The sequence below is a fragment of the Humulus lupulus genome, chromosome 8 (genome assembly GCF_963169125.1).
Source record: "Humulus lupulus chromosome 8, drHumLupu1.1, whole genome shotgun sequence".
Lineage (NCBI taxonomy): Eukaryota > Viridiplantae > Streptophyta > Magnoliopsida > Rosales > Cannabaceae > Humulus > Humulus lupulus.
This window is the reverse complement of record NC_084800.1, coordinates 9732088-9803600: the sequence shown is the minus strand read 5'-3', so window position 1 is coordinate 9803600 and position 71513 is coordinate 9732088. Positions and strand designations below refer to the sequence as shown.

At 37.4% G+C, this 71513-nt stretch overlaps 5 protein-coding genes, 1 non-coding gene and 1 pseudogene across 13 annotated transcripts; 5 read left to right on the top strand and 2 right to left on the bottom strand.

Annotated features, from left to right (window-relative positions):
• Positions 1-31946: 31946 nt before the first annotated feature.
• On the top strand, positions 31947-34985 carry LOC133794992 (U-box domain-containing protein 51-like). Its single transcript, XM_062232445.1, has 8 exons — positions 31947-32121; positions 32356-32444; positions 32522-32643; positions 32797-32943; positions 33177-33438; positions 33591-33692; positions 33778-34188; positions 34281-34985. The coding sequence occupies exons 1-8, from the start codon at positions 31947-31949 to the stop codon at positions 34983-34985; spliced, it is 2013 nt and encodes a 670-aa protein (XP_062088429.1).
• A 147-nt stretch (positions 34986-35132) lies between these two features.
• LOC133794504 (tRNA N(3)-methylcytidine methyltransferase trm141-like) lies at positions 35133-38552 on the bottom strand. Its single transcript, XM_062231752.1, has 9 exons — positions 38219-38552; positions 38044-38133; positions 37822-37926; positions 37388-37495; positions 37216-37287; positions 37072-37122; positions 36485-36547; positions 36264-36388; positions 35133-35900 (listed from the first exon to the last, which is right to left on the bottom strand). Exons 1-9 carry the CDS (start codon positions 38432-38434, stop codon positions 35867-35869), a joined length of 864 nt encoding a protein of 287 aa, XP_062087736.1. The 5' UTR covers positions 38435-38552; the 3' UTR covers positions 35133-35866.
• Positions 38553-39969: 1417 nt separating this feature from the next.
• Positions 39970-40983, top strand: LOC133794503 (mitochondrial import inner membrane translocase subunit TIM23-2-like). Its single transcript, XM_062231751.1, has one exon. The coding sequence runs from the start codon at positions 40156-40158 to the stop codon at positions 40717-40719; it is 564 nt and encodes a 187-aa protein (XP_062087735.1). The 5' UTR covers positions 39970-40155; the 3' UTR covers positions 40720-40983.
• Positions 40984-43470: 2487 nt separating this feature from the next.
• On the bottom strand, positions 43471-49084 carry LOC133794502 (dihydrolipoyllysine-residue acetyltransferase component 2 of pyruvate dehydrogenase complex, mitochondrial). 8 transcript variants are annotated; one of them, XM_062231746.1, is made up of 19 exons: positions 48826-49084; positions 48134-48230; positions 47799-47875; positions 47523-47620; positions 47409-47449; positions 47044-47099; positions 46884-46958; positions 46686-46778; positions 46228-46470; positions 46051-46123; positions 45768-45859; positions 45364-45449; positions 45196-45271; positions 44682-44749; positions 44536-44602; positions 44352-44447; positions 44151-44253; positions 43964-44059; positions 43471-43872 (listed from the first exon to the last, which is right to left on the bottom strand). In XM_062231746.1, exons 1-19 carry the CDS (start codon positions 48856-48858, stop codon positions 43802-43804), a joined length of 1641 nt encoding a protein of 546 aa, XP_062087730.1. In that variant the 5' UTR covers positions 48859-49084; the 3' UTR covers positions 43471-43801. The 8 variants fall into 8 exon arrangements, with proteins under 8 accessions (XP_062087730.1, XP_062087733.1, XP_062087727.1 ...); XM_062231749.1 differs by having other exon boundaries at positions 47523-47623; positions 48146-48230; XM_062231743.1 differs by having other exon boundaries at positions 47523-47623; positions 48826-49083.
• A 14982-nt stretch (positions 49085-64066) lies between these two features.
• LOC133794501 (eukaryotic initiation factor 4A-11-like) lies at positions 64067-67902 on the top strand (annotated as a pseudogene).
• LOC133799171 (small nucleolar RNA snoR98) lies at positions 65230-65324 on the top strand. The gene has a single exon (XR_009876367.1). It is a non-coding gene; the product is annotated as a small nucleolar RNA snoR98 (small nucleolar RNA).
• A 2064-nt stretch (positions 67903-69966) lies between the features above and the next one.
• On the top strand, positions 69967-70731 carry LOC133794500 (uncharacterized). The gene has a single exon (XM_062231742.1). The coding sequence runs from the start codon at positions 70100-70102 to the stop codon at positions 70478-70480; it is 381 nt and encodes a 126-aa protein (XP_062087726.1). The 5' UTR covers positions 69967-70099; the 3' UTR covers positions 70481-70731.
• The last annotated feature ends 782 nt before the right edge of the window (positions 70732-71513 follow it).

The following is a 71513-nucleotide window of genomic DNA, read 5'->3' as shown; positions in this document are numbered from 1 at the left end:
AAGAAGCAAGGCTTCTACAAGAACAAGGTGAAAGTGCTCACATGGCCACCCAAGGAAAGAAACGCAAATCATCCAAGAAGGACAATGAGAAAAATAAATTGTCTCCCCAAGGCAAGATAAAGAAGGATTACGTCAACTGTGTTTTCTGCAAAAAGAAGGGACATGCGAAGAATGAATGCACCAAGTGTTGGTATTAAATGATCAAATCAAAGGTATGGAGTGGAATATATGGACCCATAACATAAATATTAATACCAGTCAAGATCATATACATACATAAATATTAAATCACATACAAACAGATCATGGATTGCCTCTTGAAGCCTGTCAAGTGTCATTGAGTCTTTTTGTATAAATCAACGATCTTCCTATCCAGTGTTCTGAGATCTCACACCCCGATCTTCCAGACCAGTCCTCAAACACACAAAGACGTGTGTGGGCACGTAGGATTCAAAATGTTGATTTATGTGACTCCCTAGATGTACTCAACAGATGAGATCTAGATAATTTTGACAGAGAGAATGTATAGAATAGTTTTCAGGTTTAGAGAAAACTATCGCTTTTTAGAGAGAGAGTCTGATTATCCATCCTTATTCTGAATATCACGTATATAAGATTTATAAAGATCTTTAATCTAATTAAATAATATTTATTTAATTAAAATATAATTCAAATTAAAACTGATTAGATATTTTATTAATTTAATTATCTATCTTAATCATATTTAAAAAAATAATTAAATAACTGATTAAACAAATTTATTTGAAATTTAAAATTCAAATCACAGGGATAAAATCCCTGATGCTAAGTGCCACACACTGTACTATACAGTGTGTGTCACCCAATCCTATTAGGGTTGCCTTAATTGTCTCATTTGTTTATTTAATCAACTTTTTAAGACAAAATATTTATTCCAACATAAATATCATTTAATTCATAATTAACTTTATCTTAAAATATCAGTTTTAAAATAAATAAATAAATATCATATTATAAATAAGATATTTATTATTTTCTCTCTTTATATTAATCCAAACAAAATTAAGATTAATTTTAACCTATAATTTTCAAAATAAAAACTATATAGTTAAATAATTAATTAATTCATAATTAATCAATTACCCATAATTATTGCCTTGCTCTGGAAAATTAATTCCTTTGCAATTTAGTTATTTCTTATAACAAAAATTTCTTTTGACATCCTTACCATTGATAGTGTAAGACAGAGGTGATCTGGAGACCATGGACCTATAATACGAAGCTCCAATAAACCAAATTATTAATTAAATTATTTAATCTAATAATCGTATTTATTAATTCCATGAATACTCCATTATAAATATGGAATTGCACTCTAAGTATTTATAGAATTATATTTACATAGTTTTCTCTAGTAGTCCATTGATATAATCAATATATGTAGTCCTGTCATCCATTTATTGGTTTGTTAATTAGAGCTGGTCAAATTTACCGTTTTACCCTTCTAATAACCTCTTGATCCTTAAGTACCATTAATTCACTAGCGAATAATTAATCTATAATCTAATTATAGATTTGAGCTCAATAACTATTCAGTTCCAGAATCAACCCTTAAGGGAACCAATATTCGATCCGTTAGGAAAGCATGAATTCTAATATTGTAATTCATGTTCTCAGCCATCCATGATATTGAATCTCCAAAACAAAAGTCACTAGCCTCATTATTCTAAGAGAACTTAACGAGTGAACCAAAAGATCCAATAAACATAAATAGGAGTTCATGAATACTTAGGATTTAGACAGATCTACAAATAATAATCTATTATGACAAGAATTAAACGTCAAACGACAAGTTTATAAAGATAATTAATTCTCATCGGTCTTGTCATATACAATCTCTATTATATACAACACATTTACTAAGATGTCTATCCATATCAGTAATATGAATTTAGATTACTTTCATCTCGTATGCTTAGCAAACTGTACTAGTAACCATTCATTAAAGATTCATTACTATAATATGTTACTGACTTTTTTATTCATGATATATGATCTTAATTCTCTCGTACTAATACAAGATCATATTCTCATGAATGAATAGATAATTTTCTTGATATTATTATATAATTAATTCAAACAATAATTATAACATTCAAATATAATAAAATTGTACTTTTATTTAAAACCAATAAAATGTCTTTACATGCTTTTAGGGCATTAATCCTAACACCAAGTTCAAGAAATGTATGGATGACAAAGGTATACCAATTGTTGACGTCGTTTTTCGTCAACAGTGAAAGGAGAGCACGTAAACAATAACAGATAGTGGCCAATTAAAATATCACAATACAAACACACGATTTTTACGTGGTTCAGCAGTTAAATCTGCCTAGTCCACGAGTCTCTGTTATTAAACTCAAGATTATCTCTGAAAATTCTTAAGCATGAATTATTCAGAGTTTTCTCTCAAGGTTCAGCATTTCGGTCCATTACAATGGCGCATGACCTCTCTATTTATAGAGAATGCTGCGGAATACTATCCCACATATTTTGGGTAGTTACTCTTTTTGTGTAAATAAAATAAATGGCTTTAAATTCCTATAATCAAATATAAAAGGAAACGTCCCCTGAAGACCAGGGGACGTATAACTGACCAAATAATATCCCACGATTCTAGGGGATTTACAGTAATAAATGAGGATTACATCTCGTATGGACAACACTTATAGATAGTCAAGGTTTTTATCATATATCTCCAAGGCTTTAGCTTCCCAGGTTTCTCGTCAGCTTTCGAGTTAGAGACATCTCCCGAGGTCACATGGCTTTTGAGATCGTCTATGCGTCGAGCTCGGGACCCCTGATCCGAGGTCATCCCTAAGGATGGATGCGTCTCCGGAGCTACCTTTCGAGATCATGAACACTTCGAGGTCACCATATTCGAGGTCGTCTATGTCTTGCAGGCTCGATATTTTGTAGAGTCCAAGAACTTTACTTAGCTAAGATAGATAATAGTACGATAGTATTTATAGCATTATCTTTGTAACTCTGGATTTTTGGTTCAGACCGGGAATTATTTGGACACTCATATTAGTACTTATAGATTTTCTAAGTTTAATCTATAGTTTAAGAATATTAAGTATAACCTAAGGTTTGATTAAAGTGACTGATATTAAGGATTATATTTATAATATTACAAGGTTTAGACATCAACCAATAGGATTTTAAACACATGTTATGAATGGTGATTAAGGATTAAGTATTTTTGGGGATTAAATTTAATAAGGAGTAAAGTTTGAATGTTATAGGGTCAGTCAGGAGCTTTGAATACGTTGAGGGCTTAGTCAAGGCTGTTTACTCCATTCAAACTTAGCAAAAAATGTGTAATTTCATGTTTAAATATTCAGCGAGTGCCGATATATCGCAGCTATAGGGGGCGATATGTCGCAGCACGTAGATACGGAAAACACGAAACGATGCACGGTCGCCTCGGGCATACTGGCCCAGGCGATATATTGCCTACAGGGGGCGATATATCGCCTCCTTCAGCACATGTTCAATTATTTTTGAATTCTTTTCCTTTCAGCCATTCAAACTTCTTCAATAGTCCAGCATCTTTTGAACGAGTCTTCAGCCTCTGCTGAACGATGATTCAAATGATTTTCACTTAAAAAGCCATTATTTTTATTCAAGTAAAATCAAGATACTTTCATTCCAAAACTCTATAAATAGGACCTAGTACCCAGCCATTTCTTCACCTTTTACTCTAAGTTCAGAAGCTGCTAGTGCTAAGTAAGTGTGAGAGTGTAAACACCTGGTTTGGGGAAAAATCATAAGCTTAAACATCATAAGCTTATCAAACACTTTGGGAAGTGAGTTCTATAGTATTTCGGTGGAGGTTAGATTGATCTTGCAAATCATTGAGGTAACCAAAACTTTAGTTCCTTTCTGTATTATGTTTCCTTTCTCTTAGTCTTCTACTCAATTTCCTAACCTCATTCTTATTTTGGTTAGGGAATCCAAGTTCTTAAGCACTTAAGTTGTGGTAAGCATATTTTCTTTTAATGGTTTAGTCTTCCTATTCTCTTTCATTTCATCTCCTTTCTTTAGACTCACTCTTGTTCATTATGGTTTTAGGAGTGTTCCAAAAAGTCCCAACTCAGTCCATTATATCCCGGTAACTTTGGTAAGGAAAATAGGTTAGAATCCAAGTGTTATGTGTATGTTATCTATATGTTTTATGTTATTAATGTGTTATGATATGTATATGTGTATGTTTGTAGGCTTGGGCATATGACCCATATGACTAACAAGACCCCAAATGGGTTATGGGCATATGACCTACTTAGCTAGTAGGACCCCACTAATCCCATGGGCATATGCTTGTTTAGTCTATGGGATCCCAAGTAATAATGGCCATTATAATAAGTGTATGTTATATGTATTATGTTAAGTCTTTATGTTTTCTTATGAAATTATGTATATGATTAAGTGTTAGATTTTTCCTTGCTGGGCATTAGGCTCATTCCTTTCTGTTTATGTGCAGGAAAATAAGCTTAGAGGCGGTAAGATTCGTGATGCTTGGAGGATGTGTATCGATGGTGAATGGATTCAAGGAGTCGAGAGTTCGATCTTTCGAGGATGTAGTCTTGTTTTACCTTTTTATGGTTTTGCATGTATTTTTCCGCACTTTCTATGTAACTCCTTTTCACTTTAAGCTATGTTTTGTTTTAAAGACAATGGGTACCCATATCCTAACTTAAATTTATGTAAGTTTTAACATTGGTTTTTTTTTAAGTTTCCAATAAAGATATGGTATTTTCGCAAATGTATGTTTTAGTAAGAATTTTTATGTATAGATTCGTTAATGGTCCAAATAGTCTAGAGTAGGGGGTCGTTACATATTTAGTCCTGGAGCATACTCTAAACCTTACGAGTCCAATTGTTTGTGAATCCAACTTTCGAGGTCACACTTAACATGGCTCAAAAACTGGGTACAACATCTTGCCCCCTCAAAAGTATTTGTTCGAATCCTAAGAGAATGAAACTTTTGAACTACTTTCCTCGGGAACCATAACGTCATACGCTTTTTGAAAATGGACACGCGTCAGCCAGGTATTGCTCATTTTTGGTACTTGAGTACCTTGGAAACATGCCCACGATCATCCGTCTGCCACCTTTTCGGCGCCATCTTGTCATTGATCCCCATCCGTTGGATCTAGCAAGGATTTCATTCAATGCCCCGGATTAATCCCCCTTTTTTCATCTATATATACGAGACCCCGCTCTTCATCTTCTTTTTTATCTTCGTTCACCAGAAGCAAGAAAAGAAGAAAAAACGAAACCAGAGACCTTCCTATAAAGTTTCTATCCTGTGCATGTTTTCTCAGCCAAAGAAACAAAGAAACCCTGGTTTGTTTGAGTCCGTGAGTTCTTATTTGCAACCTCTCCTTCGATCGACAATCTCTCTGCAATCGCCATTATTGTGTAAGTATGCAATCTTTGTTTTTCTTTTTGTCAGTTTTTGTTCATGCTATTCTTGCTGTGTCTGTGTATGTACTAGTTTACATTCTTAGCATAATACGATAGGAGATTTCTATCCGATAGACTCTTGTGCTTTTTTTTTAGACTCCCAACATAGAATTTACATCACTGGTTCATATCCAGTTTTGATGTTTGAACAAGATTCCTGTTTTCTGGGATTAAAATTTTAAGAGACGTTTCTTGTACACCAAGATTTCGGGTAAAAAACATTGGCCTTGACAAATGCATGAAACCCAAGGCTGCCTTTCCTGGTTAACCGCCACTCTTTTTTCCCTTGATTTTCGGGATTTTCAAAAAATTATCCACTCTCCTTCCTTTCTCGTGGAACGCACGTCCTGACTCTTTAATAAGGGCCTTAATATATAGCTTGTTTTGTTCCTAAACCCCGAGCTCGTAACTTCGAGCTCGCAACTCTTGCATGCATGGCCCTCACCATTTTTTCTTTCTCGCTAGATGTCACAGAATCTGGAAAGACGGTGGGGGTCGTTGCTGGCAATCCCTTACGAGCCAAAAACCCCGAGCCCAGAATCGCTGTTCGCCCGGAATCAACGTCGGATAAGGGAATACGAGCTTGCGCGCGAGCAGGAGGAAATTCGAGCTCATTACCGCCGCCAGATAGACGAGGTCATAGAGGGGAAGAGGAGAGTTCTTCGGGAGGCCCTCTATCCGTAATCCAATTCAGGACCTAGGCCGATTCCCCTCGACCCTGCACTAAAGGTCACTGTTGCATACCATCCAGGAGAGCTCCGATTTTCACTAATGGGGGAACCTTCTTCCTCGCAGCCGAGGAGAGAAATGTTTGAGGCCGAGCACTATTGGAGCTCGGTTACCACAACTAGTCAGATAACTGAAATCCTGGCTTTCCACGGCCTCAGCCTGTCAGGCTCCTTGAAGTGTCGAGCTCCGGCCGACCATGAACGAAGTTGTTTCGCCCCTGGGGGCCATGATGCCAGGTTGAAGTACGCGGTGTGGAACCAGGAACACATGAGGGCGGGAGCACTGTTGCCCTTGAAGTCTTTTTTCAAGGACTTCATGAATTTCGTTGGGTTGGCCCCGTTCCAACTCAACACTAATTCTTACAGGGTGATGTCTGCCCTGAGGTCTTTATACCACGAGATGGGGTGGAAAGGACCTTCGCCTCAAGAGATTTTGTATCTCTTTTGTCTGAAAAGTAACCCCTCCCGAGCTCAGGGATGGGATGGCTTTTATTATCTCTCGAGCTATCCCAAGGAGAAGAAGGTCTTTGAAGATCTTCCCAATCATCCGCCTGATTTCAAAAGGGCCTTCTTCTGGACAGACGGTCTGTCCCCGTCTCGACACTACTCGTTCAGGCGGATTCGTAAGTATTCTAGTTATCTTTATTTCTGTGCTCGAGATTTTAGCTCTTAGATCCGTACTTAGTAGAAATATGTCTTGTCTTTCAGCCAATTTTCAGCGTCCCACTCCTGACGAGACAATGAAGGAGCATAGAGAGACCCTGCTCCAACTCCCCCATGCAGGAGGTCTCTATTATACCTTTTACACGAGGATAGACTCCGAAAGTGCGGACTTTTGGGGGAGGGCCAGTCCACCTCTGACTGATCCAATAAAAAATATGAACTTTGGGAGCAGGTGCCTCTGCCCACAGGCGTCCTCCCTCCGAGGAGAGAGGCAAGGCCCCTACTTCCAGTCCGTAGGAGGAGTCCGCCGTCGAGGAACGAGGCCAATGACGAAGCCTTGAGCCCAGATTCGGATGAAGGTAAAACCCTCCATACCTCGAGAATGTGGTCCCCCACTTTACTAAAGCATAAGCCCAATAGTTTAGTCTCATGCCCATAGGATAGATACCACTTCTACATATGGAGTTGGGTAGACGACTGTGTTCATAGGTTTGATAGTGGGCTCGGGAAGTACGACACCATGTATACTACGGACGAGTTGTGGAACGGGATAGCTGTTCAGTACGGGACCAACGATTATAGGGACCTTTCGAGGTTATCACCCACCTATAGGGAAGGTCCTCCCCCTGCTTCTTCTGAAGATGGGGGAATTTCATGGTCCCCGAGCTCTAGTTCGGGGAAGAGTTCCAGTTAGGTCTTTTCTTTACCTGGTTTTTTTTTCTCTTTCCAAACTTATTATCATTGTCTAACTTAGATTGGAACTGTGCAGGTGCCATGGATCCCGATCTCGACGCTGTAGTTTTTAGCGATGGGGGGACCGGAGCTCAGAAGAGCAAACGTCCGAGAATACCGCGGAGGTCCGACCGACCATCCAAGATCCCCAGACGCCATGAGATGACCCCAACGACCCAGACTACTACGAGCATAACCGCGGAACCGACTGTCCAGGTTGATGCGTCTGGCTCGACCGCGCCCCTCTCGCTTCCTCCGACCGATACTCAAATAACAGTCGGTCGGCCGCCAAAGAAACCTTCTGTCTCCAAGGTCCAGCTGCCGACGGCCCGACCTCATATTGAGGAGTTCGTGCTTGATGGCACTGCTGGGACCCAAGGGGCTATGCTCAACTCGGATGTCCTCTCTCGAGTGGGTCAGAGCTTTTCAGGCTTCGGCGCCGACCATTGGGACCTCGTGCACAAGGCCTCGGACTGCAATACTCTTTATGATAAGAGTATCGAACTTAATGCCGCGGTAACCTTCGAAACTCTCCTTTAAGTGTTTGTACCTCAGCTCGCAATCTAATTCGTTCTTTGTATTTCAGGCCCTTGTCGTCTCAGCACAACTTAACTATAAGCTGACCAACGAGGTGCACATGAGCATGTCTCTGGCCCAAAAGTCGAAGGATCTCGAGCTTAAAATGGCTGACGAACTCAAGGACTCAAAGTCTGAACTTGAAAAAATGAAGACCCGTCTCGAGGAGCTGGAGAAGACGAATGCCAAGCTTGACCAGGCGAAGACTCGTCTTGAGAAGGCCAATGCCAAGCTCGAAGAGGAGAAATCTGCCACCTTCGACATCATGGAGAGCGAGAAGGCCCGCCTCCTAGACGAGTATAAGGAGCAGAAGGAGAAAGCGGTCGACCAAGCCATGTACAAACTTTGGGCTGATAATGCTGACCTCGATACCAGCTTCCTGGGCCCTCTCGAGGCCAAATATGTTGAGCGGTGGAATGCCCGTCTTGAGGCAAGTGAAGCTGCTCGAGAGGCTGCTCAGAAGGATAGTCATGCTATTCGTTCTGGGGGGTCCGGTGCTGATGCTGAGAAGGCCAAGGAGACTCCTCTTCCTTAAATCTGATCTCGGGGAAATCATTTATTGGGGCTGCGTCCCCTTATTTTTGTAACTATTTTAATTTATGCCCATGGGGCTGATACAATTTCTTTAAATATTACTTATATATGCTTTACATTTCTTGGCTCGAAATATTTTGCACATTTTTTATGGATGAATCATTTATGTTTATTTATTCATACAAACATATTGTGGATTTAGGTTCGAAGCTCAATGCATTCATGCACAGTTTGTTCAAATTATCTGCTTCCGACCTCGTTATTTTTCAAAGTCGGATATTACTTTAACCATGAACCCAAAAGTACTTATATGGTATGTAATGTGAATGATTTGGTTATATCTTTTTTGCTTAGTCACTTTTCCTCATCCTCAGTCTTTGATCCAAGGTTAAGAGTTCGAAACTATTTTTCTTTAAGACATTCCAGCCTCGTTCTCGATTTATCTCGAAGTAGGTTTAGGTTCTTACTTATCATCGATTCGTTTTTTGGGTGGTTTGTTCCAAACCTGTTAAGTTTGCACATCTGGTTAACTCCAAACGTTTTCGGTTTTTGATAAATCGGTTATGTCCGAACTATCTAAGCTCGCGTATCTGATTATATCCAAATACTTTATTTTTTGATAATTCGGTTATGTCCGAACTATCTAAGTTCGCGCATCTGGTTATATCCAAATACTTTATTTTTGATAATTCGGTTATGTCCGAACTATCTAAGCTCGCGCATCTGGTTATATCCAAATACTTTATTTTTGATAATTCGGTTATGTCCGAACTATCTGAGCTCGCGCATCTGGTCATATCCAAATGCTTCATATATTTTTTATTTTTTTAAGCCATGGTATATATACCAATGATGCCCCCTTAATATCCTATGAGTGTGACCATAGGTTATTAAATTAAGAGAGATTGCAAAAATAAAAAAGAGATAATATACTGAATGAAATAAATCTTTATTTGATGGTAATCAAAAGACAAACAAACTAATACAAATAGAAACTCATGGTTATAGGCAACACTTTTCCTACACTACTGATAGTAAGGTCTAAGGTGTTCGCCATTCCATGTTCGTGGTACTAGGCTCCCGTCCAATCTCGCAAGTTTGTACACACCAGAACGGATGATTGACTCTATCTGGTACGGTCCTTCCCAGTTCGGCCCGAGCACTCCAGCTGCTGGATCTCGAGTTGCCAAGAATACGCATCTCAACACCAGGTCTCCCATTCCGAACTTTCGATCTCGAACCCTCTTGTTGAAATATCTGGTAGTTCGTTGCTGGTAGGCAGCATTTCTCAGCTGAGCCTCTTCTCTTTTTTCTTCAATCAAGTCTAGGGTTTCTTCGAGCTGAGCGTGGTTTGAACTTTGATCGTAAATCTGAGTTCGGATCGTTGGGATTTCTACCTCAATAGGCAACATTTCCTCGCAGCCGTATGCTAGAGAGAACGGGGTATGTCCTGTTGAGGTTCGAGCTGTGGTCCTATATCCCCAAAGGACTTGGGGCAATTCTTCGGGCCACCGTCCCTTTGTTTCCTCCAACTTTTTCTTTAAAGAACTTTTGAGAGTTTTGTTCACAGCTTCGACCTGGCCATTCGCTTGAGGGTGAGACACTGATGAAAAACTCTTTATTATACCGTTCTTTTCACAAAAGTTGGTGAACAAGTCGCAATCGAACTGGGTTTCGTTGTCAGATATGATCTTCCTTGGCACTCCGTATCGGCACACGATACTCTTTACAACGAAATCGAGGATCTTCTTTGAGGTTATAGTTGCCAATGGTTCAGCCTCCATCCATTTTGTGAAGTAATCCACGGCGACTACAGCATATTTCACTCCGCCTTTGCCAGTTGGGAGAGAGCCTATGAGGTCGATGCCCCATACCGCGAAAGGCCATGGGGATGTCAACATGGTCAGCTCGGATGGTGGGGCTCGGGGTATCGTGGCGAATCTCTGGCATTTTTCGCATTTCTTCACATACTTGAAAGAATCCGTTTTAATGGTTGGCCAGAAATATCCTTGGCGTATGATCTTCTTGGACAGGTTATGCCCCCCGGTATGATCTCCGCAGAAGCCTTCATGAATTTCTTCAATGATTTTCTTAGCTTCGGGAGGTGTTACACATCTAAGTAACGGCATGGAATACCCCCTTCGGTATAGCCTTCCATCCAAAATTGTGTAACGGGGAAGTTGATACATCAACTTTCGAGCCTGATTCTGATCTTTTGGAAGAGTTCCATTTTCGAGATAATCAACTATCGGGGTCATCCAGGTCGGCTCTGTTTCAATCATACACACATCTTCCTCTTCTGGCTCGTTAATGCTAGGTGCTGATAAGTGTTCTATGGGTACAACATTCAGCTCTTCATTTTCGGCGGATGTGGCGAGTCGAGCTAAGGCATCTGCATTTGAGTTCCGTTCTCGGGGAACCTGTTCGATTGCATAAAACTCGAAATACTCCAATGAGGATTTTGCCTTCTCCAGATAAGCTGCCATTCTAGTGCCACGAGCCTGGTATTCTCCTAGAACTTGATTAACCACAAGCTGGGAGTCACTGTAGCAATGTATAGCTTTAGCTTTGAGCTCCTTAGCTATACGAAGTCCCGCGAGTAAAGCCTCGTATTCGGCCTCGTTATTCGATGCTTTAAAGCCAAATCTTAGGGCAGAATGAAATTTGCTTCCTGCGGGGGTAACCAAAATGACCCCTGCCCCTGCTCCATTTTCATCTGACGAACCGTCGACGTAAAGTTTCCACAGCTCGTGGGCCGTGGTTTAGCTTCATGTTATACTTCCTGAGCACGCCGAAGCACTCTTCGAGGTCATCAACATGGTTCTTGTTGAGTTGAGACTTTACAAGCATGTCATCAACATAAACCTCCATGTTGTTACCTATTTGTTCTGAAAACATCATGTTTACGAGTCGCTGGTATGTGGCTCCAGCATTCTTGAGCCCGAATGGCATGACATTATAGAAATATAGCCCTTTATCCGTGATGAAGCTCGTATGTTCTTGGTCGGGGGCATGCATGAGAATCTGGTTATATCCAGAATAGGCATCCATGAACGACATCAGGCCGTTCCCCGCCGTGGCATCCACGAGCTGGTCAATCCTTGGTAACGGAAAATAGTCTTTTGGGCAAGCTTTGTTGAGATCTAAGTAGTCAATATAGGTTCTCCACGTCCCATTGGGTTTTGGGACCAACACCGGATTGGCTACCCAGTCAGGGTAAAAGGCATCCCTAATGAATCGGTTCGCCTTCAACCTGTCAACCTCCTCCTATAGCACCTTCTTTCTGTCTTCGTCCAGCTGTCTTCGCTTTTGTTGCTTTGGGGGAAAGCTTTTGTCTATGTTTAGAGTGTGGCTTGCTACATTCGGGCTTATCCCTACCATGTCTAAGTGTGACCACGCGAAGACATCCTGGTTTTTCTTCAAAAAACAAATTAATTGCTATTTTGCCTCGTCTTGGAGGTGTTTTTCGACCTTCACCTTCTTCGAGGGATCAGTTTCCTCGAGCTGAATTTCTTCGAGCTCCTCTAAAGGTTCGAGATCAACTTTCTCCTCAATCCTCGGATCAATCTCCTCGTCAATTTCTAAAACGGTTCCGTCTTTGTTTTGTATGATAACGAGTGCTTGAGCGTTCGTTTGTTTCTTTCCCCTCAAGGAGATGCTATAGCATTCTCTCCCTGCCAATTGGTCTCCTTTTAATGTCCCGACTCCGCTAGGGGTCGGGAACTTAAGGGCCAGATGCCTTACTGATGAAATTGCCCCCAGCCTGACCAGGGTGGGTCTCCCAAGCAGCACATTGTAGGCAGATGGTAAGTCTACTACCACGAACTCCATTATCTTGGTCACCGAGACTGGATAGTCTCCCAAGGTCATGGGGAGCTCAATGGATCCCATACAGGCAGTTCCTTCTCCTGAAAAGCCGTACAAAGTATTTGCACATGCTTTCAGGTCGCGAAGGGAGAGTCCCATCTTCTCGAGGGTTGCTTTATAAAGGATGTTGACTGAGCTCCCATTACCTATGAGAACTCGGTGGACCCTTTTATTGGCCAACTGAAGAGTAATGACCAGTGGATCATGATGAGGGAACTGAACATGGGAGGCGTCTTCCTCGGTGAAGGTTATTGGTTGTGTTTCAATCCTCTGGCTTTTTGGTGCCCTAGGTTCGGGTTCATAAGGAGACCCGTCCCCTGTCTTCAACTCGTTAACATACCTCTTTTGGGCATTCCTGCCCCCTCCTGCTAGGTGAGGCCCTCCCGAGATGGTTATTACATCCTCTCCATCAATCGGCGGGGGCCTATCCTCTTCCCGAGCTCGGGAGTTATTGTTTTGTGTCGTCGGGGGCACGACTACTCTCTGGCTCGCGGCCGTCTGACCAATACTCTGGTTTTTGACATATTGCCGGAAGTAACCTCTCGAGATCAACCCTTCGATCTCGTCCTTCAATTATCGACATTCATCTGTTGTATGCCCGGTGTCTCTGTGGAACCGGCAATATTTACTGGAGTCCCTCTTGGATTTTTGATTCCTCATCGGGTCCGGGCGCCTAAAGGGGACCTGGTTTTCATTAGCCAGGTATATGTTCTCCCGAGACTCATTGAGCTCGGTGTATACCCTATACACGGAGAGATACCTCTCCCCTTTCTTTTTCTTTCCCCCCTCAGCTTCGGGGTTACTTCCTTCGTTCTTTTTTCTCTTGGAGGGGTTCTCCGTGGCAGGCTTTGGAGCGTCGACCTGGTTTTCTTTTTTGAGCGTCGACCTCGCTTCCTCTACATTGACAAACCTCTGCCCTCGTCTGTTAAACTCGGTTATTGACCTTACCGGTTTCCCTTGCATGTCGTCCCAAAGGGCACTTCCCGGTAATACACCAGCTCAGATAGCCATTAGGTGCCCACTGTCATCTACGTCCCGAGCTCGGGCGACTTCCAGATTGAATCTTGTTAGGTAACTTTTTAGTGTTTCGCCCGACTGTTGTCGGACGTTAGTTAAGGTGGATGCTTCTGGTCTGACCCCCATCATTGCTCTGAACTGCTTCTTAAAGTCTTTAGACAACTGCTCCCAAGAAGTTATTGAGTATCTCTTATATTTTTCGAACCAACTTTTGGCAGGTCCTGCCAATGATGTTGGAAACAACATGCACCTGAGCTCGTAACCCACATTACTGGCTCTCATGATAGTGTTGAACGTGCTTAGGTGACTACACGGGTCGGTCTTTCCTTCAAATGTTGGGACGTGAGGGATTCGAAACCCTTGAGGAAATTGAGTGTTGGAAATATGGGGAGCAAACGGCTCGAGCTCCTCGTCAGAGTCCTCATATCGACCATTTCCTCGTTCATTCTTTAAATGCCTAAAGGCTCTTTCGAGCTGATCGATTCTTTCTTGGACTGGGTAAGTAGGAGGTACTGTCTGGAATTGGCTGTCATCGATCACAATCCCAGGCTCGTGTCTCCGCGAGGGATCTCTACGCCTATTCAAGCGATCCCTTAGGTCCGGATTTGTTTGATCTCCATTACCCCGACTCTGGTTCAGATGATTTCGCAGGTCGGGACGATTCTTGCGGCTTCCGGTATTCTTACGACCTCGGTCATGCTTACTGACTGACCTGGTATCTCCGGAATCTTCACTGGAAAAACTCATTTCTTGGTTATTTCGTGATGGATTCTTCCCATGTCGCCTCGTCTCCGCAGTGCGAGACCGAGACGTCTGACTTTTCTAAGACGGGGTGCCTCTCCGCTCCTGGAAAGTCTCCCTGTTTCCTTGTCTTTCCCCCACACGCCCTTCATTCTGATCTCGAACGGGTTGAGCGTTCCTGCGGGGGGGCGAAGGATATCTTATGGGTGACGGAGGAAACCGTATAGGCGATGGTGGTTGCCACCCTTGTCGCGGCCTAGAGGGTCCGGAATTCGCCCGAGATGGTTCGGTCGCATTTGGTGCGCTCCCAGGTACCTGAGTCCGAGCCTCTGCAGGGGTTCGGTTATTCTCAGTTCCTGCAGGCATTTCCACAAGCGGGTTAGCCGGGGCCCGAGCCCGAGTACTCCTCTGGGGCCTAGGTGGAGCGGATGGCTCTGCTGGTGCCGAAGGTTGAGTCGGCCTCCTCGTGGCAGCATCTTTTCGTGGACGCCCACGGGGTCTCCGGGGAGGAACATGCACGTCCCTTGGAGGAGGGACTTGCTTTTCGTGCGAAGGCGGGGGCTGAGCCACCTGCGCCTCTGTGGCTATCCTTGTCAACTCCTCATTTCGTTTGTTGGCCTCTGCCAATAGCTGTTTCAACTGCCGGTTTTCAAGTTCCACAATAGGAACGTACCGCTCAGGATTGTAGTACATATCCTCATCTCTTGGTGGAGGAGGTGGTCCCCGGGAATCAGAAGACCCACTTCTCTCTTCAACATCCGAATTCTCCATTGGCTGTTTTCCAGGACGTCTTGGGTAATTTTCTTCAGGTGTGTTATGATTGTTTGTGGCCATGATGTTCTCAGGGATGAATGCTTAAGGCTCTCAATGAAAGCACCAAACTGTTGACGCCGTTTTTCGTCAACAGTGAAAGGAGAGCACGTAAACAATAACAGATAATGGCCAATTAAAATATCACAATACAAACACACGATTTTTACGTGGTTCAGCAGTTAAATCTGCCTAGTCCACGAGTCTTTGTTATTAAACTCAAGATTATCTCTGAAAATTCTTAAGCATGAATTCTTCAGAGTTTTCTCTCAAGGTTCAGCATTTCGGTCCATTACTGTAACGCCCTGGTTACCCCAGAACAGTTACGGTGAACGGTGAACCGGAAATTTGACTCGCTACCCGAGTCCTTTGGTTAAAAACGTGATCTAAGTGTTGTTATCAGGTTAAGGTGAAAACCAGTAAAAAGGAAAGGGTACATTTTGTTAAGTAAATAAACTGCTCATGAGCCTTTTAAAATGTTTACAAGATGTCCATAATACAAAAGAGTCGCTACAGTTTCAAATTTACAATCCCCGCCGGCCTAAGCGGCAAAAATAGGGTAAACCCCTAATCCCTCTGAGAACTCCTTGACCGTGGCGGTCAAGCAGCCCTGTATGTACATCACATCGCCCAAGCTCTCCACTCAGGGTTGGTTAAGCTTTTCCTTCCTTTTACCCGCACCACATAGCACCCATGAGCCAAGGCCCAGCAAGAAAACACAATAAAAGATGATATAATATCAACAACGATCATAATAACCATTCAGGATTATCAGTCCAACAAATAGGTGACAATAGCCAAAAGTCACAATAATGAGCATCGCTCCCTCTAGCCATGTGACGATAGGGTCACCAGGGCTTAACTGATAAGTGATTCTTTCATAAGTTTGTTCAGGGCAGGTGCATGGTGATTGGTCACCAACATAACCTTCATCACGACTCTAGAGTCGAAACTATGGACAACGTCCCCTAGCCATGTGACAAACGATCACCGGGGTCATATACCTTGGCTATAGTCATCTGGTCGCAGACCAGGCAAGCGCTTATAAGTTCTTCGACCCTAGGGTCGGTCTAGCATTAATGCCATAGAGCCATTCAATGCGTGATTCTCGACTTTAGAGTCGGTCCCTGACTAGTCAGTGTCTTAAACAGGTAATCAACGTACATCAGCATTTAATATGCAATCCACGTCCACATATATCAACCAACATGCCTCAATATCAAACCATGCATGTCATATACTTATGCAGGGTGCAACTGTAATCATACACTGTTTTCTTACCCCTGGTTCGAGTGAGAATTATTATATGAACGACCCCTGAGAACGATCAACCTCTAAATTCCTTGACGGTCACCTGGTCATAACCAAATTATAGAATTTATCAATAAAAAATGATAACTAAGGGTTCCCAAACCAAATCCCAGCCCCCGAGACATCAAATACTACCCAATCGGGTACTAGGTCCAACCCCGAGGCCTATGGTTTGAATCCCCAAGCTAAAAACCACATTTTGGAAAAATTATCCTTAAGGGTCGCGGCCCTCCTCTGCTGCGCCGCGGCGCGCCCTCAAACAGAGAGGGCTCCCTGCCTGCCAAACGCCAAGGGCCGCGGCGCACCCCTGCTGCGCCGCAGTGCCCAGCCCAGACCAGCTAGAACGCCCATGCACGAACCAGATTTTCCCCTGTGCGATTCCCTCTCAAACCAGTCCTTCAAACCTTCATAAAACCTCTTCCTAACCCACAATTAAACCCCCAAACAACACCCTTAGCTCACTCACATCAAACCCCAATCAAACTAACAATAAAACCCCCTTCGATTCACACTTCCCACATCAAAACTCTAAGGCTGAAACTAACAATCAAAACAGAGCATGTATAAAAACCAGTGGTTAAAGCTCACCTTGGAACCGGTTTTGGACCTCCCTCACAAGCTAAATCAAGTCTCCAATCCAGCCCTTAAGTTTTCCCTAGCTTGAATCTCCACCAAGAATTCAAAACCCTCAAAGGAGAAGTGAAGAAGATGATGTACGGGGATGGAGGAAGCAAACCCCTGTTTTTGTTCTGTTTATTCTACCACCTTCTACAGTAATAAAAGTCTCATATATCCACCCCTAAAATGACCAAATTTCCCTTGTGTCATCTAAAGCCTTCCAAGCTACTCTAGGGGTAAAGTTGGTACTTTTAGCTTAACCCGTTAATCATAATTAACGCTTCCCAATTCCTGCTAATCTCAATATCCTTAAACACCAATAATTCATATCCCGTTACCCTAAAATTCCCGGTAACGCCATAACCATAAATATCACCCCGAGACTCTCCCCGAACCCCGAGCTCAAATCTGTTATGACCAAACCGATAAATCATGTTTAAAGATTGTCTCATGTCAAAATACTCGAACCAATCCACATTATAATGTGGTCTCACAATATATCATTAACACGCAAATAAATATTCAATTATACCCTCAACGGCCAAATTACCACAACACCCCTGTAAACGAATGTGGACTCACATGCATGCATTTAACATCATATCATAATATAATTCTCACAAACATGCATAAACACATTTAATGGCATAATTAAACAATTATGGCCCTCCCGGCCTACTAATCCAGCCATTAACCATAATAGGGAATCCGGGGCATTACAATTACAATGGCGCATGACCTCTCTATTTATAGAGAAGGCTGCGGAATACTATCCCACATATTTTGGGTAGTTACTCTTTTTGTGTAAATAAAATAAATGGCTTTAAATGCCTATAATCAAATATAAAAGGAAACGTCCCCTGAAGACCAGGGGACGTATAACTGACCAAATAATATCCCACGATTCTAGGGGATTTACAGTAACAAATGAGGATTACATCTCGTATGGACAACACTTATAGATATTCAAGGTTTTTATCATATATCTCCAAGGCTTTAGCTTCCCAGGTTTCTCGTCAGCTTTCGAGCTAGAGACATCTTCCGAGGTCATATGGCTTTCGAGATCGTCTGTGCGTCGAGCTCGGGACCCCTGATCCGAGGTCAACCCTGAGGATGGATGCGTCTCCGGAGCTACCTTTCGAGATCATGAACACTTCGAGGTCACCATATTCGAGGTCGTCTATGTCTTGCAGGCTCGACATTTAGTCCTGGAGCATACTCTAAACCTTACGAGTCCAATTGTTTGTGAATCTAACTTTCAAGGCCACACTTAACATGGCTCGAAAACTGGGTACAACACCGATTTCCTTAGTGTGTTATGAATTTAATATGGCTAATGTTAATATTAACATATGGTGGATTGATTCTGAATCAATAATTCACATTTCAAATTCCTTGTAGGATTTACAAAACCTAAGGAAGCCAGTGGGAAGTGAGCAAAGCATCTTATTCGGAAACAAGATAGGCTCACATGTGGAGGCTATTGGAACATGCCATTTAGTTTTATGTAGCGATTTTATTTTAAAATTAGAAAATACCTTTTATGTACCAAGTTTCTCTAGAAACTTGATTTCCGTTTCAAGACTTGTACCTTTTGGATTTTCCTTTACATTTTCAGACAAATCTTTTAATTTATATAATAAATCTGAATGTGTTGGGAATGGTATTTTGTCTGATGGTCTTTACTGTCTTAATTTACAAAACAATACCGCTTATAATATTGTGCTTGTTCACGCTGGCAATAAAATATGTGTTACGAATGAGAATTCATCTACATTATGGCACCAGAGATTGGGACATATCTCCATTGAAAGAATTAAAAGATTAGTGAAAGATGGGGTACTCAATACTTTAGATTTTACTGATTTTGATACTTGTGTGGATTGCATTAAGGGAAAGCATACCTCAAAGTCTAAGAAAAATCGTGTCCATAAGAGTTCCGAACTATTAGAAATCATACATACTGATATATGTAGTTCAGATATGGACTCATATGGTTAGAAATACTTCATCTCTTTCATAGATGATTACTCACGCTACATGTATATCTACTTACTTCATAACAAAAGCAAAGCGTTAGGTGTCTTTAAGATATTTAAAGCTGAAGTAGAGAAACAATGCAACACGCAAATTAAGATAGTGAGATCAGATAGAGGTGAAGAATATATGGTAGATACACTAAAGATGGACAAGCACCTGGCCCTTTTGCAAAGTTTCTTCAATAAAATGAGATTGTTGCCCAATATACCATGCCCGGTACACCCAGTCAAAATGGTGTTGCAGAAAGGAGAAACCGAACATTGATGGACATGGTGCGGAGTATGCTTAGCAGCAACCCTAAACTTCCTAAATCCTTGTGGATTGAAGCTCTAAAGATATCCATGTACATATTAAATCGAGTTCCAAACAAGGTAGTCTCAAAAACTCCTTTTGAATTATGGAAAGGTTGGATACCGAGTTTGCAACATGTACGCATTTGGGGATGCCCATTTGAAGTTAGGGTATACAATCCACAAGAAAATAAACTAGACCAAAGGACCATAAGTGGATACTTTATTGGATACGCTGAATGGTCTAAAGGATATAAGTTTTATTGTCTATCTCATAGCACTAGGATTGTGGAATCAAGGAATGCAAAATTTCTTGAAAATGCCTTGATTAGTGGGAGTGATCAATCAAAGGACTTATGTTATGAGAAAGATCCTTCAGAACCATCCACCTCGAGAGCAATATTGATTGTGGTTCATAACACCCCTGAAGTTCAAATGAATGTTGAACCACCACAACCAATTGCTGAATATCCATAAGTCAATGATGAAGTTCAAATGGATCAAGTTGTTCAAGAGTTTCCTATAATTGTTGAACAACAAGCTGAACCACCTGCTCCCCAAAAGCCTGTTGGTGTAGCCTTAAGAAGATCCACTAGGATAACAAAATCGGCGATACCTAGTGACTACGTTGTGTATTTGCAAGAATTTGACTATAATATTGGAGCCAAAAATGATCCAAAAACGTTTTCACAAGCTATAAATAGCAAAGAATCAAAGATGTGGTACAATGCCATGAATGAAGAAATGAATTCTATGAAGAGCAATGGAGTCTGGGATCTTGTTGAGTTTCATAATGGAGCGAGGGCCATTGGGTGTAAATGGTTCTTCAAAACAAAGAAAGACTCATTAGGCATTGAGAGACACAAAGAAAGACTCATTGCTAAGGGATTCACTCAAAAAGAAGGATTTGACTACACAAAGACCTTTTCTCCGATATCAAAGAAAGATTCCCTCAGAGTTATCTTGGCATTAGTTGCTCATTTCGATTTAGAGCTGCAACTAAGGCTGGAAATTCGTGTAAACGTGTCAGATTCGTGTCGACACGATTATGACACGACGCGATTAAGGTAAACACGAACACGGCACGATTATTAAACGTGTCAAAAATACGGACACAAACACGACACGATTATTAAACGGGTCAACACAACACGAACACGACACGACACGATAACACGATTATGACATGATTAATCAGAACTATATGAAAAAAATCATGAAACCTATGAAAATTATTTGTGTTATCGTGTGTGACACGATTATGACATGACACGATTATTAAATGAGCCAACACGATTATGACATGACACGATTAAGGTAAACACGAACACGATACGATTATTAAATGTGTCACCCAAAATTATTTATTTTTGTGTCGTGTCATCATGTCGTGACCCAAATTGCCACCCCTAGCTGTAGCAGATGGAGGTGAAAATTGCTTTCCTGAATGGTGACCTAGAGGAGGAGGTATACATGAAACAACCATAAGGATTCTCGTCTAGTGGTGGTGAACATTTGATGTGCAAGCTTAAGAAGTCAATTTCTGGTTCAAAATAAGCGTCCCGCCAATGGTATTTAAAATTCCATGATGTCATCTCTTCCTTTGGGTTTGAAGAGAATGTCATGGATCAATGTATATACCAGAAGGTCAGTGGGAGTAAGATTTGTTTTCTTGTTTTATATGTGGACGATATTCTTCTTGCAATCAATTATAAGGGCATGCTACATGAGGTGAAGTAATTTATCTCAAAGAACTTTGAGATGAAGGATATGGGTGATGCGTCTTATGTCATTGGCATTAAGATCCATCGAGATAGATTCAAATGTATCTTACGTCTATCTTAAGAAGCCTACATTAACAAGGTTTTAGAAAGATTTCAGATGAAAGATTGTTCACCAAATGTTGCTCCTATTGTTAAGGGTGATAAATTAAATTTGAGCTAGTGTCCAAATAATGATTTTGAAAAGGAAGAAATGAAGAGCATCCCATATGCTTCTGTTGTTGGAAGCTTAATGTATGCTCAGGTGTGCACAAGACCTGACATTGCCTTTTCTGTCAGAATGTTAGGAAGATTTCAGAGTAATCTGGGGTTAAACCACTGGAAAGTTGCAAAGGAAATTATGAGGTGCCTTCAGGGTACTAAGGATTACAAACTCATGTTTAGACGAACCGAAAACCTGGAAGTAGTTGGCTACTCAGATTCAAACTTTGCTAGTTGTATTGATTCATGTAATTCAACCTCTGGTTACGTGTTTATGTTTGCCGGTGGAGCTATACCATGGAGGAGTAACAAACAGACCTTGACTGCTACTTCTACTATGGAAGCCGAGTTCGTTTCATGTTTTGAGGGTATGGCTAAAGAGTTTCATTTCAGGCCTTAGAGTTGTAGATTCCATATCTAGGCCATTGAGAATGTTCTGTGACAATTCAGTTGTTGTATTCATGGCTAGTCGAAGCACGCACGTCGACATAAACTACTTAGCCGTGACAGAACGTGTTAAAGAAAATAAAGTGGTCATTCAACACATTAGCACTGAATTGATGATTGATGATCCTATGACGAAAGACTTGCCACCTCATAAATTCAAGGATCATGTAGTGAACATGGGACTTGGTTCCCTTATGTAAATTTATTTTACAAACTGAAGTTATTATCAAAGAAACTCTTATTTTAATGTTTTCTCATATTTATGCGCATCTTAATTTTATTTGAGAAAATTTTATCTTAATAGGACCTGAATCAACATAGGGATTATTCGTTTAAGTACATAGCCACATAAAGTGCACTGTTATGTAATAAATATATTGTAATACATGGAAGATAATACTCGTCTTAAAAAGAGGACATATCGCAATGATTCATGTGTTTATTATCTAACAGGGATAATTATCGGGCTTAAGTAATACATTAATTTAAATATTGACCAAGTGGGAGAATGTTAGAATATTTATTTATATGGTATATAAAATCAATTTGTTACAACTAATTGATTTAATATATCAAAGTCAATATTTTATTTATTGAAAAATATTCTAATTAATGGTCAACATTATTTGTTACCCGATTTTGTATTTCCCAACTGATTGAGAGAATATCTAATATGTGGGAGAGACTCTGATGGAATGTCTCACTCTATAAATATAGAGTACCGGTCCCCAAGCTCACTGCTCATTTTTCTATCTTTTAGTAACTCAATCTAAAAGAGTTAGTGAAAGCTTAGAAGCCCGTGTACTCGTTCTAATTTATCTTCTTTTTATTTTGTAGATCTAAAGCTAGATCGAAATTATCAATAACAATGGATTGAGGTATATAATATTCGATCCTATTAATTTTATGTAACAATCTGTTTATTCTGCATTAGGATTATTATGCATTTAGATTAATTTTTAATCTAACATTTGAAAAATGTGAGGATAACGAATTGAACCCCCCATCTCATCTTTAACAATTAATGGACTCACCACCAATCCAAATATAGTAGCTGAATCTAACAATTTAACCATTTTTTTGGATTATGTAGGGTTTGTCTCTGAATATGATATCTTAGATTAGAAAAAAAAAAATGTCTTTATTTTTAATTTGAATATTAGTGACAAAAATACTGTATTTATATGTTTTTTAAACGATAAAATACATTATATCAAATGATGTGTGGGAAAGATATGATAAATATATAACAAAAATCTCTGTATGTAGGCTTATATCTTTAATCATTAAGTGTGTCCGTAATTGTTGATAAACTTCTCTCTTCAATAATAATAATGAGTAGATAGAAATTTTTGGTATCACACTTAAAATAAGAAAAAAGACTACTTAGAAATTTCCTTTGTCTACTTTTGCATTATTTGTCTACTTTGTCTTTTAGAAATTTCCTTGCAATTGGTTTATCGTTTTTTAAATAGGGCATGTGTAATGGTAAAATTATATAATCACTCCATTATCACAATCAATAATAATAATTGTGTTTAAATGTTAACATGAACTACTTAGTCTTGTCTATTGACATGGTTATCTCTTTGTAAGTCAGTTGACCAGAAAGTTTGTATGAAGTCTATGCTAGTATTTCTCTGAAGAAAGAATGTTGGATAACAATAGGTCTATGCAGGAGTTGGAAGTGAGGTACTCCATGATCAATCTGGAAGAGGAGAATGAGGGTGGGATATCTTATGATTCTGTTGAAAACAATGATTCACGGGTGGATACAAGGTGGTGCCTTGTTGGCCGTTTTTTGACAGAGCGACTTATTGATTTTCAACCAATGCAACATATGATGGCTGCGCTGTGGCGACCTGGGAGGGGTATGTATGTCAAGGAGCTGGAAAACAACCTCTATCTTTTCCAATTCTATCATGAAGTTGATATAAAAAGGGTCATCGAAGGGAGTCCTTGGACGTTTGATAGGATGCAATTGATTTTCGAATGCTTGAAGGAGGGAGACAATCCGAGGCAAATCATCTTGAACAAGCTTGATATCTGGGTCCAGATACATGATCTGCAACCGGGCTTTATGTCGGAAAGAGTTGTTAAGGATGTGGGGAATAGTGTGGGTACGTTTGTAGAATCTGACCCGAATAATTTTACAGGGGTCTGGCGGGACTATCTTAGAGTGAGAGTTAAGCTTAATATTGATATCCCAATCAAAAGGAGAATGAAGATTCGGAAAAGTGGCAGTGACTGGTTTTGGGTGTCTTTCAAGTATGAATATATACCCACGTTTTGCTTTATTTGTGGGATCATTGGTCACTTCGAAAGGTTCTGCGATAAGTTGTTCGATACTCCATTAGAGAAGATTGCGAAGCCATACGGAGCCTGGATGCGTGCAGCTTCTCGGCGACAGAACAAATTGATTGGCTCTAAATGGTTGCAGTCGGGCTCGTCTTCCCAGGCGCCGTTCATGGATAGCAGTCATTCCGACATTGGAAACAGAGGGACTCATCTACATATGGAAGGTGGGGTTATGAGGGGGGATTTGACCAGGCGAGATTCTCGGGGAAAAGGAGTGATGGACGGGAGCGGCAATAGTGGGATTGCTGGTGGTCAGAATCCATTTATGGAGGAAGAAAATCAGGGATTGGAGAGGGAAGATGGAACCCGTATGACTCAGGTTCCAGATGTGGTAGATATCCCCAATATTAAATTAACTATCAATGACCCTAAAAGACGCCGTACGGCTGAGGAAGATGTTATTGGGCCAAATGAGGATATGGAGGTGGTTTCGGGCCCTGGGATTTCAAATATGGGTCAAGGGTCAAATGGGCTTTCAAAAAATGGGCAGCTGGCGGGTCCTGGTCTTGGGGCTCACCTATCACAATGAGTGTCTTCAGCTGGAATTGCCGTGGGCTTGGGAACCCACGGGCTTTACAATTCCTTAAGGATATAGTATATCAAAAGAAGCCCAAGTATGTATTTTTATGTGAAACGTTAAGTAGAGGAGACCGAATAAACAGAGTGAAAACTTAGCTGGGTTTTGACGGTAGTTTCTCTGTGGATGCCGAAGGAAGAAGTGGGGGTATAGCTTTGCTGTGGAAGTGTAAAGAGGATGTAGAATTGTTAAGCTTCTCTATGAATCATATAGACGTTATGGTGAAGGAGGAAGGTGCTCGAGATTGGCGACTTACAGGGTTTTATGGAGAACCTAATAGAGCCTTAAGAAGAAGAACCTGGAGCCTAATTCGAAGGCTTCATGAACAGTCAGAGTTGCCGTGGTGCTTGATTGGAGACTTTAACAATGTAATCAGTCATGAAGACAAAAAAGGTGGTGCTCCTTATCCCAATTGGCTGGTGGAAGGTTTTCAACAGGTTCTCAATGAGTGTGGCTTAATAGATTTGGACTTAAATGGTTATCAATTCACATGGGAGATGGGTTTTGGGACTAATAGATGGGTTGAGGTCCGTATGGACAGAGCTATTTCTTCTCATAGTTAGTTAAACATGTTCCCAATGGCTAAGCTCTTCAATCTTGAATTGTCTACCTCTGATCATTCCCCTCTATTGTTGGATCCAATTTTCACTCAATCTAGCCCTCAAGTGAAAAAGTTTAGATTTGAAAATGCTTGGTTGAGAGAGCCGGCTTGTCAGCAAATTGTTAGTGATATTTGGGATAGCTGTACGGATAGAGATATTCTTGGTAAGCTGGCTTACTGTGGTCAGGTGTTGGGAAGTTGGGGAAAAGAAGTTACTGGTAATTTCAACCATAGAATTAATCTTTGCAAGAAGAAGCTCAGTCGGCTAAAAGGTAGGAGAGATGTTGGGGCAGTGCAAAGATATAAGGAGGAACAACAAAACTTATATGAGGTTCTTACTCAAAAAGAGATATTCTGGAGGCAAAGATCAAAGCAACTTTGGTTAAAAGAAGGTGATCAAAATACTAAGTTTTTCCATGCTTCAGTGAGCGCAAGAAGAAGGCAGAATCACATCTCTAGATTGAGGAATGACTCTGGTGAGTGGGTAGAGTGGAGCTCGGGCTTAGCTGATACTATTAGCAGTTATTTCACTGGTCTGTTCACTGCCAATCACACGGACTGGAGTCCTATTACTAGTTGTATTCAGCCTAGCATCACTGATCAACAAAATATGGAGCTCCTGAAACCAGTGGAAGAAGAAGAAGTGAAAGTTGCTCTGTTTCAGATGCACCCCGATAAGTCTCCTGGGCCAGATGGAATGACCCCAGCATTTTACCAGAAATTTTGGAGAATTGTGGGTTGCGACGTGGTGAGTTTTGTCAGGAATTTTTTTAATATGGTGTCTCTTCCTGAAGGTATCAATGATACAAATGTCGTTCTTATCCCGAAAAAGAAGAATCCTGAACAATTGGGTGATCTGAGACCGATATCTCTGTGCAATGTCTTGTATAAAGTGGCTTATAAGGTTCTTGCTAATCGCTTGAAACAAGTTCTGGATCAGATTATATCTGACTCATAGAGTGCTTTTATCCCTGGCCGTCTAATAACAGACAATATCATGGTCTCGTTTGAAGTTCTGCACTATCTTAAGAGGAAGCGAAGTGGCAATGATGGGTTTATGGCTCTGAAACTTGATATGAGTAAGGCATATGACCGTGTTGAGTGGCCTTATTTGAAAGTTATTCTCTCACAGATGGGCTTCTCTGAGAAATGGATTAATCTTATTGACTGTTGCTTATCAACTGTTCGTTATAGGGTGGTTTGTGGGAATAGAGAAGTGGGGCCTATTTATCCAGGCAGAGGAATCCGTCAGGGAGACCCTATATCCCCTTATCTATTTCTTATTTGTGCTGAGGGCCTTTCAGCATTGATCAAGCAGTTTGAGGCTAAAGGTTGGTTACATGGGTGTAAGGTGGCGAGAGGAGTTCCTTTGGTTTCCCATATGTTCTTTGCAGATGACAGCTACTTGTATTGTAAGGCTAGTGAACGTGAGGCCGGGAATGTCTTGAATCTTCTGGGGATTTTTGAGAGGGCATCAGGGCAGCAGGTTAATCTCGCTAAATCTTCAGTATTCTTCAGTTCTAATACTAGTTTTGATGTGCGCCAACAAGTTTGTTTATGATGGGGATTCAAGAGGCCGATGCTTACAGTAAGTATTTGGGATTGCCTAATACCATGGGTCGTAATAAATCTGCCCTCTTGGGCTTTCTTAAGGAGAGAATCAGGAGTAGAATTCAGAGTTGGGATGGGAAGCTTTTATCTAGGGCAGGTAAGGAGGTTTTGTTGAAGACTGTTGTTCAAGCTCTTCCAAATTACGCTATGAATGTTTTTCTTCTCCCTTTAGAGGTGTGTAAGGATGTGGAGAGAATGATGAGTAAATTTTGGTGGGGCTCATCTTCTTCATCGCGGAGAGGTATTAGCTGGATGAGTTGGAACAGGATGTGCTATCATAAGCATTGTGGGGGGATGGGTTTTCGAAGCCTGAGGGACTTTAATCTCGCCCTTTTAGGGAAACAAGGGTGGCGACTGTTAGTGAGAGAAAATTCACTTGTTGGCAAGGTGTTCAAGGCTCGTTACTATCCTAGAGGGTCCTTCCTTAGTGCTTCGTTGGGGTCTAATCCGAGTTTCATCTGGCAGAGTATTTTAGAGTCTCAGAGCTTAGTGGCTAAGGCTGCTCGTTGGAGTATAGGAAGCGGTAAACGTATTTCAATTCTGCATGATCCTTGGCTGCCAAACGAGAGTAATCCATGTGTCATTTCTGACCACCCAGGCTTAATTGATAAAAACGTTTGCAATCTGTTCAGAATTGATAGGAAAGAATGGGATTTGGAGGTCCTCTCTGACTTGGTTGTGAGGAGAGATATTGATCTCATTTTAAGCATTCCTTTGAGTGATGATTTTGACGGGGATGCCTGGCAATGGTCAAAGGAAACATCAGGAAACTATTCTGTTCGCTCTGCTTATAAGTTGAGTCAAGAGATAAATGGTAGATGGGCAGCTTCTGACAGTTCTGGCTTTTGGAGGAAATTATGGAATTTGAAGATCCCACCAAAGGCAAAAAATATTCTGTGGTGTGCGACAGTTGGGTGTCTTCCTACTAGTTTGCAATTGCGTTCTCGTCATGTGGATGTGCCACTTCTTTGTTCTGTCTGTAACGCTAGGACGGAATCTATTCTTCATGCTTTGGTGACTTGTAATTTTGCTCATGACTGTTGGGCTAGAGCTAAGGTTGGGGTCCTAGCAGGCCCTTTCTCTGAATTTGGTGATTGGTTGGAATAGGTGTTCTCTAAAGGCAATTCTGAGATCGCTGCAGAAGCAGGAGTTTTCTGCTGGGAGATTTGGAAGGCTAGGAACAATCTAGTTTGGAACCAGAAGAGATCTTCAGTTGAAGAAGTAGTGCTTTCAGCTTCTATATTACTTGATCAATGGTTAGCTGCTCAATCTAATTATTTGGCCCCATCCTTTGCACACTGGCGACAAGGTGATGGTATTGAGCAATGGACTTTACCCCGTTTTGAGATGATCAAGGTGAATGTTGATGCAGCTATTTTTGCTCCTGACGGAAAATTTGGCGTTGGTTGTGTGGCAAGGGATTCTGCGGGGCATCTTATTGAAGCTTTCTCGTCCTTGAAGGTTGGGAGAGTCAAGCCTTTAGAAGCCGAGGCTTTGGGTCTGAAAGAAGCTCTTAGTTGGATTAAGAGACAGTCTTGGCGGTCGTGGTGGTGGAGACAGATTGCTTGAATGTAGTCCAAGCTATTCGTAGTTCAGTAAAAATGGTTTCAGCTTTTGGGTTAATAATTAATGATTGTAAAAACTTGCTTAATGATCTTTGTGATGTTGATCTATTTTTTGTAAAATGGTCTGCCAACAAGGTTGCTCATTATCTTGCTCGAGCGTCTTGTTCTCAAGCTGACTGTATTTTTAGAGGGAGTGATGTTCCTTCTAGTTTGTTGTCCCTCTTGTTGGAGGACTCGTTAAGTTAATAAAGCTTTCCTTTATTTTAAAAAAAAATAATAATAATAATTCTTTTATGTATGAAAATTAAACAAAAATATATAAAATTATATTAATAAAATCTCAAGTTTCAAATTAATAAATTCAAGTTCTATTTTGCAATTTCTTTGTTCAAGTCTAATTTGATTGGTAATTGGTGAAGTTTTGTCAAAGTAATAATCAATGAAGCTCGAGTTTTGGTAGTGTGACGTTTGTCAAGGCCAGAGCCAAAATCAACGAACACAATGACGTGACCAAATATTATAAGAATAGATTTAACTTCACTATGATACAAATTTCTTATTTTAGAACTTAATAAATTTCAATAATATATAGGTCAATACTCGAAAATACAAATCCACCCATGATTTTAGTACGTTTGTCCAAACCTCTAAACAAAACCATGTTGAACAACACAATATATATATATATATATATATATTGGGAACGAATACAACGCATTCTATTTTTTTTATACCGGTGTATTCTGTTTCTATTTCGATACCTTGATAGATATAATCTAAATTTTTTTATATGACGGTGTACATTGTAGGTATTTAGAATATCTTGCAAATTTTTAAAAAATTCTGAATAGTTAACGAAGCCGAAAACAGAGTTCAAACTGTCAAATTTTACACGCGTACACAAAAAAACAGGCATGCGTGTAACAAACAGTTTAGACCCTGTTTCGGTACCATAATTTATTCAGAATTTCTTGAAAATTTGTAAGATGTTTTAGATAGCTATAATGTACACAATCATATAAAAAGATTTAGAATTATAACTATTTAGGTGCCGAAATAGAAAAAGGATATACCGGTATTGCAAAAAAAAGGAGATGCGTTATAGTCACTCCCTATATATATATATTTATCGCATTATCCTTGATACAACAAAATATAATTTCAAATTATAAATTGTACCATATTAAAAAATATAAGCGCAACAATTATAGATAAAATAAATTTATGAGAGTATTAACGACAAGAACATACTTTAAGTCTTTAACTAGCTAGGTTACATATTGAAATTTTATAGTTTAAAAATATACAAGTACCACTTTCACTTAAATAAAATAAAATCAAAATATAATATAAACTTAATAAGTAAATATGATTAAAAAAAGCCCTAACTAGAGCTTGAGAGAAGGGGAGAACCAAGATCATGTGTACAAATATTAGATTAGGGAATTGGTAGAGAATAAAGTCATATAATTAAATAGAGTAGCAAAATGTCTCTTTTATGAAAGGATTTAGAAAAGAGTGGCCTCATATAATAAGATTAAGCAATAATTGTTTTCAATAAATTATAACGAAATAGCACGCAGGCATGCATCTATATGCATATTATATATTAATTATAAAAAATCATACATCAAAATTAAAGAGGTTAGATAAATAAATTAATCAACATAAATAATATAGAAATATGATTTGTTTTAAGGTTAAAATAAAACTTATCATATACATATATTATAAGTGAAAAATATATACCAAGCATAAAATTAATACATGCTAAAAATGCAGAAAAAGAAAACATAAATAAAATATTCATGGTGAACTAGGTGCATACCTCTGTGCAGTGACGGAGCTAAAAATTATTTTCAGAGAGGGCTTGATAATTATTATTTTATTTTTAAAAATTAATTGGTGTGTAATGGTTATTTTACGTTTTTAAAAAAATAATATATAAATATTTTAATTATCAAACAAATGTAAGTGTTAGCTCAATTGTTGAGTGAGCCTTATATTTCCTCATGTGACATGGATTCGAACCCCTAAGATATTTTTCCCTCTTAATCAATATAATTTTAACAAAATAGAAGGATGCACGGTTCGAACTTAGGAACTGGTGAAAGAAGAAACTTACCATTTCACCAAGTAAAATTAATGTTACAATGAACTAAAAAATTTATTTATTAAACTTCAGTGTAGGCTAGAGCCTACACAAATCACCATGTGGCTCTGTCCCTGCCTCTATGGAAAATCGTATGTATCAATAATAAAAAATTGATATTATAAATATGCAAATAAAATAATATAGAAACTTATATTAAACTAGGTATTATACAAGTGAAAAAAAATGTTGAAATTAATTGAGCATCAAACAATAATCAAGAATTGATCAAACATATTCATGTTCAATATTGCACAATAAAATCATCTAATTTAAGGCATCAAACATAATAAGAAAAAGAAGTTTTACATACTTTTGTGATCAAGTCTATGAACCATCATTCTCCATGATTATGCTCATCACATTTCACCCATCTACTCATCAAAGATCAAAGGCGTGCTTGGGGTGTAGATGAACACTACTCTCTTTCTCTCCTTTTCCTCTAAACACCCATTGTCCACACTCACATAATAAAGGTGTAACCCCTTTTATAAAACATAATTGGCTTATTGGGCCTAGATTGTCCTGGCCCAATGGGCTGGCCTAAAGACATTGAGAGTGTGTCCATGGGACCCGAGCGTGTTAGTATATTATGTCCATCCCATTATGGCCCGATGATAATAGCATGCAATACCGATTATATAGTTATCCTTTCAAGCTAATCACGACACTGCGTGAGCAACGTATAATTATCTCAGTCCATGTAAAATATTCTAACAAAAAATGCATATACCTTTCAACATAAATTATACATCATAATTTAATAAAGAAAAGTAAATCATTTTACAATAACCTACCAAAAACATGGCCAATTAATTTGTATTATTTTATTTATCATTTTTTTTACTTTGTTTATGGTGCTGGAGATGAACTGTATATGATCAATGATCGATGTCCATTTTCTAAATATACTCAATTACAACTTATTCCAATGAGAGAAGAAAGTGAGGAGGTTTTGGATTTGTTATATATACAAATCATATATAGGCGCTTCTTCATTTTTTTTCCATGTCGTTTTGTTACCTAGCTATCTAGTATCTACCATTAATTAATAATTACTACCAAAATTAGAAAAACAGTTTCAAACCACAGAGATTAAGTTGTGAATGAATGCATTAACATACTTAATATTATTTATACTATTCTGCCAGCAATTAAATAAGAACTCTAGTCGGGACCACCACCAATATCGGCGGTGGGTGGCCGTCGTCGTCGATGGCCCTTTCAAGAACATCATCGAAGTTGGGGCACTTGAGCGTCGTTATCGCCATAAATAGGGACAAGCAGATTAGCCAATCTCTGGTCAAATGGGCAGTGGATCATCTTTTGCATGGCCACAAGAAATCTCATTGCTTTATTGTTCACGTAATCAATCATGATACTAATTCCAGTAGGTATCCCTGCCCTTTATATAAATTATCTATGTAAGTATGTATGTACGTATGTATAAGTACAAACCCATCTTTTTGGCTTTTCAAGAGCAATAATTATACCGTATATATCACTTAATATATTACGTACGTACCACGTTTGCATGAATATGCACATTAGTCAACGTTTGACTTTCATATTAATATGTATACGTTGAAATATATATATATATATATGAATTTGGTACGCGCAGATACTACTTCGAGCAACAAAGGAGGCCGCTCATCTGACGAGTTGCAACATATCTTTCTTCCATTGCTCGGATATTGTGCTCGAAAAGGGGTAAGTTTACATATCCACACACACACACGTGTGTGAAGTTGGTTTTTCATATATGGTGTATATAATGAGCGTTTCAGGTTACAGCAAAGGAAGTGATCCTTCACGACATTGATGTTCCAAGTACAATCGTTGATTATATTGTTAAGAACGACATTACCAACGTTGTCGTTGGTGCTTCCAATCACAATGCTCTTATAAGGTCTCTCTCTCTCTATGCTTGAATGATTAGTAGTTAAATATGGACTCTACTCTTCCTAACGTTATGGGGTTTTGTTTGAAGGCCTTGAAATCAGTTGGGGCTGTGATTATTACCAGTGTAACTCTACTTATTTGATTCTTTGTCCCTGAACAGGAAATTTAAAGAAGCAGATGTGCCCACTAGCTTACTCAAAACTGCACCACAATTCTGTTCTGTATACGTTATATCAAAAGGGAAACCTTCTACAGTGAGAGCAGCAACTCAAACTAAAACACCCAAAAATAAAGGGTCCAGTTCCAGGTAACATTATCAAAACCAGGCCTTTCTTACTTTCCTTATCACGATCCCACATTCCTGCTTACAATACAGAGTAAATAGGCAAAGTTGAAAACTAAGATCGTCCAAGGATTCTGCTCCATACAGAACCCTGAAAATGCATACTTGTGTCTTAACATGTATTGATTATAATTAATAAGATTGAAACATGATGGCACCAAACAAGTTTATATTGACTTTTGCTTGCTATGCTGAAGTCTTGCAAATCTGATTACTTCTGGCTCCGGACAATTATCTGTGGACAAGAGCAACAGAAGCAAGCCAAACAGCAGGGTTGAAGCATCAACAGTACCAACGAATTTATCCTTGCATGGAAGTGCCCCATCAGTTTCCAGTACTGATTACTCAGGCACACATAGCTTCGATTCAACACTGCATAGTTTCCAATCATCAACCACCTCTAGGAGTTTGGACTCGTTTACAAGCTTGGAGAGTTCAGGAGACTCTTTCATAACACCTGTAAGTGTAGTGTAAATATAATTGTGACATAACACAAGGGCTACAACAACAGACAAGGCTCTAAATATGGTTCAGCCATATAGAACATTTTATCTCTTATTCTATAAGAAGACAGCATTTCATTCATGTTCATGGCATCACTTACATGACAGGATGAATTGGAAGTTGAGATGAGTACATTAAACCTTCAATTAAAGCAAACTATGGATATTTATAACTCACTTCGTGATGAAGCTAAAGAAGCCAAACAAAGGGTATGGTGATATTTAAAGATGATTATTATGTTCAACTACAAATCTAATTATGATTCTAAGAACTTGCACTGCTTGGGGCTTGCAGGCCGATGATGTTCAATTAAAGCCATCGAATGAGCGTAGCCTAGATGAAGCCAAGATGGCAGAAGAGGCTGCAACTGCTTTGGCAGAGTTGGAGAGGCAGAAGACCAAGGTTGCCACTGAAGCGGCTCACATTGCAGAACGGCTGGCAGACATAGAAACTCAGAAGAGAAAGTTTGCTGAAGCAAAAGCCAAACAGGAGGCAGAAGAGACAAACTCTATGCAGGGTGGTGTCCAATATAGGAGATATGGCATAAAAGAGGTCGAATTCGCAACAGATTACTTCAACACTGATCGAAAGATTGGTGAAGGTGGTTATGGACCTGTTTATAAAGGATTTCTTGATCACACCGCTGTTGCTATCAAGATCTTGAGACCAGACATATCTCAAGGGCTAGTCCAGTTCCAGCAAGAGGTAAAGAAAAAAGAAAGGCAGTGTTTTTTTTTTTTTTTTTTTCATATTAAAAAGAAAAAATAAAAACAGCAAAATGCATATTTTACTTGTAGGTTGAGGTTCTGAGCAGCATAAGGCATCCAAACATGGTTCTCCTAGTAGGTGCCTGCCCTGAGTACGGATGCCTTGTCTATGAGTACATGGACAACGGTAGCTTAGACGACAGGTTGTTCTGCAAAGACAACACTCGCCCCATTCCATGGAGAGCTCGCTTCAGAATCGCAGCGGAAATTGCCACTGCTCTTCTCTTCCTTCATCAAAGAAAGCCAGAGCCACTGGTCCACCGTGACCTCAAGCCAGGAAACATCCTCTTAGACCGAAACTATGTAAGCAAAATCAGTGACGTGGGCCTGGCCAAGCTTGTTCCTGCATCCGTAGCTAACAGTGTCACACAATATCACCAGACAGCAGCAGCTGGTACTTTTTGCTACATTGACCCGGAGTATCAACAGACAGGACTATTGGGTGTGAAATCAGATGTGTACTCATTAGGAGTGATGCTTCTACAGATAATCACGGCAAGGCCTCCCATTGGTCTGTCATATCAGGTTGAGGAGTCCATTGAGCAAGGTACTTTTGCTGATGTTCTTGATCCCTTAGTTATGGATTGGCCTGTTGAAGAGGCTATGTCCTTCGCAAAACTGGCTCTGCAGTGCTGTGAGATGAGGAAGAGAGATAGGCCAGACCTTGGTTCGGTCGTGTTGCCAGAGCTGAACCGGTTGCGTAATCTTGGAATGGAGGATGGAAGCAATGACTAGTGATATTAACACTGAAACTGGAAACGCTGACACTCAATGGGAAAAGTTCTCAGAGGAGGCCACAAGGCCTATTTGTCATAACAAGAAAAAGACCAACTGTAAAACTTAAATTCTCGTCATGTGTATTAGTGTGCAAAGTCTGAGATCTTGAGATTAATAATTTGAATGAACATTCTCTCCCAGTTTTTGGTACACCAAGAAACAAAAAAAAAAGACAAATATCTTACAATAACATTAACTTCAAAGCGTATAAACAAAAAGACCTGACAATTATAAAACGACAAAAATTAGACAATCAAGTCAAGAACATAATTTAATACAAGTGAGATCATCCCAAGAAAGAAACAACAACAATACAAATGCGACAACCTCAACAACCAAAAACAAAACGACAACAGCCACGTTGACAATTTGAAAAGCTACAGCAGCAATGAAAATGACTCCTTTTCCTGTTCTAGATAAGACCAAAACATGTACTAAAAAGGACAACAATTTGAAAAGCAACATCTCCTACAAAAGAAAATTTACAGCAAAAGACATACATAAATATGGCGAGCTAGCCTACAATCTTAGTAAATTCAGGCCTGTTGAGTAACTGTTCCCTTCATGAAGTAAGCTAAATCTTCTTCTTAATCTGCCTGGCACAAGAGGTAGATTCTATGCAAACTAATTTCAATTGCACACTCATAGCACTGTGAGGTGAAAACTTATTAATTCATAAGCTGCTTTGTCCGAAATCCATATAAATAAGATAGTCTCAAACAGTTTTTCTTCCAACCTGGCTCACTGAGGGGACAAATAAGTCGTTACTTGATCCACTGGCAAACAGTTACCTAGCCACAGCAGATTGAAGCCTTGAACTGCATTGCCAGTGCTGTAGATCAAACGCTTTTAAATACTGCACGGATCCAACGCCTATGGACAGAGTTTACAATCAAGAATAAGGCAAGAAAAAAAAGGAGGAAAGCAAAACCATTTTTGACAGAAAGTTTTAAGAAAGAAAAAATATTAAACTGGTGAAATCCATCCCTACAGTAGTTACAAGTTAATATTTTTCATACAGAAAGTATCAAGAGCGAGCAAGAATATAGTGCTGAAACAGAATAAGAAATCAAAAATTGCTTTCAACCTATTAGGCATGCATTATGCAGCCAGTATTCTATATGTCTGGCCATGTAAAGAAAATCTAACAACAGCATATCAAGAGTTTGGAAAGTTATACACTGGGAAAAAATATTTAATTATCCTAAGAAGAAAAAACATATAACGAGGAAATACCGATTCATCGTAACATTCCGAGAACGATTGTAAACCTCTCTGCAGTATGTGTTCATATCCACAGTGTGAAAGCCAGCTCTTAGAAACAACGATGACAAAAAATCTTCAGAGAAGTAGAATGAACACTGATAAACATAAATAAACTGTTATTAAATGAGATACACAAAAAATATTGATAGTTATACTGAAAAACCATTTGTCTGGAAGTGCAAAATACTCACAGTACCATCTCCTCGAACATAAAAGTCCTCACCAATCATCCTATCTTTTTTCTGTAACTTGACCTAGGATGTTGAGGATGATTTAAGACCATTGGCTGTTAGTACAATTGTTCAATCAAACGGAGTGGCACATAAGAAATAGACAAAGTTGAAACCCACCAAAAAGATCAAATTCAATTCAATAAACAAAAACAAAAAATTTCTTCTGTACCCTAGTTTCTTCTTTCCTCCCTTTTTTGATATTGTGAGTCAAAACGAAACATAGCTAAGTTATAAGATATCCATTTCCCATTAATCAAATCAGAAACAAAGTAGAGTAGTTTAAAAGCTTACTGGCTGAGAAAACACCTTCAAGTTTTGAAACCAAACAAAAGATTTACTCAATAGATAATCATGACAGAGAGTGCACTGATTGAAATTAATAGGTTATCACATTGCCATTCTTTGATCCTTCTTCTTTTCTTCTTAATGAAGGTGTATTTTTCCCTTTTTCCTCATTTTCTTGCACAGATTAATCATGCATAATTAGAAAGAGACTATCATCTCCAAGAGCAATGAGGGATGTAAATATGCATTAGAACACTCACTTGAGCAAAATCTCCAGCAGCATAATCTCGTAAGAGAACATAACCATTTGGCTGCAAGAGAATAAAAGCCATGTAGCATTTAAATTTTGGGAAAGTATAAACTTACACTCAACAAAGGCAAATATTTGAACCAATATCAGGTACCTTAGTCACTGTTTTGATGTTCTCCAATATCAAAGGCATTTTACTTGGGGAAACTGCAGACAGCATAAAAACCTGTTGATGATCTTTAGTGTTCATATAGGCAGTTTACCCACTCCCTCATACAGGGTAAAGTTTTATATACATTTGCTTGTGAAGAACTACTCAATCTTACCAATGTAACAACATCAACTGAAAAGGGGTCAATTTTCTCACAAAGATCCTCAAGTGTAACATCACAGACAATTGCATTAACCCTGTCTTCTATGAAATTCGCATTTGACTGCACTCATTAGACAGAAAAAAAGGTCATAATTAGCATTCTCGGCCTGTCAATCTGAGAAATAACAGCACACCTCTACATGCAGACTTGGAAAAAAAACGAGGCACTCGATATGCAGATTCAGTAGCACGAAAAATAATGTTAAAAATGAAAACTCATATGTAATGCTTGAGAAAGTAAGATAAACTATAAAATTAAAACAACATTGATGCTTGATAATTGCGATGTTTACGGTCAGTTGGAATGATAGACACACAAGAACATTAACTAAGTATTTGCAATTGTGAGACTAACATGATCATTAGTAACAGAGAAAAGCTACAAACCTTAACAAGCTCAATTGCATGAGGTGAGAGATCACAAGCATGAACATAAAGATTGGGGAATGCAGCCATAAGAGGAAAGAGGGTACTTCCAGACCCGCATCCAACCTGCCATTTTCAAAAATACCAAACTGGACTTCGTTCAAAACAAAAGCAAAATCACAATAAACTAAATTAATGCATAAATTAAGCCAAAAAAAGTAGCGGGTGGGTTCAAATAACTACCTCCAAAACGACCTTTTCATTGGAATAGACTTCATCTTCTGCAAAGTAACATCTCCAATCCTTCTCCAAGTAATGTCTATCCTTGAAGAACTGCAAAAATTTACAGAAATAAGCTGAACCCAGAGGAGAAAAACTGAAGATAAATGTATTTAGAGTGTTAGAGAGAGAGAAAAACTTTGTCTTGGTGGCGTTTGTAGAAGTTGTCCCAGTATTTGGTGGCATTTCTCTGGTAGTGGTCTTCAGGACAGACTTTCTTATGGTCCAAACATTTTAAGGCATTCGGATAAGTGTGACGGCGTGATCGATTGACGGTGGTGATTAATGGAGTTAACTTGGGGAAATTAGAATGAAGAGGCGAGAGCACGGTGGTCGGAGCTAGAGTGGCTCTCATTGTTCCCACCCCTGAATTCTTCGGCGATTCCTTTATATGGACATCTCTTTTTCCAGGAACGTTTAGTTGAAGATATACATCAACGGCTCGATGCAAACTCAAACGTGAATTATGTTGGGTTCCCAACTTTTTTTAAAATGTGATTTAGTTCCAAACTTTATTTTCTCACTTAATTCCCCAAACTTGGCAAATGTGTATTACATTGATTATTTTAACTAGAAAATTATTTACAAAATAAGTAGCAGAAAACGATGACCGGCGGAAAGCAATTTCTAACCAGTTAAACTTTTTGCAATTATCTAGATAATAAATCAATTTTTTGTTTCTGTAAACTATTTTCTAACTAAAATAACTTATGTGATAAGTTTGGAAGCTAAATAATACAAAATAAATTTTAGGAGAGCTAAGTGATACTTTTAGAAAAATAAAAACATCTACTGATATAAACCCATTATGGTGTGTGATTTTTTTAATTATTATTTTATTTATCATTTTAATTATTAAAGAAAAACAGAGCATTTTGGTTTCTAAATAAATTTAAGTTAGTTGCTAAACCTTAAATTTGTCATTTTGATTCTTTTGTCAAAAAAATTGTCTTAGTAGATCAATTAAATAAATAAAGTAAATATATATATAAAAATAACATATTATTAGGAGTAAAGATTATACCACATTTTTATATAATTAATCTCAATCATTCATTGATGTGCTTAAAAATATGTAAAGCTAAAACTAAATTCACATCAATGTGTATAGAAAATGTGTGTAATTTAAGCATATATGTAGTAGGCTAGCTAGTACACCAAAATTAATAATTTAATAAAATTTTATAAAATTTAGAAGTTCTATAAATATATTCCAAAAAATTAAGAGAAAAGTTGAGAACTACTCATTTTTAGGAGTAGTTAACTAAAATTAGAGACTAAATATATTTAGTTGAACTTTACCTATTATCATGAGATTTCTCAAATTATCTTTATTTGAGCACACGATTCTAAGTGTTGTTGTAATGTGTATTATATGTGTCATATTATAGTTAAATTGGAAATACATTCTAATTGTAGTGTGTTTAAGGAGAAAAAAAAAATTATGTAATTGAAGGGGCATAATGGGTACATCAATTAAAAATTTGGATACTAAAATAAAAGTTAAAAACAGAATTAAAGTAGATCATTTAAAATAAGTACAGGATCTAATTTCCACCAAAATTAAGTTTTATTAAATCTTGTAAAACATTTTCTCCTCTTAAAAAATATTTTCTATGATAAAATAAATTTCCAAATAAATTCTTAAGAAACTAAAATTAGAATGTAGGATTTTGTCCAAAAAAAAAAGTAGAACGTAGGATAGAAACCCAAAATTTTGAAAATGTAAATATGTTGTCGCTCTAACTTTAAAACATGCAAAAGCGACATGCCGTTTTGATTTCTATGAAAGCGACCCCGTTTGTCGTTCAACCACCAAAACGACACGTTACATTTTAACTTTTACATTTGTTCAGTGCGCCGCCACAGATGAAGCATCCATCTTCTCCTCTTCAGAATATATACCTATTCTATTCTTATATAATAATTTCCCAAATCAAATTGCGAAAAAAAGTGAAATTAAAAATATTTCTCTTAAATTCCCAAACGCTCTGGTGGATCGCTTTTGCGGTCTCTCTTTCGCGTACCACAAGAAATCTAAAACCCTAGATCAGAAAACGAGCTTCGATTCCTGCCATGGCTGACTCAATCTCTTCCTCCGATCACGACCGAGATCTCCCCAAGCCTCGTCTCTACAACCCCTACCAGGACCTCCAGGTGCCCAGCCGAAACCTCTATCAGCTCCCAACCTCCCCCGAGTTTCTCTTCGTCGAAGAAGCAAGTCGCCAACGTCGATCCTGGGGCGAGAATCTCACCTTCTACACTGGTTGCACTTACCTCGCTGGAGCCGTTGGCGGCGCTGGAACCGGTCTTGTTACCGGAGTCAAATCCTTCGAGTCCAGTGACACCATGAAACTCCGTATCAACCGGATTCTAAATGCGTCGGGTCACTCGGGACGGGTTTGGGGAAACCGATTGGGTGTGATCGGGTTGCTATTTGCGGGTTTGGAGAGCGGTATCGTTACATTGAGGGATACTGACGATGTGTGGAATAGTGTGGCGGCGGGTCTCGGTACCGGTGCGCTGTATAGGGCGGCGAGAGGGGTTAGGTCGGCGGCCGTGGCGGGAGCGGTCGGTGGGGCTTTGGTCGGGGTAGCTTTGACGGCGAAGCAGGCAGTCAAGCGTTATGTGCCTATTTGAGAGGAGGGTTCTTGTGAGTGTAACTCAAATTGTTTGTTTAATCTTCCAATTTTGATCTCTTAGGTAGGCATGGTCCATTGAAAAATTATAAGAATGGACTTCATTCTATGATAATGATAATGTTTTTGAACTGGAATACCTTTATTGTTGAATAGCTCGGCATGGGAGTCGCATGCTTTGATTATAGTTTTGTTTGATTCTATAGTTGGCTCTTCGAATTGTTTCGGATAATGAATAATGGAAATGGATTTGATCTTGTGGATAGTACGTTCTTTCTAATTTTATCTATGGATTAATATTTTGTGGAATCGTAGTGTTTACCAATTGCTTTTGGATGGACTGACTTGATTTGTGGGCATTTCTTTTTAGATGTGTTCTCAAAATTACATGACAGCATGAGTTTTTTGTTTGTTAAATAATTGATCATATAGTTGGAGAGCAATAGACTACCTATTTGTTGAAAATATGTACTCTTGTATGATGTTTCTGCTGTTATATTCTTACTGAGATTGTTCTGCTCTGTTAGTACTAAGTTTCCAATTCATAATGCTAGTAAGTGTTCTCTAGTGTTAAATCTTGTATAGATGTCTATAACACTACATTGATCAAGCTTTAGGATGAAAACTTTGTCAGGAAGAGAGTTCTCATGGTTAGTTTCTTGCTTTAATAAGGTTTTTGTTTCATTTCTGAAACTTTAGGGTCATTTATTGGCATTTAAGCCTCTCTCTTTTTTTTTTAACAGAAACTTATCTGTATGTTAAGTATAATGAGATCATAAGTCTACTATTAAAAAAACTAAAAACAGCATAAAACCAAGTCTCTAAATAAAATTGAGAAAAGTTCGTTAAAAAACTTATTAGGAATAACAAACTTTGGGTTGACATGAACTATACCTTATGTTTCAAATTCGATTATAAAATCTTCAATTGAAAAGGGATATTTGAAATTTGTTATGTACATGTATTCTTTTCTAACTGATTGTTCCTAACTTGTAATGCTAAAACATTTTTCATCAGCCCTGCAACCTAGAAACTCCTGGTCAATGGTTATTTGGTCAGTTAACTTGTAAGTGCTAGATTATCAAATAGACCAATTATCAAATGACTTGGTCTAGCCTAATCAAGGGGTCTGGTGGGTTCATATCAGACTGCTTCCTTCTGCTTCAGTTTAGGAGTTAATACTAGCTGATGCTTATTTGAATTTGTATGTAGTACAGCCCTGATTCCATGAACAAACATATTCTTCGGGGGAGTAGTTTTGTAGTTACCTTACTCTATTATTCCTTATCAATCATAGCACGAAAAAAGAGATATTCAATAAATAATATTAGGTCTTGGGATCCCCTTTTTGAACTGCAAAATATTGTCATGGTTAGGAATCTGATAATGAGTGAACATAACATTAGTGACATCTTTAGTATGTGTTTTGTTATGGCATTCAGAGCATCAAAGCTGTGGAGTGTCGCATGTCTTTGAAGTCAGTCAGTCACTGTCAAAAGGGCCGATGTCCAAGGTTGATGATCCCTACTCTTGTTTTGGAACCTGCTCAGCTCGGTTGAGCAGAATGTTGAAAGATAGCAAGTGAACAATTTCATTGGCCGTTATGTCTGTCAAAAAACTTATTCAAGAAGTAAATATATTCTCCTACATAACTAACATTGTCAGATATTAGGAATTAAAATTAATAAACTAAGAAAGTAAAATAAAATGTTTGTTATGTAACTTTCAGGAAACTAAATTGTTTTGTTAGGTCGAATGGTCAGGTCATAGTTTGCTCTCATGAGGTCAAGATTAAATTCCTTGAGGTTTTGGCAACAATTTGCTATTGTTTTCAGCCTCTGAAAGATTGTAGGGTTCGAGAAATAAAATGAACTCGAAAAGGGGGGAAATAGTTTATTTTCAAACTTATTTTATGATTCTTTAGGATGGTCATGCTATTGTTAGAGATAGAGCTCAGTGGAAGGTTAGGTAGGTGGTGGATGATGTTCTTCAACTATAGAGCTCAGTGGAAGGTTAGGTGATCGATTTTGAGCCTCAAAGTTAGGATGATGTTCATAGTGATGAATGTCAACATCTATTTCTTCCACATTTGGAAAAGTGTTGCATTCATTAAAATGCATCAAATCCTTACTTTGAGGAAGACTTTGATTCTCAAGTTCTCAAACTGTGAACTTTCAATGTAGCAACTTAATTTGTGTTGCACGTTTTTGAATAGTCCTGGTGATAGTATTCAAATATTCGTATTCACAAGCCAGCTTCTAGGACGGATCCTTCTAATTTTTTTATCAATTTACCTATTACTTTTTATTTACATTTTTATCTTTCGTTTGGGAATTTATAATAGTTTTAGCTTTTCTTATTTATAACTGGTGTCAAATTTCTGAGGATTTATCCATTGCATTATTGTTTGATTAATTGAAAATCCAGTGTCAAATTTCTTGTGCGTTAGTTTTATGTCTCGCATCAACTATCTGGTGAAAATATGCTCTGTTTCATCGTAATATTATTACTATTTTAAGTTTGTTAACAAGAGTGGTCTTTGTATATCTCAAGACCCTTTTTTTGGAAAGGTGAAAATACAGGAAGCCCTGTGTTTTTTCTATCTTCTCATCTACATCCTTTCGCACCTACCAAACAACACATCATCCCACATTTCTCTTTCCTCGCTACCACAACAAAGCCCTTATTAGTGTTGTGGCATTACTAAGTAATCAAGTACCAACTTTCGATTGCATGTATTAGAGGCCTGTAATTGTAACAGAAAAACAAAATTTTCCAAATATTCACATTGATCCCAGAGAATGAATGCGGGACAAAATCAAGTGTCTGCTCATATACAAGGGGGTTCAGCACTCTAAATGAGCAAAATTCAAAGCCTCGATCAACCCCAATTATTGCAAAAAAAAAAAAAGCGAAGCTTAAACAGATACTACCCAAGGAAGAAATTTTATCGCCAATGCAAAATTAGTCAAATCTCATTTGGAACTCGGAGATGAACATATGGGACTCCATTTAAATCCCTCGTTAATTTATGCAGGAAATTGGAAAGAAAAAAAATTGGTAGAGAAGATCAGCCCTCGTCTTTAGAGCAACATTGACTCGGGGTTCTCAATGTAGCCTTTGAATGCTTTCAGCCACTCTGCACCAACCGCACCTGTAAAAGAAAATACACAGTATCAAAAAATTATTTACTTCGTAAACGTAAAAAGAGCAGGTCCTGTCCTGGAACTGCTTGAAAGACTTACCATCAATAACGCGATGATCGCAACTTAACGTTGAAGACATGAAGGAAGCAAACTTGTATTGCTCGGGCCCGGAACTAGGCACAACTCTCTTCTCAGCTGCGCTCAAACAAGAAGGGCAAAAACTCAAATCCAAGAAGAAAATATCAACTCTAAACTATGTATAGGCAATGTTGAGCGTTGAGCATACCAGATCCAATTGCAAGAATGCCTGATTGAGGAGGGTTGATGATGGCACAGAATTGCTTGATGCCGAAGGGGCCTCCCAAATTTGAGACTGTAAATGTACCTCCCTGCACAAGAGGATAAATACCATACATGTAAATTGATGTAATCACAACTATTGCATGGAAGTTGCAAACGAGGATTCCAGGTCGAATATTCTTCTTACCTCGTAGTCTGCAGGTTTTAGACCGCCTTCTTTTGCTTTTTGAGCCAACTGCTTGACCTCATCAGCTATCGTGGACAAACCTTTCTTGTCCGCATCCTGCAAATTAAATGTTGCGGCTAGTGTGACTTAAACTATTATTGAAAGAAAAAAAACGAAATGTAACAGAGCCAACTCTCCAACTCACCCGGATAACAGGGGTAAAAAGACCTTTTTCTGTCTGCACTGCAACATTGATATTCACATTATGAAACCTAAAACAAAGAGAAGGAATAAGGTTTTGTTGAAACATGATATGAAAGCTCAACATTTTTCATATAATTCTATGCTTACTGGCGGATGTATTCGTCTGTCCATGAACTATTGCATTGAGGAACTTTACGAAGGGCCAAAGCAGCAGCCTGCAACAATAGTTATACAGGAGTTAAATCTGAAGAATAAATGAAGACAATTGATACTTAAACAACTGACATTTAAAAACTCATTACTTAGCCAGGAAAGGAAGAAAAGAAAAGGGAAAAAAGGTCTTGTTGGCAGTGACTCAGGAATAAAGTTTCAAAAGGTATTGTGTTAGAAATTACAGCAGATTCAGTTTTGACCAGAGATGTTAATCTCAAATAAGTACAGGCATGCGATGAGTTATTATTAAAATAAATGATTCGCAGTAGAAGGATAACATGAGTCAACCAAGCAATCACTAGTTTTGTTTTATTATCACTTTACTCCTCTACCCATTGATCTGCTTCAAATTAGCTCAAAATTTATTGATATTTGATTAGAGCAAAATTTCACACTAATTAGTTGCCTAAAAGATAATGTTACAAAAGTAAAAGGAAAAACCCAATACCTTTAGTACAAGGTCATTAACAGATATCCGCTTCCCACCTGATGCTTCTTGTAATGCATTGAGATGCCCACGTAACCTGCAAGCAAAGTAGCCATTTATTAAGCACAAGATATTTAATCACATCTTAACTTCGGAAGAATAAAAGTTAATGCGGAATAGTTTGCTTACTCCATAAGTTTATCAACACATGAATCTACTGTCAAATAATAATGAGGAATAGTTTGCTTTGCAAATAATAACCGTGAAGCTGTGACCTGTCAAAATCATATCAGAGAATAGGTTCAGAAATGTAAACTTGGAAAGGGTGAGAAAAAAATTACATTATTTTAAAGGTAAATAAACAATATGCTAAAAGAAATTCAAGTGTATTGAAGACCTTAAATTCCCAGTTGACAATTCTACCATTAAAATAAAATGATGGCGATGATAAAATTCTAATTCTGCTATTGAAATATGATAAAAATAAGAAATATGGTCCATATAGGATAGACAGCATAAGGGAATCCAACCATCCCAGACAGAAAATTAGATTACACCACAATAGTGAGAATAAATATATGTTTATAAAGTACCTTTCTTATTTGGGAATGAGGAATGTCAGTGTAATCTAATTCTGCAGGTGCTGCATGTTTAGCCTTGGCAGGCGCCTCTTTGCTGTGAGAAGCTGCATCATCGGAGAAAAATGGTATAAATAAAATCTGGCATTTATCTAAATTCACTATTCAAAGAGCATCAGATGATAACTTTAGAAAATTTGAAGAGAGAAAACAATGTACGTCATACAATTAGGAGAATAAACAGATAATAACTAACAAAATAAAGATCAATCATGGTTAAAAAAGACATAATTAATACCTAAGTAATCCTCAATATCAGCTTTGACAATGCGTCCATCAGGACCTGTTCCTTTGATACTTGAAAGTGGCACCTAGAATAACGCAAACAAGGCACCAGTCATGTACGAGTGGCATATATAACTGTTTACGATTGATATGTAACAAAAATCAGTCATTAACATTTCACATATCATACTTTATTTTCTTCAGCCAAATTTCTTGCAAGAGGACTGGCAAAAACACGATCTTCGGCAGAAGATTCACTAGGCTTTGAAACTTTAGGCTCAGGAGAAGTAACTGGTTCTTTAGCCACCTCTTTCTGGGGTGGAGTGGAGACAGATGGTTCACTATCTGCAGCAGAACTGGCATCTGGTGCTGAAGGGGTATAATCTTTAAACTTAGAAATGTCCTCCTCATCTTCCACAGTTATAGCAATCACCTATGAGCAAGAATGAATGTCAAGTAGAGGCAACTACAAATAAACTGTTTTCTCCAAGAAATTTTTTATAAATATCTGCCAAGGTTGTGAAGCTGACTTTGTCTGATATAGTCTAATTCACTGGCCTTCTAAAACATCAACTGACCACACAAGAAAAGAAAGATAAATATATTAAATATTCACGCATGCTCCCTACAGCCAAATATGATTAATACCTCTCCAACTTGAATTTCTTTGGCCCCATCACCGCGTACTATCTTGGCAAGATAACCTTCTTCCATGCATTCCAGCTCAACTGTGGCTTTATCCTACAGAAAATTTGAATCAATGTAGAGTAATATGTAAGCTAACTGTTGAATCCGCATTTCAGCAAATGATAAAAAGAGAGAGAAAAAATACCAGACACAACTTACAGTTTCAACTTCACAAAGTACTTCACCTGGAGAAACTTTCTCACCCTCCTTCTTTAACCACCTTGCTATATTACCCTGCAGACCATAAAAGTAGTACTTATAAGGACAAAATGAAGATCATAAATTAATAAGTAGCAAAAAGCAACAGATAGATAAAAACCTCTGTCATTGTAGGTGAAAGAGAAGGCATTCCTATCTCTAGGTGAGGAGGAAGGCCTGAAAGATATTAAAAATATTGATAAGTTGATTCTTCACATAATACATAATATTTAACATGAGCAGATCGAACTTAACAATAAACCACTGGTTTTTGATGATGGTGTAGAGATTTCTCTTAACAAATTTAAATCTAAAAGATGGGTTTATCAATGAAAGTTAAGACAAATTTACTTGTTCATGACCAAAGTTAGAGGATAATTTGACAAAGAAAACATCATTATAACTTTAAAACATAGGTTGCGTTCCCTTGGTCTTAGATCCAGAACACAGGAAAAGAAAAAAGAGAAGAAAATCTTGGATAAGTACCAGATGATGAAAAGCCTCTCCTCAATGGCACCTGTGAACTGCTAAATAAATAAATCAGTATTAAGGCATGGAGAAGGGAGAAAGAAAGGGGGGAAAAAAACTCAGACAGCATACACTGAAAGTGGTTTGTTTAATCCCAATCCAGCAATTGAACTTCCACCTTTCACTGTGGTTGTAGAGAAATCCCTACCCTTAGAGGTACCAAACAATGACTTCTACAAGACAGAAGATACACTTTGTGAGCTGATTCAAATTGTTACTGTCATTTATGAACAATGATTTAAAAGATATAGCATAGATCACATAAAAGGATTTTATTAAAAAAAATCCAATAGAGACTACAACCACTGCGAATAGTTTTCCTACTAATGCCACTAAAACAGCACTTACAGTGTTACTAATGAAAGATTTAGTAACTCCATCTCCTTCTGAAACCACATAACCAAGGCAATGAAACCTCCGTATCTCTGAGATTAAAACAAAAACCAAGTATGAATAAGCAAGTCAATATTTTAAAAGCATTCAATGTAAAAGCAACGAAGCCAATCATTTTCCAGCATGAACTTCTTCGAAAACAGAACAGAGAACCCAGCATGATCTCATTTCCATCCTCAGCTTGTGCATAACAACATTTACACAGTCGATTAACCGGGATGAAACTTATCTTAATACTCATCATAAACATTGAAAAATGATAATCAACGTTTAAAAACAAGAAAGCATACCATTTCTTTTACCGACAGAAGGTTGACCACTGAGCGAAAAGCAACGAACCAGGAGAGCTTGCTCATGCCGCAGCAAGTTTGGGGCATTTCTTAACTGCTATCACAATAAATGTACAGAATCAATATTTTTTAAAAATACAAATAGAATCATACCGCCAAGAAACATTCAAAAAATCCTGTTCCAAGAAACATAATTCAAATAATAGTATAATACACGCCTAAACATTAATAATTCAGCAAGTGACAGTTCAACTGTAAGTGACTATATGTACATGTGCCATACAAAAACATACAGAAACAAAAGGCAATATCACTAAATTTCAGCATAATCTCATAATCAAGGAAACAAACCCACGTCTATTGTTCTAACTGATGATCTTTTTATGCAGACAACAATTTATCTAAAACACACACATTACAATTTAACACAAAAATGAACGTTGAAGTAAATATAATACAATTTTCAAAATCCAGAAAAATAAAATAATCGGTTTAAGATTCAAATTTGGTCCATCCTAATCTACCCAGCAAAAAAAATAAAAGTGGGGACAAAACCCAAAAACAAGTAAGCTCCAAGAAAAACAAACATTTCAATACAAAAGTACGAATCCAGCATCAGAAGCAATAAAATTACAACCAAGACAGACAACAATTAAATCCACAATCGACAAACCAATACGAAAAAGAGATACCTTTTTAGAGTGACTGATAATACGGGAAGCCATATTTCGTATAGTAGAGATCAAAATAAACTCAATTGAAGCTCAAAAATGGATTCGGAGATAAGATTAGTAAGAATTGTCTGGTTTGACAGGGGAAGGTTTAGACCTTTTTTTTAGGGTTCACTGATCCATACAGAATCACAGATCGCGCACTGAATTGATTGTTCTTCCTTTCTATTTAAAATAAGAAGAAGAAAAAAATATTATGATATTGAATGAAGGAGAAAGGGAAAGAGAGAGAAAGAAGAGATGTGAGAGAGAGGGGGAGAATTGGGCTGGGCTGGGCTTTATTTGGGCCACGCCTACCTTTTTGGATTTTGACCAAACTACAGCATATTAGTAAGTAGGTAGCCTCGTATGCCTACCAACTTTTTTTTTTTTCTATTTATATTTCTTAAGAAGGAAAAATCATTCTTTTGTTTTTCATTTTATAGACTAAAGAAAAGGATCAGTACTCTCCATGGTGTGTTCAGATACATGTCTAAGCTTTCTTGTTTGATATCAAGAGGAAATTCATTAGCACCAACTTCCAGCTTGATGATCATGCGAAGTAAAAACAAAAACAAAAAAACTTCCAGTTAAATGATATTTAGACAAATGCCAAATCTGATTTTATTTACATGCTGATTTTTTATTTATCTATTTTATGGAATATTCTTAATTTATTTATAGAAATTGATCAATTTTCTCTGCTCACCATGTACTTGTGCATTATATTTCTTTTATATAAAAAAATGTATAGATAACGGAATTTTTTTATTAATTTTAATAGAATATTTAAATGAATATATTTTTAAAATATATATTTATTAATTATATTAATATAAATTTAAATATTATAAAATATTATTATTATAATAATATATAATACAATATTAGATATTTAATAATTATATTAATATATATTTAAATATTATAAAATATTATTATGATAATAATATAATCCAAATTTTTTTACTAATTATATTAATATGAATTCAAATATTATAAAATATTGTCGTTATAACAATATTTAATACAATATTAATATAAATTTAAATATTATTGTTGAGTGTCTTTTTCGCTATCAACTTTAAATAAATAAAATTTGAAAGAAAATAAAAATGACATAGAATTTTACGTAATTCAAGTTATGAAATAACCCTAGTTCACGAGTCCATTGTATTGAGATGCTTGAAGCTTGACCAGCTTGAGAGGTCAAGTTTCAATTGAGGTTTTTGGCAGTGTATATGTTGCTCAAATTACACAATCGTCGAACCCCCTACAATGGGGTATCCCTGCCCTATTTATAGTGGCTGGGACAATTAAGTGGGACTTTAATAATTATTATCCCTCGTAGTGATGGGATCTTAGTCCAAATTATTACAATTATTGTGATAATAAACTAGAAGGCTTGTACATATCGCACGAGGCAATTTACAAGGTATTAGCCCATCACTTTTTGGGAGGACACGTTGCTCACAATGTCAGAGAGTGGCTACACAACTTCTCATGTCAGGCGACACATTGGGTTATGCTATTTGTCTCGAGTACGGGAACGAAACCACAACATGTGGGGCGTGTCACTTGTCAGGAAGTTGTTGGTGGTCCCAAGATGTTGTGTTTGATAAATGGCATTGTTCTTTGGGGGCGGAGAATCATCATGCTATAACTCTTCAGCTAAGAGGCTAAAGAATACCTAGCAGGATCTAAGGAAGCCTTCTCCAGGGCTGGGGCATGTTAAATAACCTCCCAAGTACCATGAACACTCAACAAGTGCCACGTGTCGTCTTGACAAAAACATGGACAACAATAATAAAATATCATTATAATAATAATAATAATAATAATATATAATACATAATCTTAATTTTTATAAAAAAAATAATCATTTATGCGTAAAAAAATTATCATATTATATATATTTAAAAAAAAATCATAAATAATGGTTTGGTTTAAAAAGCACAATAAAATAAAATGAATTAATGTACAAAATTGATATGTTTATGTTATTATTTTATCTATAATGTTATTTATTTATTTAAAATTTATTTGATAATAATACAAATTTATTAAAAATAATTAATAAATTCTATAAATATAAATAATCAAACGTGCATTTGTATCTAATATATAATAGGGCTTTTTTCATTAATATATATATACAAAAGTTTTAATGCAAAAATACGGTAATTAAAGAATTCATTCATTAATATATTTATTTAAGATGTTTTGCAAAAATACGATTTGCACAATAGTACGCCTTTGAAGTAAGTATTACAACCAATGTGAATCTTGGTCTAATTTGAAAGTGAATAAGGCATAGTCAAACATGGGTATATGTAGTATGTTTTGTTATTTTTTTTTTTTTTAGATTCCATGCCACATGAGTACCATGTATAGAACTTTATGTTCATTTATATATATATATATAGACTAAATCATATATATATATAATCATAAATTATGGGTGTTGTACAGGTAAAATTATGTGGGTATATGTTCAACACGTGGAGTAGCTGCATTTATAAAAAAAAAAAAGTATATAGTATGTTGTTGACCCAAGATTTGGCCAACTGACACGGAGTCAAAATGTGATTGATATGAATGAATGTATAGAGAAGAATGTATGGAAAAAACAGTAAATCACACAAGAATTTTTATAGTGGTTCGGCCCCAGGATCTGGTAATGACCTACGTCCACTTAGACTGATATTGATATAAGAATCAGAAGAGTGATCAAAGAACTAGAGTTCAATGAGTTTCACTAACCTCTGAAGAACAATACAAGTTTACTAGGAGAATTATTATAGTTTCAAGTGATTCAAAAGCCAAAAATCCCTCCCTTGAGCTATCTCTTGCTATTTATAGGCTCAAGGGGGATTACAAAAGATTGTTACAGATATTCTCCCCTGAATAATCGGGTACTCAGGAGATTGAGTGAGATAAATTCGGGATTACAAAGATCTTCCCATTAATGTTGCCGTGTATGCGGAATCACCGACCAGCCTGGTCGCAGGTAGGACTCGGCTGTTTACTACCTTCAGCACATCTTTTGGTCGATACTCTAGCCGAACATTTCCAGGTGTCAGCCACGTCACTTATGCGAATTTATTGGATAATATTTGCCCCCCAAAGTTTATTTACTACGAACAGTAAATAAACTTTTGAACGAACGACTCTTCGGTAACCCCACCTGACGTGTCAGAACCCTTCGTGTGTTCTTGAAAAATGTAACCCACTTCTGTCTAATCATGTCTTTTCGGTTCCCCAGAAACGATTTCGACGGCCATCCCGTTTCCCCATACTTTGAAAAAGGAAAACTAATGATTACACTTTTTTAATATCAGAGACAAACTTATATAAGACCTTCGAAGCCTCCTTTTTCTTTTTACGCACGCCACTGTTTTTGCAAGAAACCCTAAAAACCAGAGTTTTAAACTTCCCCGGAGACCGTTTTCTTGCACTTCCAAGACTCAGACCGTGAGCTCCTTGATCTCCGAAGACCTTTCTTCCACCTCCACTGTAACGACCCAAAATCACTAATAAGGCTCAAGGGCCTTGATTAGCGTGCCAGGAGGGCAGGTTGGGATTTATGTGTGATTTTAATGAGTTAAATGCATGTTTATGATTTAAAGCACGTTATATGACTATTTGTTTATCTGAGATGCATGACTATGTATATTGGTATGCATGTAGGCCCGGATCGTGTTAGAAGGGCATAATTGTAATTTTGGCCATGTTGGGCATAACTGCATTGATATGTGATGATTGTTGAGACCACAGTGGTATGTGGGTGCATCAGTGATTTGTGACCCGAGACGATCCCAGTGAGCAGGCTAGCGGAAAGTCATGACGGGAATTTATACCCGGCTCGGGGCGAGCCTGGGGGTATGAACAGGAATTCAAAGAATAGATTGAGATTTATTTTGATGATGGGGGATACTTATTTGGTGGTTTATCAGGTGTCGGAAGGTAGCGGGAAAATATAAGAGACACTTGAGGATTAGCGGGAATTGGGTAAAATGACTAAAATGGCCATATTTGGACAAAAGGATTTAGAATTAGTAGGAAGGGCATTTTGGTCATTTGGCTTTTAGAGATGGATTTATGAGGCTTTACACTTAGTGAGATTTATAGAGAGTGTTGGCTGTGGAGAGAAAGAAAGAAAAAGGAAAGGAAGAAAAGAGGGAAAACAGAGGGGTTTTCACAAGGGTCGGTTTGTGCATTTTTGCACCATTCCGCTCCATTTTTCTTGGAGCAAAGCTTAGTGGAGAGCAATGGTAGGTTGTGCATCAAGGATCTTGGGTTAGACTCGAATATTTGGCAAGAACACATCAACTTTTGAGGTAAGTTTTAGAGATTTCAGTTTTAAGGGTTTTTGATGGTTTGAGCTGTGTTTTGAGCTGAGTTGATGGGAATTTTAGGGAAATTCTGGGCAAGCTTTGATGATGAACAAGCTAGGGAGGCCTAGAGTTGAATCAAGGTCGAAATTTGCATCAATGGTAAGAATTCTAAGCCTTTAACTTTGTTGTTGACTGAATTTCTGAGCTTAGGGTTGTTCATGGTAGATTTTGAGATTTGGGATAAACGTTCTTGGGATTTGAGGATTTGGGATGCTTGGAATGAATGGAGAGTATTTATAAGCTTGATTTTGAGTTTGGTAAAGATTTTGGGAAGTTTGGTTTGAGATTGGTTGAAAGAAATCGCAGAAATGCGATTTTGGGTTTTCTGGGCTGCAACTAGCGCTACAGCGCTAGTCAGTGGGCGCTGTAGCGCTAGCCCCTGTTCTGGGGAGGTGAGTTCTGCTTGTAGCGCTACAGCGCCCTCCTTAGAGCGCTGTAGCGTTGCACTGTTCACAGAGGTGAAATTTTTGGGTTTTTGAGAGGAATTTTGACCTAGGGTTCGAGGCTCGTTTCCGCCACTTTGTTTTGGGGATTTAGGACTTCCCGGGGGCTCGGGATTGGTCCCGAGGCTAGGTTTTCGGACTTGGGGTTCGGTGTTGACTTTGACCTATGTTTGTGCTTAGGTGTGCGCTATGGCTCGAGTGGGATCGTGCTCAAGGAGTCAGGTGTTCTAAGCTATTGATTGGAAAAGTCAGAAAACTATAACACCCGTAGGACAGGGCATGGGCCCATAGTGTGATTGCGGGGCACGGCCCTATATTGCATGTTGCATGATAAGATGATTTCCGGGCATGGCCCTATATTGCATGACATGTTAGGATGCTGATAACTCTACAAATTAGAGTTATTTTACCATATTTTATATGCTAATTGCTGCTTAGTTCTTGAGTTTTTAATTAACTTATTTAAGTTTCTAAGTATTTTTAAATTTATTAGTCTTATTTTGATTTTATATAATTTTGTGTGTTTTTATAGTTATTTTGTTGTAAAATATTGTGGTTAATTATTTGAATTAATGTTGTTTAGTTTGAGGTATAAAAAATGTTGTTTTAGTGAAACTAAATGTTCAATTAAATTAAGTCTTAATTAATATTTTCAATGAACTAATATGATTTATGTTATAATTGAAAATATTTGAATTTGATTTAATTTATGTTTATTTTGTTAGGGATTTTGATGTATTCTTGCTCTTGAAAAGCAAGAAAAAAAGATAAAGAGTGTCATTTTTGCTGAAAAAAGAGATGGATAATGGCATTTTTGAAGTTGTTTAGCCAACCCAAGCTTGGCCCAAGGCCCAGGCCCACGATAGAAGCTCCCATTGCCCAGCCACCACAGGCCCGAAGCCTTCATCTCCTCCAAGGCTCAGCTGCCGCCAGCTGTCTCCCATTCAGCCTGCTGCCTTCCACGATTACACCCCCAGCCGTACGCCTGCAGCTCACTCCAGCAAGCATCAAGCCAAGACAACTTTGGGCCTTGCCTTCAACCCAGCCCAAACCGTGGGCCTGTCTTCCTGCCCAGCCCGTCCGTACGGCCCAAGCACCTCCTCAGATGCTTGCCTCCAACACGCAGCCGTACGCCTTCAGCACCTACACGCCTGGCACAAGCCTCCCACACGCCTGCCTTGCCTCCTTCCCAGCCACACTCAGCCACCAAAGCCCACAAACACCTCTTGAGCCCATAAATTTGGGTATTGTCCCCTTGTCTAAAATGTCACATTTTTACCCATTTTCTACACACTTTTTACCCCAAAATCATCATCACTCCTACAATTTACTCCTATTTACCATATTATTATTAATTTAATCAATTTACTTAATTTAAATTGATTATCATAATAATCTCATTTTGGCTATAAATAAGGGTTTTGAAGACCATTTTTGGGTGTGCTTAATTTTGGTTACCATCTTTTTTCTCTCATTTTCTCTCTACCATTCTATCTTCCATTTGGGTTTTTCAAGAGCATTTTGCAAGTATGTATGTCTTTTATTTTGTAATTTTTACTCTAGTTATGTGCTTCTAATCTTTTTCATAAGATTATTAAGATCATGATGAAGCAACTTGTAACTAGGTAATATTTATGTTGTATGTTGATTTCCCTTGTAATGCAACAAAGTCTATGGATTTTTCTTCTTCATATATTTCTTTCATCTTAAATATCTTGTATTTTAGATTATTAGAACATATTTACACCTTGTTCTTCATTAGTGCATAAACATAATATTCTTTGTGTAAGGTGTGTCATTAAATTGTACACATCCATGCTTAGAACAAAAATATTATGTTTTGCCTTATAAATAATGTTCATTGATTTATTTGTTATTTTATTAGATTGATTTACACTAAATGCTTTGAAATTATAATTTTGAAAAGTGAAGAAAAATCCTATCTTTTTATAAGAAATTTGTGTTTAAAATTATAAATCTTTTTTTTGAAAAATGATAGTTTAAATTATTTTAACTATCACTAAAACTTGGGAATCAATATACTAATAAATATTATTAAACTTACATTTTGTGGATTCTAGTATCTTAATAATCTTTTCTTTTAATACTTATTTTCAACTCATTATTGGTTTATTTTCATTATCTTAAATAGCTTTATTTTTCAATCTTTTATTTTATGTTCATAATATTAAAACTCATCAATCTTTGGAACTAGGTTAGAATTTGTTACTCTTGATATTAAAAAGTTTTCTTTTTAATTTTAGACAACTCCTTTGGGTTCGACCTCGTGCTTACACGAAAACTATTCTATAAATACGATTCGTGCGCTTGCGAGTATAAATATTTAAACATACCCGTTTTGGGTCCATCAGATGCAGACTTAAATGAATTATTATTCGTTCGAATGTTGTTGTGTTATACTATATGTGTGAATATAATAAAATGAACGGCAAGGGACGAGAGCGGCGTAGGCCGGGTGCGGCAGCGGGGCCGGAAGTAACACTTAGCACATGGGATGCTATAGTCAGGGCAGAGCCCGGTGGATACATGTGTTATCCTTACGGTGTGAACCGATACCCCAGGCTTCGGTAAGGCTTCTGGGGCGGCATGGCCGTGTTTGCTTAGTCTAATGGTTGACTTGTTTATCTGTGGACTATCTGATATGATTAACTGTATGTTTGCATATGTTATGTTCTGCATGAGTTTTCTTGCTGGGCTTCGGCTCACGGGTGCTCTGTGTTGCAGGTAAGGGCAATGTCTGAGTCAACCAACCATGAGTACGGAGGGCGTGAAGCGACGCGTACATGTTTGGCCTGCCCGACTGCTTTGGTTGGGGGTTTATTTGAAAATGGCTGTAATAATCTATGATTTTTATAACTAATCAATTGTAAACTTATTTTAAGATGTAAATAGTTTTCAAACCTCATTTTGGGATCCAAATGTTAAATACTAGAAGTTTTATTGAAACAACGCATTTTTCTAAGATTACAGCCTTAACTTTTAATTAGTCACACTTTTGTTTCAAAACCTCGGTTAGCGAGTTCACTGCACACTGTTTTGGTCTTAAAACTCACTTAGTAACGGCTCTAAGGAAGTAGGGCATTACATCCACGATCACTCTTCTTGGTAAGTTTTCGAAATCCCATGCTTCTAATTTCTCGTGGTGCATGCTTTTGACGGTGGACTGTTTGAGATTATCTGTTTCTGGTTTAAGGTGCTTGTTAGACAGAATGTTTTGTAGGCAAAGTAGAGTTACGAGTTAGTTTAAAATCCAGGATCATGCTTTTTAGGACGTAAAATCGAAGTAAAAATTCGATCTTTAGGCTAGTTGAAAAATAAATTTTTTCTCGCCCTAAAGGGAGTTGAAAAAGCTTTTCCAAAAAAACTTTTTACTTTCACCCTTTGATCTGTTTTTCAAACTGTTCGTGTAGAAAGATTTAGCTTTTTGTTAGAATGCTGTTGTATAAAAGCCTAACTTTTATACTCGACCAGCGCTGTTCTAAAAAGCTTTTTAAAGTTCTATATCCTCACCTCCCCATTCTTCTATTTGCAGACTTTAATGCTAGATTTGTGGGGAGGTGAAAGACCCATCGACGACGACCTTCTCGCCCAGCTGCTCGAGGGAGAAGAACAACCAGCTGACCGTGTCCACGAGATTCCTTTCTCGCGATCCTCTTCCAGACCCCATCCTTCCTCTCCAATGGCCCGCTCCAAGTCTTCTGGCAAGAAAAGACCTGAGTCCGAAAGCAACCCAAATTCTCTTGCCCAGCCTGATCTGCAAGCTAGGGTTCCCTCGACCAGTGGTTAGAAAATCTCGCTCCTGACCCTAATATCCAAACTAGGGCTCGCCCTCGCCATCGGAATCCGCCTGATGTCGAGTGGTATACTTCCCCAGCCAGTCTAGTGACCCCTCGAATGGTCGCTAACTGCTTCAGGAAATTCCCTCTCACGGGGGTTACTATTATACGTCTTGCCGCAGACCAGAGGGCTAACCTCCCAGGAGGTGCAAACAGCGCCTGGTTCCTGTATCACATTGAGGCGGGAGCTTACCTCCCTCTTCATCCCTTTTTTGTGGGGGTGGCCAATTATTTTGGTGTCGCCCCCTTCCAAATAACTCCAAATGGATATAGGATGCTGGCCGCACTCTATATCCTGTATAAACTTAATAAATGGCCAGAACCTTCGCCCCACGAGGTCAACTATCTTTTTGACCTTAAATCTAACCCACAGCACAATGGGACGGGCTTCTTCCACTTCTGCCACCAGGAGACCGGGGGACGTTCTTGAGTGGCACTACCCATATATCAAATGTGGGGCACTACAATAAGGAGTATTTCCTTACTCCAGACATAACCAGCAACAACTTGGCCTTCGCACGAGGAGGTACGAGCTTGTCTTTGACTGGTCGATACTTTAACCTAAGGTGTCTCCTTTCATTTTTCTCAAACTGTAATCTGTTTTTCAGGCCCTTGGTTACGTCCAACCCGAACACCAGACATGGTGTTGAGGTCCAACACTCTGGCTAGGACATCTGACGCAGCAAAAAGTGTCAAGACCCTGATAACTGAAACAAACTTGAGGCTGTCTGGCCTCCTGGCTCTTCACCATGAAACTAGAGGGTCCGTGGTGGACGAAGCCACTGCCGAGGGGGTTCTCGAGCAGCAACCTCCTGTGCCTCCTCGGAGGAGGAGGCCAACGGGGGTTACAATCAGGGAACCCACGGGTAGCCCTTCCGCAGAAAGGTCTTCTGCTCCCCAAGGCAAGGGGAAACAAAAGGCCAAAGAGCCTATTGTTGACTTGGGAGAATCCTCTGACGATAATGGTAAAGTTATTTCGCTTTTAAATGGTTTGCCAATTCCCTGTCACTTATTTGACGGGGATGGTAACTTTACATATGCTTCAACTCTGGGGCCAGACTTCTTCATGTCAGATAATGAGTATATGACTAATAGAGTCAATAGTGTAGCGACCAGTAGTTGTAGCTCGGGTATTTACTTTGTTACCTCATTTCAGTTGTATAACATACTTTCACTTGCCTCTTTTCTTATTTACTTGCTGTGTTTACCTACATGCAGATATGTCTACTCCCAACATCTTCGACATGTACTAGGCCGAGGATGAAGAGGAGGTTCCCCAACTCCAACGGAAGCCTAAGAAGAGAACTGGTGAATCCAGCCGAGGCCCTCCAGCCAAGAAAGGTCGATTAGAAGACCTTCCTCAGGACGCGCCAACTGGGCAAAGTCCCGCGCCAACAGGGCAAACCTCTACCCCTCCTCCAGTTCCTTCTGAGCAGCAGACTACCCCTGCCCCGTCGAATCCTCCAGCCGCGCCTGCCAGAGAGCAGCCTACTCGTGAAGAAGCTCTTGGGGCCAAACTCATGAGCCGTGCCATTCGATCTGCCAGGGATCGTCTCGATCGCATCGGCAAAAGCGACCGTGTTAGAGCTGCAATGGTCGAAGCTGAAGACATGCTAGCCGACCAGATCCTGAACAGGACTCTGAACGAAATCTCCAGCGTAAGTATTTCTTTGTATTTCAAGCTTTAGTCTTTTAGTCCTCGTGATAAGTTCTAACTCCTTTTTGCTTTATTTACAGGCCTTGCTGTCTGCCACTACTGCTCGTACCCGCGCCCAGGCTTACCTCGAGCAGGCTAAGGCAAAGGCCATCGAGAGGCACCAGGTGAAGGCGGCCAAGGAACTTTCGGCTGCTGAGGCTAGGCATGCCAAGGAGTTGGAGGCCATGGTCCGAGAGAGGGATGCGGTGGTGACTAAGCTGTCAGAGGCTGAAGCTGCGAAGGATGCAGCAGTGAAGTTGAGGCAAGAGTATCGAGAGTTCAATCAAGCTCATCTTCGCGAGATCAAGCATCTGGGAGAGATACTCAAGTCCAAGGATGAGGCTATTGTCACTCTCAGGGGCAAGGTGAAGCAGTTGGAGCTTGACAACTCCAAGAATCTGGAAAAGTACAAGAGGACGACACTCCGATGTTTCTACAACTTCTGGAAACATAATCAGGGTGCTGACTTTAGCTACCTTTCAGAGGAAGTCAGAACTGCGGAGTTGGCTCGATGTGCTGCCCAACTGGCCGAAGAGGAGGAAAGAGCTACAATCCCCGCCTCTCCAAGCGTCGCTGGTGAAGAAGAAGAAGCTGCCGAGGACGCGACCAACCAAGATGCTGCTCAGGACCCTCCGGCCCCAAATGCCTCTTAAAATTTTCTCTTATATTTTTTCTTTCTTTTTGGATATACGACCCACGGGTCGTAATGTAAAGACAATAATTTCTTTTTTAAACTTTGCTGCACGGGCAATAAATCTTTTTTCTTTTACTTGAACAGTTACATCCAAGCAGCGATGCTTGCGGTGTAAAAGCTTAAATCTTGATGCTATAATATTCTTACTTATTATAACATTTGTCCGAATGACCGAACTTAGCATAGTACTTTGGCATGATTTAACAAAACATAAATTTTGAAAAATAATCTAAGTACTGTAGCATGCTTTCACTCATTTTGTTCATGTGTTTACATACCTTGAGAGTATGCTTTGCTATCGATGTGCCTTATATGCCCCCCAAGTGATCGAGGAGCTTTAGGTCCTTGGTCACTTGCCTTGACCGTGGCCTGTTCGAACATTCCTGTTCGTGTAAAAAATGATACTTGTAATACAGCAAAACAACACACGTAATGAACAAATACTTGCAAATGTAAATTCACAATGGTTGGCAAGAATGACTGGCTGCGCACAGTCTCTTATAATCTCGTATTAAAAAGGGACTAAACATGTCTTTACGAGTGATTCTATAATAGAACCTTACATATACAAGCAATTAGCCATATAACGCGCCTAATCCTCTTTGCAAAACTTGTAAAAAATTGAAAATCTTTACACAAGCCAGTCCTTTAAAAAGGATTGTTTATTGATAATACTTGCGCAGGTGTTCTCCATTCCAATAGCGTGGAACGAGATCTCCGTTTAAGCGTGCAAGTTTGTAGGTGCCTGGGTGAATGACTTCTTCAATCTGGTAAGGTCCCTCCCAATTAGGTCCGAGCACTCCAGCAGTGGGGTCGCGGGTATTTAAGAAAACTCGTCGTAGAATTACTTCAGAATTTTCAAGGGTTGCTTAAGAGGTTGCTTTATAGATTGCTTATGAAGATTATGGGTTGTTTAGGAATTTCAAGAGTTGCTTAACATGTTGCTTTATGAGGATTATGGGTAATCTAAGGAGTTTCTAAGGTTGTTTAACAAATTTTTATCTAGGGTTGCTTAAAGAGTTTCAAGAGTTACTTAATAAGTTAATTGCGTTGTTTATCAAGTTGCTTTAAGAATTGTGTAAGGAGTTTCAAGGGTTGCTTAACAGTTTGTTTCATGAGTTGCTTAGCATGTTGCTTAATATGTTGTTATGTAGAATTGCTTCAGAATTTTCAAGGGTTTCTTAAGAGTTTGCTTTATAGATTGTTTATGAGGATTACAGTTTGCTTAGGAGTTTAGAGAGTTGCTTAACATGTTGTTTTGTGAGGATTATGGATTGCTTAAGTAGTTTCTAGGGTTGCATAATAAGTTGTTTATGAAGTTGCTTTAAGGATTGCGTAAGGAGCTTCAATGGTTGCTTAACAGGTTAATTTATGGGTTACTTAACATGTGCGATTTATGTGTTGCTTAATAAGTTATTACATAGAATTGCTTCAGAATTTTCAAGGGTTGCTTTATAAAATGTTTACGAGAATTATGGGTTGCTTAGGAATTTTAATGGTTGCAAAACAAGTTAAAAGAAACATATACTATTTCATTAAGTTTATGAGGTAGCTGCAGCTTAGGTTGCATATATAAGGTTGTTGTTGGTGTTCCATAGGAGCTTGCTGATGTTGCATCTCATGTTGTTGAGGTTGCCGGTATGGTTGCTTAGGTTGATCCAAATAACTTTTTTGTTCATCATTGTTTATCAAATTGACAAATCAACCGAAACATCTAATAAAGCAACCAAAACAACCTTATAAACAACATCATTAGACATATGATGAATTCAAAATAACATTTAACAAGGTTACTATAGAGTTTAGGTTGCATATGAGGTTGTTACGGTTAATTAAATTTATGTTTGTGTTAATATTTAATTGTAGCAACCTCATATATTATCATGTTGCTTTGATCTTATATTGATTGTTTTTTTAAAAAAAATCATCAAATTAATTAGGAAAATTTATCGTTCGTCATATTTATTGTCAACTTAAATAAAAAAACAACCTAATCATAATTTTTAATAAGTTTTTATTTCAAAATTAATATTGTTATAATAACATTAATTCTACAAGTATTTTACACTCATCATATATGTATATATATATAGAATTTTTTATAAAATGTGGAATCAATTTGATTCAATTCTCTCTTGTAAAAGGAACGCACTCATAATCACTTTAATCAATAAATAATATATATATATATATATATACATATGTGAGTACAATAAAGATGATGGCAATGAATTAATAAAGAGAAGCAAACTCACAAAGTCAATTGTGTTAATCTCGAGGCATTGATAAAAATACATATCATATATAACAAAGTTGGCAAGTGGTAGACAACAACATTTAAATTATAAAAGTGTATTAGCTTTAAGTAGACCGTATTTTTGAAAATTTTAAATTAGTGAAATAGTATAATTAAAAAAAAATACAATATAAATATAAAAGAGTAAAACTTGAACCTTAAAATTAAAATTTTATAGTAAATGTTAGTATATCATGGAATTTCCCTATATAATATATATTTAAACAATCTCTAAATAATTCCGACAAAAAAACAAATCTCTAAATAATTAAGGTAATTTTTTTACAACATATATTCGTGTGTGATATTTTCATTATGGTTCCCCTATTTGGTACATGGCGTCAAAATCTATCATAATTTATAGACTTTGGTCTATAACTTAAAAAGGATAATTGCAGTTAACTATTTATGTAAAAAAAATTGACAAAAATAATTAAGTATTGGTTTTTGTTACAGTTAACTACTTATAAAATAACCTATAAAATAACGACAAAAGTACCTTAACAATAGATTTTGTTGCAGTTAATTATTTATGTAAAAATAATTTAAATTTAAAATTAATTAAAAATCTAAAGTATATCGCATTCAAAAGTGAAAAAGTCACTATGTAGTAATTACATATGTATATCTAGCTTTTGTGTTGCATAAACTTCGCCAGATAGATACGTTCGATATAAAACAAAGATACTCGATTGGAAAATATTTCACTTTGTATATTATGATCTGTGTACTTCATTTTCATAATCAATGAATATTGAGTAATTTTTTTTTAAAAAAAAACGTAGCTTCTAGTAATTTTAAAATACCTGATTTATTTGAATGTCAAGTAATAATTAGATTTGAATTTTCATTATCATATTTGACAATAATAATAGTAATTATATAATAAATAAATATTGTATGATTATAAATTTTTAAAATTAATAAGGTATAGTAAAAAAAATTAAATAACTTTTATATGCATAAAATATTTAAAATGAATTGACATATTATTTGTCATTCACATGTCAATTAAAAATTCAAGTACATAACGTTTTATCATTCAACTACATTTAACATTGCATAAATGAAAATAAATAGCTTATAAATTGATATTGCTCATTTTTTGTTTTATTATTTACTTGAAATTATGTTTTCGGTAATAAAAAAAGAATCTACAATATGTTGTAACCACTCCTAACTTGAAAAATCTACCAAAAATTAAAATTTATTTTTATAATTGAATTTTTTTATAATATTTTTTAGAAACTGATTATAAAAATAAATTTTAATTTTTTTATTTATAAAATAATTTTTTTCTATTTTAAATTAATTTTTTTAATAATATTTTTTTAAAAACTTATTATAAAAATAAAATTGATTTTTTTATTGATTAAATAATTTTTTTATTTTAAATTTATTTTCTTTAGTGATATTTTTTTAAAAGATGATTATAAAAATAAATTTTAATTGTTTTTATGGATTTTAATTTATTTTACCGATTAAATTATTTTTTATTTTAAATTTAATTTTTAAAAATATTTTTAAATGAGCCAATACAAAGCTGACATGTGTGTCTAGTGTTAGCTTTTGACGGACTTTTGGGATTGGGTACCCACGGATACCAATGACAATCGACATTGGCTACTTTTCCAAAAAAAAAAAAAAAAAAAATTTCAGGAGTTTTTTCAAAATATTGGCTATTTCCCCGAATATAAACGCTTCCTCTTTCAACATCCGGCTCCCTTCAACTCCACGGCGCAAATCCGAGGAGTTTGGGAAACCCTAGCTCTATCTTCCTACTCTTCTCGCTCTCTCTACATCTCATTCTCTACGGAATTCACAGCTCGCAGGTATATTTACTTGTGTAAATATATATGTTTCTATAGTCTGTATCAACTATTTTATATCACAGCTGCACGTCGAAGTAATTTTTTACTGTTTTTTTCCCCCGGATTTTAGGATTTCTTTCACTGTTAAATATCATCTTGAGTTTTGTTTGAGATCTGTGGTTTTCTCTTGAAATTGTTTTTTTTTTCCCGGTGGAAAGCTAGCGAGAAAATAATAACGAACTGATGTTGGACTGTGAGTATCTGCTTATCTGAAACTACTACATTTGTTCATTACTTAAGAAAAAGTTATTTTTTTATTCGTTTGTCAATTTGACGACTGCATGCGTATTATTGAAAACAATAGAGTAGTAGACTTTTCGCTAAACCCAAAATCAGAGTCAGTTGTTTAGGGTATTTATACATGTTCAACAATTTTTTTTCAACATACAAACCTAATAATTATAAGACACAATATGTTTGTGTGAGGATTATATATACAATACACCGGATAGTCGCCTGCCCTTTACAATATTTTCTTCAGAAAGTCTAACAGGAGTTTAATACATGTATTCATATTTCTTTGATTTGCAAGCTAGGCTCTTCTGTAACTTTTTTTCCTTTAATAAGTACTAACAGATATCTCTGGTGAATGGCTTTTGCTTTCTAATTGCATTTTGAAAAGGATTGCTTGTGGTATGAGGAAGAGGGCAATCGTGTGTTTGCTTTTTTGGGATTATACCAATATACAGATACACTGTCTTATACATCATCTTCTCCAGAAATTAAAACAGGAGTTTAATACTTGTATTCATATTTGTTTGATTTGCAAGCTTGGATCTTCTGTCACAGTTTTCTTTTGGAAGTAATAATAAATATCTCATGTTAATGGCTTTTGTTTTATAATTACATTTTGAAAATGATTGCGTAGAGGAGCGGGTATTGTGTTTTTTTTGCATGGTATATATCCACTACAAGCAGATAGACACTGTCTTCTACATTATCTTCTCCAGAAATTAATGCAGGAGTTTAATACTTGTATTCATATTTTTTTTTATTTGCAAGCTTGGCTCTTCTGTCACATTCTTCCTTTTGATTTCTAATTACATTTTGAAAAGGTTGCTTGTTGTATGGAGGAGTGGGCAATAGTGTGTTTGTTTGCGTGGTATTTACCCACTACAAGCAAATGGACACTGTCTTCTACATTATCTTCTCCAGAAATTAAAACAGGAATTTAATACTTGTATACTTATTTATTTGGTTTGCAAGTTTGGCTCTTTTGTCACATTTTTCTTGAAATAATATCTTTTGTGAATGTCTTTGCAGTGTAATCGCCATTCTTAGAGAGGATAGAACATTGGTATAGTGAAGAATGTTTGTCATAATTTTTATTTTGAGATGTAGAGCACATATAGTAGGGTTTTGTATAATTAGGTTTATAGTAGAGATTAAAGTTAGAAAATAGACTTAGTATTTTTTATATTATTTGTTTATTTTATTTCATATTAAGTCTGATTTGGTATTTTAATTTGTCAGGGATTCTTTTTTTACTTTTAGAGGTGCCTAGGAATATTAGGGTTATTTTTTTAATAAAGTAGATAAAGCTCTAGTGATCTAGTCAAGCTAGAACTATAATTGAAGTGCCTAGGAATATCAGGACTTTTATTTAAGCAAGGAATATTTAAAATATGGAAATTTATGTAGCTATAATTATAGTCAGATTAGTACTACAATTGATTATATTTGGCTCCTATATATAGGGTTTTTTGTCCTGTATTTATGCAGATTGATAAGAAACAATCCTAATTTTTTTCCCTCAACTAGATTTTTTCTAAACCCTTCGCAAGGGTGTGAACTACACGTATCTTTCTTCCTGCCTCTTTTATAAGCTTTAAAACAAGAGATACTAATAATTCTCCCTCTTATGTAGATATGGCTGGTTTGGCTCCAGAAGGATCTCAATTTGATGCTCGCCAATATGATGCTAAAATGACTGAGTTGTATGTTCTTGCCAAAATCTTTTTCTTGAAATTTAGAATAATTGCATTTTCCATCTGATTGTAATTATGATATGATGTCACCACTAATGGTTTTTGTTACACATTAAATAAATTAGGCTTTGAACAGAAGGACAAGATTTCTTCAAACCATATGACGAGGTCTCTGAAACTTTTGATCCCATGGGGTTGAAAGAAAACCTTCTAAGGGGCATATATGCTTACGGTATGGCATTATGTGTTTATATCTTTTATATATACATGTATGCGTATCATTTGCCTATTTTTTGTTGCAAACATATTGAAATTCATATACTTGCTACTCTCTAAGTTGTTTCGGTTAATGAATTTGTATACATATTATTTTTAAGTAACAATTGTAGTTGATGGTTGCTATTAGCGTGGGTGTTTATTATTTTAATGTGGATTTTTTATTTTCAAGGTTTTGAGAAGCCTTCTGCTATCCAGCAAAGAGGAATTGTTCCTTTTTGTCAGGGACTTGATGTGATTCAACAGGCTCAGTCTGGAACTAGCAAAACTGCAACCTTTTGTTCTGGTATTTTGCAGCAACTCGATTATGATGTGGTCCAGTGCCAAGCTCTGGTAGTTTGGCCCCACTGGGAGCTGGCACAACAGATAGAGAAGGTCATGCGAGCTCTTGGTGACTACCTTGGTGTGAAGGTTCATGCCTGTGTGGGTGGAACAAGTGTTCGTGAGGATCAACGCATCCTTCAAGCTGGTGTACACGTTTTGTTGGCACTCCTGGTCGTGTGTTTGACATGTTGCAAAGGCAGTCACTTCGCCCTGATTATATTAAGATGTTTGTGTTGGACGAAGCAGATGAAATGCTTTCCCGTGGTTTTAAAAATCAGGTTTGTTTTTTTGTTTTTTAAAGTTGATCTTAGTCTTCATATTTGGATTTTATAAACAGTTTAAACTTACGTGTGTACCCGTGAAATATTTGTTGTGAGTTCTAACAATGGCTTTCTGTTTGCCAGATTTACGACATATTCCAGCTCCTGCCTCAAAGGTCCAGGTTGGTGTATTTTCTGGTACAATGCCTCCTGAAGCTCTAGAGATTACCAGGAAGTTCATGAACCAACCTGTGAGGATTCTGGTGAAACGTGATGAGCTCACCCTCGAAGGTATTAAACAGTTCTATGTCAATGTTGAGAAGGAAGACTGGAGGCTCGAAACACTTTGTGATCTCTACGAAACTCTGGCCATCACCCAGAGTGTCATTTTTGTGAATTCAAGGCGCAAGGTCGACTGGCTTACTGACAGTCAAGATGCGAGGCCATGACCACACACAGTTTCCGCCACACACGGTGATATGGACCAGAACACTCGTGACATAATCATGCATGCCCGTGGTATTGATGTGCAACAAGCCTCTCTTGTGATAAACTAATATTTGCCTACTCAATCCTGTTTGGAAGAAAATGTGTTGCCATAAACTTCGTGACCAAGGAGGGTGAGAGAATGCTGTTCGACATTCAGAAGTTTTTACAATGTGGTCGTTGAGGAGCAGCCACAAAATGTTGCCGATCTTCTGTGAAGAACTTTTTGTTTTGTTTCTGATTTTGCAAATACTATTTATTATTGCCTCCCATATTCCCCCATCATCTTGTACTAGTGTCCTTGAGTTGACGACGTTGAACATATCTGACCACTTAAATGATATCCGTCTTTGCACCACTTCAATATAGGCTCTGCACATTGCAGTGCGGTGGGGATTTATTATTTCAAATTTTGTTTCCTTTTTATGCTTTGTATTGTATTGTATTGTATGTTTATTTTTATTTTATTTTTCTCGTGAGATTTATTATAAAGAAGTATGCTAGTCCGGATTGGCTTATATCTATTTTTTTTCCTGACTTGCTTCATGTAATATTCTCATGATATCTGCTTCTGGGACAAAAAAAGAGTCTTTAGTCTAACTTTATAAGTAGCAGCATATGTTGTCTTTGGGATTTTAGGTTTTAATTCTTTCATAAAAGTTTAAATGGTGGAGTTTCTGTATGCTTAGTTCAAGTTACAATGTAATGATTCTTTTACGTTTTCTATTCCAAAATAATAGTCTAAAACAAAAGGAGTTGACAACGGAGCGTGTAGTTTATGAAAAATTTGCTTTTGTAGCCGCCCCACCCCACTTTCCAAAATTTGCTTTTTTACAAGGACTGAAATGCGAAAAATCCTACTTTTATTCCACTCTAATAAGAAAAAATATATTTTCATCTTTGACTGGTCTATATTTCCTATTTAAAGAAGGGTAAGTTTTTCAGTTCTTGTATTTCAAATTTATGATCATTTTAAGAGCGTCTAAGAGTAGTGTCACCGAAATGATTAGCTTACCTATTAAGTCAGAGTAAATTGCAACGTATGCATATCAGGTTTAAAACGTTTAATTGATTATTTACTTAGGAAAGATTAATGATATATATAAGAGCGACTACAATACATTTTTTGTTTTGCAATATCGGTGCATTATTTTTCTATTTTGGCCCCTGAATAGTTATAATCTCAAATTTTTTTATATGATGGTGTACGTTATAGCTATCTAGAATATTATATAAATTTTCAAAAAATTCTGAATAAATTATAGTACCGAAACAAGATCTAAACTGTATGTTGCACGCGTGCCTGTTTTTTTGTGTACGTGTGTAAAATTTGACAGTTTAAACTTTGTTTTCGACTTCGTAAACTATTCAGAATCTCTTGAAAATTTGCAGGATATTCTAAATACTTACAATGTACACCGTTATTTAAATTTTTTTTGAATTATATCTATCCAGGCGCCAAAATAGAAAAAAGATGCACCGGTATTGAAAAAAAAAATACGCTTATGTCATTCTATATAATATATATATATATATAAAAATGAAGGGTGATTACTAAAATGAATGGTGAGAAAAGAGGACATACTTTAATTTAACTATCAACACAATAAGGTTTGATAGTTATGGTGGGTAAACGAAGATATTTTATTGGTAACTATAAGTCATCATATATATATATAAAAAAAAGAAAGATAAAAATTACACAATCAACACCACTAAAAATTTCTCAATGTCACAACAACAAAGCCAACAATGCATCAAATACCTAAAGAAACTTGAGGAGGAGTCAATGGGCAGTTGTACCAGTCTAAAAATAATTTAGTGTAGTAGTACTAGTACCAGTAGTAGTAGTGTTGTAATAAGGGAGGTGGTCCCCTCAACAAGCTTTCAAGTCTCGAGTCTCAACCGCATATTTTCACAGACCAAATTTATCTTGCACACTTATTTGGACACCTTTTGTTCCCCTTTTCATTATATAACTATCTCTCTATCTTCACAACTTTTTTATTTTTTTTTCCCAATGACAAGTCTTTCAAACTCACAAAACTCTAAAACCATGTCAAAATGATAGATTCTATGCCTCATATTTGGATTGACAATATCTGAACTGGGTCTAGTTTTGCCTAACCAAACAAGGAAGACCCAATTGGTCGTTTCAGTAAACATTTGATTGGTTATCTTACCTTGTGTACTTGCACATTGCAAGCAATGCAAGCAAAGCACCACATTCTCTCAATACCCAATTCATTATTTTTTTATGATTTGATTTTTCCTTTTTATAAGGGATCTCTCTCTTTCTCTCTCCCCAAAATTGTAACAATAATTACACGTGTGTGTAAAGAGAATGAGAGAGCAGTCAAAGAAAGCAGCAATAAGATCAGGCAGCCTCTACATTCCACAATCTCACACTGATTCATATTTCATAACTTAAACTGTTTGTCTCCTCACTCTTATTTATTATTCACAACTTTAAATTAATATATTACTTACTATACACCTATGAATACTACCTTAACCACCACCTTCAAACTCTTCCAAAAACATCAAACTTTATATATTATTAAAAAATATATTGTAATAAATATAAATAAATAGGTGCTAATAACTATTATTCACGACCCCAAGAAAAGGCAAAGAGAGTCAAAACAAAAATAAAAAGCCCTCCCTGTCCTCCATTTTCACAACTCTGAGCTTCTTTCTTTCTTTCTCTCTCTCTCGCGAGCTAGAAATGGAGAACTTCAGATCTCGGTCGTGCAGAGATGGCGGCGGCGGCGGAGGGGGGATGCAGATGGAGGTTTACAACGGGAACAGAGCAGCTCCGACGAGCATGCGCGATCTGAGGTGCTACAGCGCCAATTACGCCGGTTCTTCGGCTCCGGCACCGGCACCGGGTCCTCCGTCAGCGAACGAGGCGAAGATCAAGAAAGCGAAAAGCAGTGTTGGGTCGACCTCGAAGAGCTGGAGCTTGAACGATCCTGAGTTGCAGAGGAAGAAAAGGGTGGCTGGGTATAAGGCTTACGCCGTTGAGGGGAAGATGAAAGGTTCTTTTCGAAAAAGCTTCAGGTGGATCAAAAGTACTTACACTCAAGTCATCTATGGCTGGCGCTGATCATTGGGTATTTTTCATTTTCCTTTCTTCTATAATATATATATATATATATATATCCTTCTGTTCTGGGTCTGAGTTCTAGTTCATGTTAATTGTTATGAACTGTCAAGTTCTATCTATTAAGTTTTTTTTTTGTTCTTTTGATTTTCAATTTGACAGAATTATTGAAAATCCTATATTAGTTGTTGGATCCTAAAGCCAACTGATAAAGATCTGAACAAATAATAATAATAATCATAGCAATTATATCACTCTTCATGTATGTCCAGTTCAATTTTTTTGACCATTCTTTACTTTTTGCTTTGACCACAAAAATGTATAAAAAAAATAACATTCTTGAAAAGCCAAGTTTGGCAAAAACAGGTTTTGGTTTATTTATTATTCTTTTTAAAGGCATACAATGTTGTAGCTCCTCTATCCATATCTCTTTCACTATTTTTAATGAAAACTTGCATCCAATGAAAAAGTTTTTTCTTTACTCCTTCAACCACTAATTAAGCTCATATTTACTCCTCTTTGCTCTCATCCCCTGTAATTATTTTAGTAACTCTACCTAATCTAAAGTTGCATCAAAATTTTAAACCTATTGAAAAGAAAGAGAAAAAAGGAAAATAAAAAAATAGTTGTTTGAAGAGCAAGAGATATTTCCAACAAGTTTATTGGATTTGGCGTTCCCAACAAGGAAAAATTTCGTTTCATTTGTTGGACGAAGCTGTTCTTGTCTACCAAGTCCCATTATTAGTAGACTACAAAACAAAATAAAATAGTTTTAAACGTACAAATTTCTTGCTATTTATTAATAATAACAATAATAATACTTGCAACAAAACTTTTAATGTCCATTACTACCATAATTTACAATAAATTTAAATGAGTAATGATAAATTTAAACGAGTAATGATGAGTAGTATTGGTAGTAGAAATAGCGGTCCATCTGATTACTCTACTATCATATATCTAATCTCATCATATCTTATACCATTACTATCACTAATATCAGTACTTGTTTCTAGATAGATAAAATAAAGTGTGT

Excerpts from the sequence above, each read along its gene's own strand:
- LOC133794992 (XM_062232445.1), top strand. The coding sequence starts at position 31,947 with ATGGCCCTTTCAAGAACATCATCGAAGTTGGGGCACTTGAGCGTCGTT. Across the intron at positions 33,693-33,777 it reads CTAAAGAAGCCAAACAAAGG|GCCGATGATGTTCAATTAAA; the intron begins GTATGGTGATAT and ends TGGGGCTTGCAG. Across the intron at positions 34,189-34,280 it reads TAGTCCAGTTCCAGCAAGAG|GTTGAGGTTCTGAGCAGCAT; the intron begins GTAAAGAAAAAA and ends TTTTACTTGTAG.
- LOC133794504 (XM_062231752.1), bottom strand. The coding sequence starts at position 38,434 with ATGAGAGCCACTCTAGCTCCGACCACCGTGCTCTCGCCTCTTCATTCT. Across the intron at positions 37,288-37,387 it reads CAGTTGATGTTGTTACATTG|GTTTTTATGCTGTCTGCAGT; the intron begins GTAAGATTGAGT and ends GATCATCAACAG. Across the intron at positions 36,389-36,484 it reads ATGTTCGAGGAGATGGTACT|TGTTCATTCTACTTCTCTGA; the intron begins GTGAGTATTTTG and ends TATGTTTATCAG.
- LOC133794500 (XM_062231742.1), top strand. The coding sequence starts at position 70,100 with ATGGAGAACTTCAGATCTCGGTCGTGCAGAGATGGCGGCGGCGGCGGA.
- LOC133794502 (XM_062231743.1), bottom strand. The coding sequence starts at position 48,858 with ATGGCTTCCCGTATTATCAGTCACTCTAAAAAG. Across the intron at positions 47,450-47,522 it reads TTAAACAAACCACTTTCAGT|CAGTTCACAGGTGCCATTGA; the intron begins GTATGCTGTCTG and ends TTATTTATTTAG. Across the intron at positions 43,873-43,963 it reads CGATCATCGCGTTATTGATG|GTGCGGTTGGTGCAGAGTGG; the intron begins GTAAGTCTTTCA and ends TTTCTTTTACAG.
- LOC133794503 (XM_062231751.1), top strand. The coding sequence starts at position 40,156 with ATGGCTGACTCAATCTCTTCCTCCGATCACGACCGAGATCTCCCCAAG.